This window comes from Oryctolagus cuniculus, chromosome 9, assembly GCF_964237555.1.
Source record: "Oryctolagus cuniculus chromosome 9, mOryCun1.1, whole genome shotgun sequence".
Taxonomy (NCBI): domain Eukaryota; kingdom Metazoa; phylum Chordata; class Mammalia; order Lagomorpha; family Leporidae; genus Oryctolagus; species Oryctolagus cuniculus.
Window position 1 is genome coordinate 55,457,356 of NC_091440.1, and position 72,089 is coordinate 55,529,444.

Genomic DNA, 72,089 nt, shown 5'->3' on the forward strand with positions numbered 1-72,089 from the left:
ATCTTATTCTCATGCTTTATTTTCTAAAATAGAATTTTTCAACTGTTAGTTTGCTAAAGGGATAATTACATAGTATTGCTAAATGACACAATTATAACTTGATGTTTCCTAAATATCACCTACAATACTAAGGCAATTCTGCCACATATTTACAAGTTCATAGACAATCTTTTTCACATTTTCTATGACAACCATTCCAAATTTTTACTTTGCACAGCACTCTTAATCAACGTGGTCCAGAGAAAATTAACTAAGTAAATATGGTACTTAACTGTTTAAGTTCTTTTAGTGCCCTGACATCAAACTTCATATACATATATAATATATATAAAATTTATACATATAATTATTCCTTTTTTGGATTTTATTTATTTATTTTAGAGGTAGCGTTATAGACAGAGAGAAGGAGAGACAGAGAGAAAGGTCTTTCATCTGCTGGTTCCGTCCCCAGTTGGCTGCAACGGCCAGAGCTGGGCCTATCTGTAAGCCAGGAGCCAAGAACTTCTTCCCAGTTTCCCATGTGGGTGCAGGGTCCAAGCACTTTGGTCATCTGCTGCTGCTTTCCCAGGCCACAGCAGAGAGTTGGATCAGAAGTGGAGCAGCCGGGACATGAACCGGCGCCCATATGGGATGCCGGCACTGCAAGTGGAGGCTTGGCCTATGGTGCCACTGTGCCAACCCCCACATAATCATTCTTTATATTCCTCCTGCTTTGCCTTCCTCCATTTCTATTGTTTCTTCTTTTGCTTTCTTTTCTCTCCCACAATTGAAAATTAAAAAAAAAATTATTTCTTGAAATGAATCCACATCTGAATCACTGCCTTTTTTTTTAAACTTTTATTTAGTGAATATAAATTTCCAAAGTACAGCTTATGGATTACAATGGCTTCCCCCCCATAACGTGCCTCCCACCCGCAACCCTCCCCTTTCCCACTCCCTCTCCCCTTCCATTCACATCAAGATTCATTTTCGATTCTCTTTATATACAGAAGATCAGTTTAGCATACATTAAGTAAAGATTTCAACAGTTTGCTCCCACACAGAAACATAAAGTGAAAAATACTCTTTGAGTACTAGTTATAGCATTAAATCTCAATGTACAGTACACTAAGGACAAAGATCCTACATGAGGAGTAAGTGCACAGTGACTCCTGTTGTTGACTTAACAAATTGACACTCTTGTTTGTGGCATCAGTAATCACCCTAGGCTCTTGTCATGAGCTGCCAAGGCTATGGAAGCCCCCTGAGTTCACCGACTCTGATAATTTTTAGACAAGGCCATGGTCAAAGTGGAAGTTCTCTACTCCCTTCAGAGAAAGGTACCTCCTTCTTTGATGACCCATTCTTTCCACTGGGATCTCACTCGTGGAGATCTTTCATTTAGGTGCTTTTTTTTTTTTTTTTTTTTTTTTCCTCCCCAGAGTGTCTTGGCTTTCCATGCCTGAAACAGTCTCATGGGCTTTTCAGCCGGATCCGCATGCCTTGAGGGCTGATTCTGAGGCCAGAGTGCTGTTTAGGACATCTGCCATTCAATGGGTCTGCTGTGTATCTCCCTTCCCATGTTGGATCATTCTCTCCCTTTTTGATTCTATCAGCTAGTATTTGCAGACACCATTCTTGTTTATGTGATCCCTTTGGTTCTTAGTCCTATCATTACGATCAATTGTGAACAGAAATTGATCACTGGGACTAGTGAGATGGCATTGGTACATGCCACCTTGATGGGATTGAATTGGAATCCCCTGGTATGTTTCTAACTCTACCATTTATGGTAAGTCAGATTGAGCATGTCCCGACTTGCACATCTCTTCCCTCTCTTATTCCCACTCTTATATTTAACTGTGATCACTTTTCAGTTAAGTTTCAGAACTTAAGAAGAATTGTGTATTGATTATAGTATTCAACCAAAAGTATTAAGTAGAACAAACAAAAAAATACTAAGAGGGATAACATATCAAGTTGCTCAACAACAGTCAGGGTGAGGGCTGATCAAGTCACCTTTTCTCATAGTGTTCATTTCACTTTAACAGGTTTCCTTTTTGGTGCTCAGTTAGTTGTCACCTATCAAGGAGAACAAGTGGTATTTGTCCCTTTGGGATTGGCTTATTTCACTCAGCATAATGTTTTCCAAATTCCTAACAGAGATCACTTTTCAGTTAAAATTTAAACACCTAAGAATAAGTGTGTGTTAATTACAGAATCACTGCCTTTATCTTCCACTCCGAAATTTTGTCTCTATTCAAGTAATTTATAGAAAAAATTATTTTAAATTTTGATTTAATCTGACCTATTATTAGCATTTGAAATTGCTACTCACTCTCTATATTTGTTTAATTTTCTTACTGTAGTAGCTCATGGTTCTATTCTTTCATGTTTTTAAATTACTAACACAAGTGCTTTCTTCTAGGATTATTAATGGACTCCTCTCACTCTACACATTGACAATGAACTTTCGTGCTGACTCTTCACTCTTTGGTCAAGATCTTGCTCCAGATGTTGTTCCTAAGTGGAAGTGGAGTCCTTCACTGTTTTTTTTGTTGTTGTTGTTTTTTGTTTTTGTTTTTGTTTTTGTTTTTGTTTTTTTTTGACAGGCAGAGTTATAGACAGTGAGAGAGAGAGGCAGAGAGAAAGGTCTTCCTTCCATTGGTTCACCCCCCAAATGTCCGCTATGGCTAGTGCTGCGCAGATCCGAAGCCAGGAGCCAGGTGCTTCCTCCTTGTCTCCCATGTGGGTGCAGGGCCCAAGCACTTGGGCCATCCTCCACTGCACTCCCGGGCCACAGCAGAGAGCTGGCCTGGAAGAGGAGCAACCAGGACTAGAACCCGGCGCCCATATGGGATGGCGGCCACGCAGGCAGAGGATTAACCAAGTGAGCCACGGCGCCGGCCCCAGTCCTTCATTCTTATGTTTGTCTTCAAGGAATGATTGCCATATCTACAACTCTTCCTCTGTTCTTCCTCTGTTCCACAACCATCTGTGTAGCCATAGACAGCTTAAAATGGACAAGACACAGTCTAAATTACTTTTAATTCACTTACAAATCCTTCCTCCTCTCTCTGCCCTGCCTCTGTGGAATAAGTTTAGCACAATATCAGTCTTTATAAATAAAGTTTTATTAGAAAACACAAAAAGTTAGTTTGACAAATATTATGTCTCACTAAAATATTTTTATATTGCCCTTAACAGAAAAATTTTGTTGAGCCAATGCTAGTGGCTAAAATTCAGTCTTTTGTAGCTTAACTCATGACTGACAATTCAAAACAATCTCTTGTCCATAGCTCTAATAAGGTATGTGGTAAAATACATAGAATTATGTTTACTCAAATCATCACAAAAGTAGCCTTTACTAAACTTTTTTTTTTTTTGCCAAAATATCCATTACCCACTTCTCTGCTTATGCTATGAAGTTTATTCTTATGCTCTTGGTCTCTGTAACGTGTCCTCAGAGACCTCCAGGCCCAAGCAGCTGTTCATTTTCTATGCTTTCTTTGATCTCTAGGGCATCAGTAATGACTTCTCACAATATTTCTTCTTATATAATGTGTCTCCTTCCATATCAGACCTCTTGGAAAACAGATCTCTCTTATTTTGTCCATTCTTGGTAGGTTTTTAGCTCTCTGAACACCAAATGAACTTCTGTTAATCCAGTAACAGCAATACTTACACAATTCAATTTATCCAAGAAAACAGAAGTTAGTTTCAGAATTGTGTTAATAAGCAAATTCATTCAACAAATATGTAGATGTTTGTTATAATTATGTGGGCTAAATGCCTGCAGTGCCGGCATCCCATGTAGGCGCTGGTTAGAGTCCCGGCTGCTCCACTTCCAATCCAGCTCTCGCCTGTGGCCTGGGAAAGCAGTAGAAGATGGCCCAAGTCCTTGGGCCCCTGCACCCTTGTGGGAGACCTGGAAAAAACTCCTGGCTCCTGGCTTCGGATCCACACAGCTCTGGCCGCTGTGGTCATTTTGGGGAGTGAACCAGAGGGTGGAAGACCTCTCTGTCTTTCTCTCTCTCTCTGCCTCTCTTCTCTCTGTGTAACTCTGACTTTCAAATAAATAAACAAAATCTTTAAAAAATTAAAAAGAAATTTTCCTTTCCCTCTGCTATTGGAATTTGAGGCAGGCCTTTTAAAATGCAAATCTGGGTGCTTAATGTTAGTACCTACTGGTCAGCAAGTGTGCTCTGTTGAGGGAATGCTTATGCTAATTAAGAGAGAAAAAAGGTAATTAAAGAAAAAATCTGCTGATAAGGTACTAATGCCCACAGTTTGGCCATCCTGTGTTTCTGGAATTAGCCTCCACTGTGAGATGGGTCAATTCTTAGCCCTGGGTCCCCACAGATGGATTTCACTTGATGAGTTAAGTTTCATGGTTTAGGTTCTGAATCAGGTTTCTTCCATATTCAACATGATGTATAGCTTGGGAACAACACCCCTTTGCCTAACAGGAGTGGGGATGAGCCAAACACTTGTTCTGATGCTTAACTACCATGCCCCGTGTCAGGAGGTAAGCCCTCCAACTAAGGTAGAGGTTCAAATCCAGCCACGGAGGGTGGGACATTTTTTTGACAGAGATGGATGGACACTCCCTGGACCCATCATGGTGCCAATTGACTTCACTCCTGTGTGGCTTGATATATCAGCAAATGCTGCATTTTTGTTTTCTGTTTTGTTCTGTTTTTTTTTTTTTTTTTTTTTTTTTTTTTTTTTTTTTTTAACCCTCAGCTCGCCACTGGTCTGACCCTGAATCATAGACTCCAGGCTTGAGTTTCATGGCCTATAGAGCTTAAAATCCCTAAAGGCAGTAGTACTAGCTCTCAAACATATTTAGGGCACCAGTAAAGGCCCTGAATAATGAATTCAGGCCCGGGCCAATGTCTCTTCTGGTTTAATGGAACCTTAGTGACAGCAGTGCCCTCTAGAGGCCAGGTACCATAGCTACAGTGCTCAAAGTCTCCCAAAACATTTGGAACACCAGGAAAAGCCTTGGGATTCCAGTTTCAAGCAAGGATCAATTGCCTCTTTTAGTTTAATGGAACCTTAGCAATGGTGGTACACTCCCTTCTTCAGAAGCCAAATATCCTAGCTGAAGTGATAAAAATCCCCCCTCCATAATATTTGGGGTGCTGAGCAGTTGTTTCAAGTAAGGGAAAACACCCCTGATCTAAAGTCACGCTAAAGGGAACCCTGAAGTGGGCTGGAACAGTAAACCTGCAGTATCAAAAGAAAATCTTGGTACATTAGAACTCATTTAATACCAGGGATTCAAGTCACATGCATGAGCATAACTAGGGTCAACCTGAGCCCCTGATAACTTCTGTATTTTCAAGTTATGAAAAATACTTTCAGCTAACTATTTATCTATTCCCATGAACACAACCATTGGATGCTTGGTGTGTAATTGGAGCATTCTTAAACTCCCTCAATCCCGATACTATCTCAAAACTTGACCTCCTCTGTAGTAAGGAACAAAAATAATCCAGGTATAGGCCTTTATGACATTATATTATTACTTCACTCATGAATGGAATAGTGGGTTATATTATGCTTTTGCTCTCTCAAAAACAAAGGCACAACCAATAGATAGAGTACACAGTCCACTACTAGGTGATCTTCAACAATCTCAAGGTCAAAAAAAAATTCCAGTGCTATGGCCTGGGAACGCAGTAGAAGATGGCCGAAGTCCTTGGGCCCCTGCACCGGCGTGGGAGACCTGGAAGAAACTCCTGGCTCCTGGCTTGAGATCGGCGCAGCTCTGTCCCCTGTGGCCGACTGGGGAGTGCACCAGCAGATGGAGGACCTCTCTCTCTGTATAACTCAAATAAATAAATCTTAAAAAAAAAAAAAAAAAAAAAAAAAAAAAAAAAACCAATGCTAGGACCATCCCCAAAGGTGCTAGATCCTCCTGAAGACTCTTGGAACGTGATTTCCTTTACTTCCCATCACCCCACAATCTCCACCTTTCCACGCCTCTTGGCCTTTTTAACCGGAGAACAACCTGACTGGAGCTACTCTCAGTGGGGGCTCCGCCAGCCCAGAGTGAGTTTGCTCTGTCCTCCAAGAGAAGCGGCGGATGGAGATTTTGGGAATATTAGAGCCCATTCCCTTTCAGCATGTCTTTCTTAAGTCAATGTAAGCAAAATCTGGGAAGGGTTTCACAGAACCCTGCAAGATTCACTGAGGAGTTTCAGGGCCTAATTCTAGTCTGTGATCAGAGTTGGGATGACGTATACATGCTCGCTGTACCACTGAAGAGAAATGGTGCATCTGGGTTGAGGCTGAAAACTATGCTGATTCTCTGGCGATTCATAAGCCTGGGTGTTGTTGTAGGGGTTTTACCAGTCCTAACAGCTTTACCTGATTGGAATTATCAATAAGGACATGAAGATTTGTGGCAACAAAAACATGATTTAATGTCTACTGGTAGAGATGAGGAAATGAATTATTAAACCTGCAAATTATGATGTAATTAGAGAGGTAACACAGGGGAAGGAAGAAAACTCAATTTTGTTCCAAGGACAGCTTGTAGAAGCAATAAAGAGATATACTAATATAGATACTGACACTTCTGAAGTACAGGTCCTACTTGGTACATGAAATGACTGTCAGTCAGTACCAGATGTGAGAAGAAACTTCAAATGCTAGCCATGAAACTCCAGAGCACCATGAGTCAAGCTGCAGAAATAGCATTTCAAGTGTTTAACAAAGGAGACAGCGTTGAAGAGAGAGGATATTCTGACACGGGGAGCATTCCGGACAGCAGGCTCATAGGATGGCAATGACTATACCCAGCACTCAGAAACCTCAGAGTCAATCCAGGGGGCATTGTGCTGTGGCAAGACCATGATTTAGACGTGGAAAGGCAGGACCCTGGCACAAGGAGAGTTCTTCCGAGGGACCCTCCCTGGTCCGTGCCCCTAGTGGGAGAGTGGTCACTGACAGAGAGACTATTCCTTCCTCTGAAGGAAAGGATGCTGACTTCACCCATGGCCTTGTCTGAAGACTAATGGGGCTTGGGGACTCAAGAGGCTCCCGGGGAAATAAACGTCTTCTATTGAGGCTTCCAGGTGATCCTTGTCATCGCAGGTAAGAGTGTTCATTTTTTTTTTTTTCAGATCTAATTTTGCCATTTATTAAGTGAGTCACTTATCTTCTCCTGGTCTTAGTTTCTTTCTCTGTAAAGCTGAAATACGATGACTTGGTCAGAGGCCTATTCTGGATCCTCCTCGTCAACTGTAGGTCATTAATATTTATTATGAATGGCTTACACAGCAGAACTCTAATGCTGAGCCTTTAATTCACTGTTGGTTGGACTGTAAACTGCTGCAGTCACTGTGGAAGACAGGATGGAGATACCTCGGAAATCTGAATATAGACCTACCATTTGACCCAGCTATCTCACTCTTGGAAATTTACCCAAACAAAATAAAATCAGCATATGAAAGAGTTATCTGTAACCTCATGCTTATCGCAGCTCAATTCACAATAGCTAAGCTATGGAATCAATCAAGATGTCCATCAACTGTTGACTGGATGAAGAAATTGTAGAATATATATACTATGGAATACTACTTAGCCATGAAAAATAGAATGAAATCCTGTGTTTTGCCACAAAACTTATGCAACTGGAAACCATTACACTTAGTGAAATAAGCCAGACCTTAAAAGACTAATACCATATGTTTTTACTGATCTATAGTAACTAATAGAATGCCAAAAAATGTATTGTGTAAGAGTGAAATTGACATTTTGAGATTAGATGATCACTTATAGCACCTTTGTCTCTACTGTTGAGAAACAATGTTTCTTCCTCTTACTACTTATAGAACTCTTTACTTAGTGCAAGGTTAATCTTATGAGCATAAAGTAAAATGAAAGTAGAGCACTGTAAAAATTTAGAGAGGGAATAAGAGAAGAAGGAGGAGGAAGGGTGGGGGCATGCATGAAATTTTAAAATTAAAATTTTAAAATTAAAATTTAAATTTAATTAAAAAATTACAAGCAGAAACAAAGAAAAAAAAAGAAAAAAAAGTTTTGACACAGATCCACTTTACTGAGTAGGAGAGACACAGGAAGCTTTCAAAGATTAAAGAGATATTAACAGAAGCTCCAGCACCAGTTATCCATCATTTGGACAAACCATTGGCTCTCTAACAGAGAAACAGGGCATAGCTTTACGTGTACTAACTCAGAAATTGGGTCCACTTTTTGGATCCATGGTCTGTTCTCTAACCAGATTCAGTGGCTGCAGGATGGCCTGCATGTTAAGGACAGTTGCTTCTATAGTACTAAGGTGGAGGAAAATACCAAGTTGACTTTAAGCAGTCACATAAAGCTCAAATTCTGCACAATGTGTATGGAGTTCTAGAAATTAAAAGACATCAAGGGCTAACAGGAAGATATACTGCCAAGAAGCAAGCTCTTCATTTATACCCACCTGAGGTATCTCTCAAGGAAGTCCAAGTCCTCCATCCAGCTGCTTTCTTACCAATTGAAGGTACTAAAGAGTTAACTCTCTCTTGTGCAGAGACAATAGAGCAGGTGTATTCTAGTCAGCTTGACTATAAGAGCCACCTCGGGAAAGTCCAGATGTCAAGTGGTCCACTGACGGCAGTAGTTTTACGATAGAAGGAGTTAGAAAGACAGGTTATGCCAGAGCAGGTCATTAGGTGATAGAAGCCCTAGCCTTGCCATCTAACGCTTGAGTTCAAAAAACTGAACTCATTACCTTGACTAGAGCTTTAAATTATGAAAAGTTCAAAGATATTTACAAGGACTATGAATAAGCTTTCATTGTGTAACATGCACAAGCAGCAACTTGGAGAGAAAGAGGCGTACTGACAGCAAAATCTCCCATTAAACATGGATAAGAGATATTAAGTACCCTTCAAGGAGTACAAGCGCCTCTGTCGGTGACTGCTGCACATTGCAGGATACACCAGAAGGAAGGTAGCAATGTTAGCAAAGGAAATGCACTCTTAGGTAAGGCAGCTAAAGGAGTTCCTATGCAGGTGAATTTAGAAATGGCTCTAATACCCCAGCCTGTAGTGATAACTAAAAATCTTTACTATATTGATCCCAAGATAGATTGAGCTCAGCAGCAATGTTACACCACAGGAGCCAGTGGTTGATGGACTTTAATTCATAAGGTCATGTTCCCAGTGACCTTTCAGTGAAAGATTATTTAAGGAAACACATGATTCTACCCATCTGTAATTCTATTCATCTACTTCTCAATCAAAATGCCCCTTTCCCAGGATGTACCTGCTTCATCTTGGGCATGAGGGGTGACATAAAAAAAATTTGAAAATTGGGGATGGTTTTGTGGGGTAGCAGGTTAAGTTGCCACCTGCAATACGCGCATTTTATATGGGCACCAATTTGCGTCCTTGCTGCTCCACTTCCAGTCCAGCTCTCTGTTAACTGGGAAAGCAGTAGAAAAGGTGGCCCAAATGCTTGGGCCCCTGCATCCATGTGAAAGACCTAGGGGAAGCTCCAGTCTCCTTGCTTCGGTGTAGCCCAGACATGGATATTGCAGCCAGTTTGGGAGTGAACCAATGGATGGAAGATCTCTTTTTCTCTCTCTCTTTATACCTCTGCCTTTAAAAGGAACAAATTCATCTTTTAAAAATACATGGAAATCAAGCTCCACATGGAACTTAAGGTATTACAAAGCTCCCAGGTAGTGTCACCCATGTAGACGTTCCACCCTCTACCTTCTGCCTTGTAAAAGGTGCTAACACTGGCGGAGGCCTTTCTCACCCTCTCTCTCACCACAGATCATAGTTGAGGTCCTGCACAGGACCTCTCTCTTCCTGCTTGGTTTGGGCAATCCTCTGACCCACTGTCCACTTATAACAGGTATTTCTCCACATGTACACCATGATCATGCATGTATGTGTGCTCACTTTCTCGTCTTTTGAATACATTTTGCTACCACTGTTCGCACCTTATACATGTCTGTACTTAGAATACTTGTCTTTGTTCAAGGCAAGGATCTGGAATAAAAATTATAACACTGTAGCTTACATCAATATGTCAGATATTATATTAAAAGCTGGGGATCTAATAAAGTTTGTTTTTTTTAAAAAAAGTAGGCTCTAGTCTTAACAAGCTTTAATAGCATTACTTTTGTCTTCTGCATTTTGATTTGCAGCCCATTATTTCATCTTCATGATTCCCCATTCAATTTATCTATGTAACTTTCCATGAAATATGTATAAAAATTATGGCAACAAATCCTAAGGATATTGAGCAAAAGGTTTCTTATGATTCTTATATCCCATGATCAATACAGTAATTTATAAATATTTAAAATAAAAATATCTTCACATTTTAAGCTCTCATCTATTCTGCATCTGATTTTCACACAAACTCTTCTAAATGATCCATATCTTGTCTACATATTTGTATTCCTAAATTGTTATAAAGTAAAAATAGGATAAGAGACCTGATATGGACTGAATTTTGTCTCCCTCCCCTGATCTTAAGCTGAATTCTTAGCCTTCAATGTGACAGAATTTAGAGATGGGATTTATAAAGAGATAATTAAGTGAACAGAGGTTAAGTAAAATATTAAATAATTATATGGCTAAACAAAAATTTCTTTGTTAAGTATGTTATTTTACTTTTGAGTACTTATGGCTCAGTCTTTACATGAGTATTTTCATATGTTCTAAATATTTAATAGAGTGGACATAAATATCATCTTTCTATTGGACTTATTTTGTAATTCAATAAAAATTTGTTAGTAAGAGCCAAAAAATGTAAGAACTGATAAGGAGTCACTACATTTTAATTTATGTTTTCCTATCAAATAATACTATGTCCTTTAGCAGCTATTTTCATGAATGTTCAAAATTTACCTTTTTCATTTTCACACACAAAATAATACTTTTGAAGTTATTTCCTTAAGGCATTTCATTGATGAATCTCTTTATAATATTGGAAGGCAAGATGTATTCTCAACTTAATTCTCATGATTATTCCATTTTTATTATGACAAGACATTTAAGAGTGATTATGAAATAGCCCTGGTAAAACAAGGCTTAAATTGTGATGCCATTTTTTTTTCATATTTTTAGTCTCCCTACATTACATTATTTATCATGAAATACCTAGTAACATTTGAAAAAAGTTAAGTTGGGGCCAGCACTGTGGCTTAGTAGGTTAAGCCTCTGCCTGCAGCACTGGCATCCCATATGGGCACTGTTTTGAGTCCCCACTGCTCCATTTCCAATCCAGCTCCTGCTAATGGTCTAAGAAAGCAGTGGAAAATGGCTCAAGTATGTGGGCCGCATGGGAGAACTGGAAGAAGCTCCTGGTTCCTGCCTTCGGATCGGCCTAGCTCCAGCATTACAGCCATTTGGGGAATGAACCAGTGGATAGAAAATCTTTCGCTCTCTCTGTCTGTAACTCTGCCTGTCAAATAAATAAATAAATGTTTAAAAAAGACTTAAAAAAAGAAATTCAAGTTCAGGAAGTAACAACAAAAGTAGAGAAATTATCTCCTTTTTAGCAAATAATATTACAAGCACAAATGGTATTGTTTTATAGTTTTTTGTTAAGTTGAATTTTTGATAAGCAGGACATTGTTTTACAGTGTTTTTTTATCCTTTTTTTCCCCTTAAATGTACTTATTAAGTGTCTATAAACCAACATCCTGTTGAGTATGGAAGATTCAAAGATAAAATTATACCCTAGAGACACAAACCAAGTAGAGTTGTAAACAATGATAGAGTAAAAGACACCCAGATGATAATAATCTCCTTAGAAACATGTGGACATGTTAACATGCTTTAATGAGCCACTGCATTTTAGCACTACAAAGCACTAGGAGTTTCAATCCACCACTGATTTCCTTATAAACCTCATTTAGTGTTAATTACTAGAATTGGGTTACCAATAAGCAAAATATTAAATCTTATTCTGATGACAATTCATTGCAAAGGAATCTAATATTAACACTGCCCTTTAGAATACTATTACTGCCACACTGACATACATGTATAATAATGGTTAACATTTATTCAGCACTTCATGTGGTTTACATACCATAATTTATTTAATTTTCAAGTGATTCTGTAAGGTATGCAAATATTTTAACTTTTTAAATGAACATCAGTATGTCTAAAGACCTACAGACATGAAGTAACAAAACAGGGACTCCCTCTCTTGATCTCTCTCACTCTTGACCCCCCTTTTTCTCTCTTCTTTGCCCCTTCTCTCCTGCCTGTTAGATGTCCCCCATCAATAAGCTCTTTCCCTTAACTCCCATGTTTGGTGTGTTTTGTGGGCGCCTTACATTGGTGCTGTGACTTGGATCCAGGCTTTTCCATCACCCTTGCTCTCCCAACAGGGATCTGAGCTGCCTCAGGATCTTGGATTTCTGCCAGCCACAAAACACACCCCTGGACCTCCTTCCACTGAAACTTCTGTGATCTCCATCTACACGCTGGTCTTTCAAATTCCTGAGGTAAGATGGGGCAGATGGAGGATCCTCTCAGTGTGACTTTCTATGGATTGTGGTTCTACTTGACTTGACCCCAAAGTCATGGTACCAGGTACCACAACTCCTATAGCCTTGTGCTTCTATGGACTGTGTGTTTGAGCAACAGAGGGTGTGGGTGACGACTCAACCCCTGTTTCCCTTCTACGGGCTATGCCCTGGGGTCCAGTGGGTGCGTGGGTGACCACGTCCTCTGTTCCCGTATCCTCCCATTGGATGGTCATGATCTTGGGAATGCCCAATGTCTGCCAATCCCACTCTATGGATTCTCATGGGATCTTCTTCCCTTGCTCTGCTGGATCCTCCTCTCAGTTGTCTCCTACCTCAACAACTCAGTCCAAATTGCTGTTTTTTGTTTGTTTGTTTGTTTGTTGTTTTTTTATTTTTTTGACAGGCAGAGTGGACAGTGAGAGAGAGAGAGACAGAGAGAAAGGTCTTCCTTTTGCCATTGGTTCACCCTCCAATGGCCGCCACGGCCGGCGCACCACGCTGATCCGATGGCAGGAGCCAGGTACTTATCCTGGTCTCCCATGGGGTGCAGGGCCCAAGGACTTGGGCTATCCTCCACTGCACTCCCTGCACTCCCTGGCCACAGCAGAGAGCTGGCCTGGAAGAGGGACAACCGGGACAGAATCCGGCGCCCTGACTGGGACTAGAACCCGGTGTGCTGGCGCCACAAGGCAAATTGCTGCTTAACAACACATTTAACTCCAACATTATTGGGATCTCTACCACTTCTGTGAGATGTCCTATGTCTAAGCCTTCTCTCTGTGCTAGTGTTCTCATCTCAAACTCTCTTAACTTTCACAGCTCTCACTAAAGCCAAAACTCCAGGTTGCACTGTCTCATTCACTGTACCTCTCCTTCCTGCCTGGGAATTCCAACCTTATCTCAGAACCAGTCCTCGTCCAAAGTCTGCCCACCCCTGCCTTATCTACGATCCTCTCTAACAACCTCCTCCTGGATTAGCGAGTTTGGGAACTTGGGCCCTGTCTCCATGCTGTCTTCTTCTGACCCTCATCCTCCAACTGGGCTTTGCCCCTCCCCTTCCTGTTCCAATTTTACTATAAAAATAGCAAGGGAGTGGTGATTCCAACATCCTGAGCTCCCAGTTTATTGCAAAACAAAGTAGGTATCCCACCCTTCTGATGGCTCTTTGTTTTATCATGAGCAAGCCAGACAGGATAATCAGGTCTTTTGATGGGTATTATTCCTGCCTTGTAACTGAATATCAAGGTGACCTTGCCAGGTCTCATCAATTCCTACAGACTCGATTCTCTGGTCCCATTAGCGAGCCTTTCCTAGACTGGTCCTTCAAACCAGCAGGCTCACCAGGCTAATTACAATTGCCATAGGGAAAAAATGCAAAAAAAAAAAAAAAAAAAAAAAAAAACACCAAAAACAAACAAAACAATTGCCTGACATATCGCCTTTTCCCTAATTGCCCTTTATTGTATCACCTATCAGATTTTCCTCCTTAGGAATCTCTGGATGGGTGCCCACCTCCTCTGGTGGATGCCCTCTTCCATTAAACCTAAGATAATGGTGAACAATCTCCAGTGGACTTCTTGTCCCTGGCACATCGGCCCCTAACCCCTAGTTTCCCTTGGGATCTGTCTGGTAGCTACCTGAACTTTTATTTCAGAAGCAGGCACAAGTAGCTGACTATTAACTAGGGCATCATTGACCTAAGATGTTCTTTGTATAAAAAGAAAAATAGACCCAAATTCTATTAAAATCTAAAAAGAAGCCTTTGGTAAATAACAATCTTATGCATGAAAGTTTGGTTCAGCTATAGCTGGACATTGGGTTTAAAGGAATTTCTCTCTGGTTTTAGGAAGATTACTGTCTCTAAAAATATTGCTTTGGAACTTGCAGAACATATTTTGCAAGTTGTTTTAACAGATTTCTCATGATATAGCAATGGGTAATCAGTACTCCTTATAGCCCCTAAGGTAGATTTTGCAGTCTCTGGTTTAATGTCACTGATTTATAGCTAGAGTTTTATAAAAGGAGAAGAATTCCATATGAATGCAATTTTGACCTTAATTCAGTTAGAGGTATGATATAATACCAGCAACCTCAGTCATCCAGGTGTAATTGCTAAATGTAAATTGGGTAAAGGCAAATGAGAAATGTGTCTAAATGTAAATGCTGGTACTCCTAATACCCTATATTCTATAGAAAAACTATTTGGATTTGCTAATGTTTTCATAAATTGTCCATATGAAAATAGTTCAATACTGCTTGAGAGTAACTAAGGTTGAATTTGATGTGTTATCTTATTTAGAAAATGATATCTTCTATTAGTCTATTCTTTGACACAGAACTAGAATCTGATCCTCTGCTAAAGCAATGAGGTTTTTTGCAATGCATATATATATTAGTAAATATTTTGAAATAGTCTTAAAAATCTGTTTAAAACCTGCAGCATCTCCTTTTAATAGTTTTTGTTTAATTGGTGACTCTCTGCCAGTTTTCTAGCCAGCTGCAGTAAGCTATTCTCTCTCCCCTAGTTCTGACTCTGTTAAAACTGTTCCAATTTATGGGATATGATTCCATGCACTACCTCTTAAATTTAAGGTTTTATTTCTGATTTTTGGAATGACCAAATAGACACAGATTTTGTGTTCTGTTAAAATTAATCTATTGTATTTTATTGTTTAGGAGCAACTGACTTTTAAAGATTTGTTTGAATATATACTCATCCTAAAGCACTTGCATAATCACTTTGTAACAAGATCAAATCTGGTCTGTGTAGTGTCTTGATGTTAAGGGATCTTACTTCAACTAGATATTTTGAGCATTCTTGGCATCCTTGACAGGCATTCAAAAAATCAAAGTTCCAAATTCTTTTAATTTTGATATTTCCAGTTGGGCCCTTGGAAATATCAAAAGGTATTTATCTCTCATCTTGTAGAGATGCCAACTAATAAGGCTATTTGGATTTTATTAAAGGTACTGTCAAGATGTGAAGTGGTACTAAATTTTGTTAATGTTACTGATGCAAATGTTCAAAAGTTAAAAACTCTAATGATCTTGTGTTGTTATCAGAGATGATGGTTATCTCAATGAGAAAGGCCCAGAGGCCTAAAAGGGTTAAATGTTTTATAAAATCTTACAGATGTTTTCAAAATACTGTGTGTATTAAGCAGGTGCCTCTTCTTGTTGGTTAATGAGTTCCTAATTTTAAGCTTGGCTAATTGAAATCTTTATCCACAGTTCTGTATTCTTCAAGTCCTAAAAAAATCAGATTTGCTGCTCATGAAGTTAAAACATTATTGGTTCTGTGTTTAAACGTGTCCTCTTTTAGGTTCCGAAAGACATTTTTTTTCCCTGACCTCTATTGTATTTAATACTTTAGGACAGTTCTGTAAGCAGATAAAGCCAATAATGTACTACAGGTCCCAACTTAGAAAAAGATTACTAAGAGCAGAAAGTATTCTGATTTGTTGATGGTAATTAAAAAAAAAGCTAAAGATTTTAGGAAACTATTACTGAAGCTGCTTCATTGTTCTATCTTATATGTTATGTTACACATGTGCACATATTATATGTCTATACAGGAAAATTTATTTATTAAGAGCTCTGTTTTGTTTCATAGATAAAATATCACTCATATATTTAAACTGCTAAGTTAATTAAAGATACCTTTTTTGGTTCATGTGACCTAATTCTCTATACCGCATATTTGATTTTCATTTTTTAAATTTATTTTTTATTTAGTAAATATAAATTTTCAAAGTACAGTTAATGGATTACAATGGCTTCCCCCCCCCCATAATTTCCCTCCCACTCACACCCCTCCCATCTCCCACTCCCTCCTCCATTCCATTCACATCAAGATTCATTTTCAATTATCTTTATATACAGAAGATCAATTCAGTATATATTAAGTAAAGATTTCAACAGTTTGCACCCACATAGAAACACAAAGTGTAAAATACTGTTTCAGTACTAGTTATAGCATTACTTCCCATTGGATAACACACTAAGGACAGATCCCACATGAGAAGTAAGTGCACAGTGATTCCTGCTGTTGACTTAACAATTTGACACTCTTGTTTATGGCGTCAGTAATCTCCCTAGGCTCTAGTCATGAGTTGCCAAGGCTATGGAAGCCTTTTGAGTTCAGCAACTTCGATCTTATTCTGACAGGGCCATAGTCAAAGTGGAAGTTCTCTCCTCCCTTCAGAGAAAGGTACCTCCTTCTTTGATGGCCCCGTTCTTTCCACTGGGATCTCACTCTCAGAGATCTTCCATTTAGGTCTTCTTCTTTTTTTTTTTTCCAGGGTGTCTTGGCTTTCCATGCCTAAAATACTCTCATGGGCTCTTCAGCCATATCCGAATGCCTTAAGGGCTGATTCTGAGGCCAGAGTGCTATTTAGGACATCTGCCATTCTGTGAGTCTATACCACATATTTTAAATTTGTTGAATGTTTGTACTTGGGTTTGCTGGTTGAACAAGTTACACTTGTGTTAGATATTTAAGCGATATTTCCAAATACATTTCCAAATACATGTACTCTTGATATTTATAGAAGGCATTGGATCTTTTCATAAATGTTTTCATAAGTCATTAATTAACAGTTAAATTGCTTGCTATGTTTTGTTTTCATTTGATATATGTTATTGTCAGTAAGCAATTTGGGAAGCCTGACATGTTCTCTCTTTTTCTTTTTCTTTTCTTTTTTTTTTTTTTTTTGACAGGCAAAGTGGACAGTGAGAGAGAGAGACAGAGAGAAAGGTCTTCCTTTGCCGTTGGTTCACCTTCGAATGGCCACTGCAGCCGGCGTACCGCGCTGATCCAATGGCAGGAGCCAGGTACTTATCCTGGTCTCCCATGGGGTGCAGGGCCCAAGCTCTTGGGCCATCCTCTACTGCACTCCCTGGCCACAGCAGAGAGCTGGCCTGGAAGAGGGGCAACCGGGACAGAATCCAGTGCCCCGACCAGGACTAGAACCTGGTGTCCCGGCGCCACAAAGCAGAGGATTAGCCTAGTGAGCTGGGGCGCTGGCCGACATGTTCTCTTATTTCTCTATTCTCTTCAAGATGGGGAAACTGATTCTATTTTGAATCATTCTCCAGTATGTATAGTTTGATCTTTAGACCTTATAAAAGAAATGGCTAACATTTTCTGTAATAATAGCATAGCTAAAGGAGAGCTTAAATTATAATCTCACAGCTAGATTTACTTCACCATGGGCACATAAACAGGCCAAGGCTCCCTTTCAGACCAAACAAAGGCAGAGGAAGTTTTAAAGTGAGGACAAAGCTTTCCTCATGGGCACTGTCTACCTCATAGGAAAACCACTATCAGAACATACCTGTGACTATAGACTTCTAGTTTATGCCACCAAAGATTAGAGATGAGATTGAGCAGCCCCTTGACTTGCATCTACTTGAAGGTTTATTCTGGCCTGCTTTAACAAAAACGAGGAGGAAGAGCAAGCTAGGCAGCAAAAGCAATGTAGGGGCCGGTGCTGTGGCGTAGCTGGTGAAGCCACCACCTGCAGTGCCCGCATCCCATATGGGCACCTGTTCAAGTCCTGGCTGCTCTACTTCTAATAAAGCTCTCTGCTGTGGCCTGGGAAAGCAGTAGAGATGGCCCAAGTGCTTGAACCCCTGCATCTTCATGGGAGACCCAGAAGAAGCTCCTGGCTCCTGCCTTCGGATCGGCCAGCTCCAGCCATTGCAGTCAATTGGTGAGTGAACCAGCAGATGGAAGACCTCTCTCTCTCTCTCTCTACTTCTTCTTCTCTCTGTGTAACTCTGACTTTCAAATAAATAAATAAATCTTCAATAAAAAAAGCAATGTAAAGATAAGTGGCAGGCCAATTAAGGCTGCTCTATACAGTGATCTGCCATCAAGGAGACCCAACAGGCCAGTCCACTACAGTGTTTTTCAATGTGGAAAGCCAAGGCTTCAGCAGAAGTCAGCTTATGAAGAGCCCTGTCAGCTCTGCCAGCCAAGAGTTGGATCACTGGAAACAGACTTGCCCTGGAGTCGAAGGACTTCAGGTCAGAGCCACAGATCTTGTTGGTTCTAAGCTGAAAAGGCCTTCACTCAGTACAGCTTCCAAAGTGACCACCGCAGCTGAGGGGACAGCCAACTAGGGTCAGCAACATTGCAGGCAGAAGTTTAAATTTCCTGTTGGAGATGCCACCTACCTTTACCTGGCCAGCTCTCCTCCCAGGCAGCTAGGTGATAGAAGTCAACAGGGTGCCTTCCCAAGGAGGTTCACACCCCTCCTTAGGATGTAGATCAGGTGAATTGATAGATAAGTCTGAGCCTCATAATTTACAAGGCCTTAAAGCCCACCTGATCATTATCAAGCCCCTTCTGTCAGTTTCTATTTGCCTCTCAATCAGAAAACTTATTTGGGGTTTAGAGAACACCTTTCTTAGGTCCTCCAATAATGACTCTGTCCTTTGTTCTAGACCCTGTCTATACCACTTGGGACCTAAATCCTTTGAAATCATAGCCTCTATTCTTACATCAGTGGCTCTACTCCAGACCTCTGTATGTTGATGATCCTCTCCCCTCATTTGACTTTGTATGGTTGTTCAGAATTTTTCTATTTATAAACCCCTTTACCTGTAAGAGATGAGTGGCCTTTCTCCCAGTCTTGGTTGGGATTAGTTTTGCTGCCTCTCTCTCCTCAGTAGTGATCTCAGGAACAACTTTGGACCACAATATTATCTTGGCTCCAAAACAACTCCACAGTTAAAAAAGGAGGTCAGCTGATGCCATCTGAGGTCTCCAAAGCCATATCACCTCACTAATTTTTTAGGCGTGATACTAAAGAACAGACTGACCTTAATTATGTCAATCAATCAGGCCATGTAAAACCACATCTATTTAACAGTCTTCACTAGGGTCAGAGACCCTCTCTTTTCCTCTCTATAACATCCTCTCATTACTTGGTTAATGCCATTATTAGGACCATTGGCTGCTACTCTCACCCTGGGTTTTATACTATCCTGTCTGTTTATGTGTTTACAGGAGGTGATAATGGAATGAATCAAAGCTTTCACCACCAGGCGGTCAAACAAATGCTGCTATGGGGATATACTCAGCTCCCCACACAGGAGATCATGGCTTGAGACAGCTCCCCATGCCAGCAGAGAGTAACTCATCACCCAATGTCAGCAGGAAATAGCTCTAAAGACAGAACATCATCCCTTCACCCCTCCTGGATATTTGGGGCTGATGTAATCCCATACTACATTTACTTTATAAAAAACAAAAAGGGGGGTGTTAGTAAAATGGTGCAATCTTGTCTGTGGTGCGATTTATAACCTAGACACCATCCTAGGCTCTAGCCCCTGCCACCACTGCTGGAAGCCAGGTGACCAGATGGCCCAACCACAGGTATCATCTCCACCCCTACCCTAATGGGATTCACTGCTCCTACTTCTCTGCCCCCCAGCAAAGGTACAACAGGACCTGCTTCCAGCACACATGTTCTCTCTCTTGCTTTCTCTCTCACAAACCCTCCCACCTTCTTCATTCCTTCCCTCCTGCCTGTCAGATTTCCCCCATCAATAAACCCTTCCCCTCCCCCTCCACCAAAAAAAAAAAAAAACACAAAAAACAAAAAACAAACAAAAACAACAAGAGAGATTTGACCCAGGCCTCAGCTTCTATACTCTTTTCACAAATAGCAATAGGTCCTAGATTATAAAGCGGAATGTTTATAGCACACAGCTCATGAAATTCTATGGTCTATTTAGTAACTTTCCATTGCATACTATGTGCTGATAATGTGAAGATGAACATGATATAACCTCAATCCACACAATAACTACATTCTAATTGAGGAGATAGGATATTCAAGTTTCATGTAAATCATACAATGATGGCTTGGACGATATATTAGAAAACCCTAGCTGTGTGATATTGAATATTTTTAGGTAAATAGAAAGGACAATTTATGAACTGAACCTTCAAATATTTGCAATGCCATGACAAAACATAAGTATATATAAAATCTATTAATATGTAAGCAAATCAGAATGAGAATTGTTTTATTTTCAAAGACCAAAATACAGAAACAGCATTGTATGCTGACTCAATGTATTTAGTATTAGCAATGAGAGCCGACATTGTGGCACAGTGTGTGAAGCCACTGGTTGAGATACCTGCTAGTTCAAGTCCTGGTTTGATCTATCTCCCTGTTATTGCACCTGGCTGAAGTATTTGAGTCTCTGCCAGCCATGTTGGAGATCTGGATGGAGTTTCTGGCTCATAACTTCAGCCTGACCCAGCCCTAACTTTTGCAGTCATTTAGGGAGTTAACCAATGATTGGAAGGTCTCTGTCTCTCAATTTCTCCCCTGTCACTCTGCCTTTGAAATAAATAAATAAATCTTTAAAAATATTAGCAATGATTGGATACAATGGATTGAGGACTAGATAAACAAAAGACAGGGATACAAAACAGATACCAGATTTCAGTGTGTACTAATGCTAAAGGGCAGTAAAAACAAACTGACTTGCAAAGCTCTGTAAAGAATTAAGCTACTCACTTTACCAAAAACTGCCTGTTTAACGTTGACATCACTTGTTCATTCCTGGGTCCAATAGCTACACTTGACTGTGGTTGACAGAACAAGTATTACACTATTTTGTGTTACTTCTGAATGTTGTAAAATTGTATATTAATATAAGCATAATTATATTTTAAATTTTGTTTTTCAATTAAAGCAATAATTGGTGAAAATTTGAGCAAGTACTTTGTGTTGGTGGGCATATAAATAAGCAAATTTGATGTTTGGTCTTATGCTATTTTGTTTATAAGAGGATGCCTGCAAAAGTCACAAATTTACACAAACCAATACAGGATACTAATGGCTGTATAACTTCAAAATCAAGAAATTTGTTGTGTATATATAAAATGTAAGGTGAGAATTTTCTTACTCTATTCATTTCATTTTCATAGCATTACTGTGTACTTTTTCAATCAAGCAAAAATTATATTCACATAAGTACAAAATTATATTGAATTCTATGAGAGATTCAAAGGGTCATGAGTTTTTGTCCAGAAAGAGCTTTTACTTTTCTTGGAGTGAAAATAATTATTAATATAAAAATGTATATGTCCCAGTCATGTAAGATTCAAATCACAAAGGAAAATTTAGCAGCAACCAAGGAACAGATAACCCACCCATTTGCAGGTCTTGAGAACTCCCTTTCCAGGTCTTAATATCTCCCCATTTCTTCACTTGATAATGAGCAGTTACTTACCTATTATCTCCAATAATAATATTAAAAATAAAGATTAAAAAGGCGTTATGATTGAAATATAGAAATAAAAAACATGTTATGGGGAAAATAATATTGAAAATAAAGAAGATATTTTTGGAATCTCTTGCCATTTGTTACTTAAACATTCAAAGAAACACGTGGGAAAATGATTTAACAGAAAAATTCTCATATTGGTACATTGAATTATTAATTGTTTAGCAGAGAAGAAAAATACAATAAATCAATAACTATGGAAACAAAATACAGGATCAAAATTGATGTTCACACCAAGGAATCAGGGTTGAATCAATGCTGAGTTGTAAAAATTCCATCTTAAGTGTTAAAGTGACAAAATTAAGTGTTAAAGGGATCGTATAAATATGATCAAATGTCTAGTAAAAAGAAAAGCTAGAAATAGAAAGGAGAGAATGTTCCAACATGGGAAGCAGTCCACACAGCAGACTCATAGAATGACAATTGCTTTAAACAGCACTCTGACCTCAGAATCAGCCCTTAAGGCATTCTGGTCTGGCTGAAAAGCCCTTGAGAGCATCACAGGCATGGAAGGCCAAGACACTCTGGCAAAAAAAAAAAAAAAAAAAAAAAGTCCTACATGAAGGATCTCTGTGAGTGAGATCCTGGTAGAAAGAAGGGGCCATCAAAGAAGGAGGTGCCTTTCTCTGAAGGGAGGACAGAACTTCCACTTTGCGTGTGGCCTTGTCTAAATACTGACGGAATTTGTGGATTTAAAAGGCTTCATAGTCTGGGCAGCTCATGACAAGAGCCTCCAGTGATCACTGACATCTACATTGGAGTGTTAATTGTTAAATATCAGGGAGTCACTGTGCACTTAATGCAGGACCTCTGTCCTAAATGAGTCGTACTATGAGATTTAACTACAAAACTTGCTCTCAAACAGTTCTTTTGTATTTCGTGTATATGTGTGTGCAAATAGCTGAAATCTTTACTTAATATAGAGTTGGTCTTCTGTGTATAAAGTTAATTGATGGAGAATGCGACTGGGAATGGGACAGGGAAGAGAAAGTGGGGAGGAAGTTGGGTTGTGAGGACAGGTCCTAAAGATGTACTCATGAAATTTATACTCATTAAATAAAAGGTTTCTAAAAAAAGAGATAAGTAGCTTTATTGGAAAAGAAAATAGAAATAAAGTGGAGTAGAAACAACTTTTAAAAATATGGAAAATAAAGAATATTTGGCATAGAAGGATTTGTATAAATTGAGACATTGTGTGGTGAAGAAAATTAGTTGAAAATAAATCACTGAGCAGAAATAAATTGAACTGAAAATATTTCCCAACATATTGTGTGAGATAAAGAACTTTGAAATGAAAAATATAAATGAAAAAATAAATACTAAGTAACTTGTTTCTTATGTAAAGGGTTGTGATTTAAAGGAATTTCTAACCTAAGTGAGTTCAACAAATATTCAATAACTTGCCCATCCTCATAACAAAATACTAGAGGGCTCAATTTTCCTTGATGAAAAAAGTGGCAGGATTAAACATTCATAAAGAAGAAATCACAGTAAAAACAAAAACATAAAATGAAAATAGAAAGGAGGATATGATAAAGATAAAGCAAAAATTAGTAAATTAGCTCAATTAAAAATAATCAGAATTAAAAATACTACTAAAATATTAAAACCCTAGCCAACTTGAGGAATAGAAAGAAGCAAATGCATAGATTCAAAGCTAAGATTTTAAAAATAATTTTAGTGCTATTATATACTGTGTATGTTTTCAGAAAGTGTTTTTAAATATGAAAGATGTTTATCGAAGTGTAAACAATCAGTATCTCTTAAGGAATAAGTAGAGAATAAAACTAAACCTAATGTCTTGACTATAAGGGAGAAATTTGTTTAATAATTAATAGGTTGTAAATCACAGTCAGAAGTTATTTAATGTTGATACAAATACTCATTTTCTGGAACACTGATTGTACATTTCTGACTAAAGAAATTTTAGACTCACAGATTGAAGTAGAAATGTGGAAGTGTCAAAAACAAAGTTGAAATTGAGTTGATAAAATCATAAATTTAATTTTCAAAAATGCTGCTGTTTGGATACTGTGAAAACAATTCTGTTGGAAAATTATTTTGCAACAGACACAATGTAAGCATTTCCTGGCAACAAGCTACATTATTGACTTTTTTATTTTTAATGACAATGAATTTTTGCAAAGTTCAGGTCTTCATACAAGAATTGTTAAAGTAAATGTATCATTTCTATTAAGTATATGCATTTTAATTTCCATGTACCATATTATTTCTTCTACTTCTAGGTAAACAAAATTATTTTAAAATGATGCAAAAAATGATAGTGTCTTTTTTATTCATTCCTCACTGGGGGACCTATCACATGGAGTTATGGATTGTCATAATCATGCAGAATCCAGGAATAAAGATTTGGAGAGCTGGGATTTATAATCGAGGAGGTAGACGATGGCATGCTGTCGAACATCGATCCCTCCACAAGTTGGAGCAGCGTGGAGGCGTTCTGTGTATTCTAGGGTCAGGTTTCAGCAAAGTTTCATTCAGAAAACCAAGCATGTGGCCAGAGCACACCAAGAGGAAGAGGGAGAGAAACGTCTCCCATCCCACACGACATATTCACAAGGTGGCGGCCTCAGGAGTTGGGCACGTGGTTGTTGGTACAGCATTACCTCAAGTACAAAAACAGTACCAGGGCCTGTGCTTAGGGAGCTGCCAGGACTGCATCCCTCGGCCCTGTTGGCCAAGGATAATGAGAAGAACTGACGTGAACCAGTTCTTGGCTACATTACCAAAAGGAAGAAGAAAGTACAGATCTGGGATGTCTGTCATCAAGAATATTTACAGTATAAAGGATATAATATGGTTCTAAACTTGTATTTATATATTTTGCTATCTCTCCTTATCCAGGTTCATATTAATAATTTTACATTGGGCTGTCAAGAGTGTTATGTAATTAGCAAGAAGATGGGCCTTGATGCTGGAGCTACATCAGTCCTTGTCCCAGTAAGCACTGACTCAGCCAGGCAATAATACGTTAATTTCAGGATTGAGAAAAGCAGCTCAAGGAGTGGGTGGTGGTGAGGTCTCAGTGGAGTCAAGCAGTTATAAACAGAATCAATCTTTGGAAGTGCTTCAATACTTGTACTCTAACATCAAAGTGGTACCACAAATGTGCACTGGTTTATTTTCAGCCTTGTCTTATGTCCTATATTATACAGTAGATCTTATGTGAGAAAATTCTCTTTTCATCATTTGGATATGGGTTGCAATGGGATCAGAATTTGGGAGGGAGTAAGTGTAATTGATACCTGGAAGAATGCAAATAAATTGTGAGCAAAGAGCCAACCAAAGTCAACTAAAGATGATTGCAAATTTTTGCTACTTTTTCTTATGACAGTAGGATCTAGTTTTTGCCTCTTGAAGCAGGTTGTCCTATGAGCATGTTGACAATTATTTTACAGTTGGTCTTCAGTATCCACGTGTTCCGTAACTATAGATTTAAGCAACCACAGATTGAAAATATTTTAAAAAATTTTATTTTTACTGAACACATGAAGATTTTTCCTTGCTGCTGTTTCCAAAATAGTATGTGTTATCATTTCCAAAATAATATGTATCAAATAACAACTATAAAGTGATTATATTGCATTAAGTATTGCATATAAGCATATTATAATTCAAAGTCTGTGGAAGGAACAATGCTTGTAGGTTGTTTTCCGTGAATGGTTGCAATAGCAGGGGCTGGGCCAGGCTGAATCCAGGAATCTGTATCCCCATATGGGTCTCCTATGGGGTAGCAGGGGCGAAGTATTTGGGCCGTCTTCTGCTGCCTCCCCAGGCACTTTATCAGAGACAGATGGCAAGTGGAGCATCTGGAACTCGAGCCAGAGGTCATATGAAACGCTAGCATTACAGGTGTTAGTTTAACCTTCTGCACCACAAACCTGGCCCCACCATTTTATTTTTTAAAAATTCATTTATTTACTTATTTTGAGGAGAGAGGGAGAGAGACAGACAGAAACACACACACACACACATACAGAGAGAGAGAGAGAGAGAGAGAGAGAGAGATCATTCCCTCCCTCTGGTTCACTCCCCAAATGCACGCAGTGATTGAGACTGGGCTTAGCCCAAACTAAGAGCCAGGAACTCTGTCCAAGTGTCTTATGTGGGTATCATGAGTCCAGCCACTTGAGCCACTATTACTGTTTCCGGGGGTGCACACTAGCAGGAAGCTAGAATCAGGAAAGGACGTGGACTGGAATCCAGGCGCTCTGACATGGATGCACCATCTGAAGCAGTGTCTTAACCACTTCACCAAGTACCCATCTGCTACAACATTGAAGTAAGGGAATTGAGCGTCTTCAGATTTTGATATTCTAGTGGAGTGGGAGGATGGTCCTGGGGCAAGGCCCCTATGCACACTGAGGGTTGACTGCATAGAAAAAGTGAGGCCATCTCTCCAGGCCTTACCTTTGAGGAGCTGAAGTTGAGGATCAATCTCTTGGACCCTGAGAGGCCATGCAGGAGATTCATCAACCCTGCCTTAGACCGTACGGCAAGGCCTTCAGAAAAAATGGAGGGAGAGCTTTCCAGTCACCTCTGTGGCTTTAGGAAATGTGAGTGAAGCTGCCTTAAAATCTCCAGACCAGCCCATCGTATTTGAGCATTACCAACTAATGTTGGAGGAGAGTCTATGGAGCAGAATTGCCTCAGAAAATCTTGTCAAAATTCTTGACTCACAAAAATCACAAGCTATGATAAAATGTTTCTCATTTTAAGGCACTGAGTTTTGGAATAATTTGTTATATGTTAATTGATAATCTAAACAGTATGCTTTTTGAATGAATATTACTTTTCATGCAATTGTAATAAAAATCCCAGGCTTTAAAATAATTGCCTTACATTAAAAAATGCATATAACACGCAAATAAGACAATGATGTTTAAGAAAGTTAATGGAGAACTATAGGGCCAGATAATAAAATACATTCTAAACTTTAAATGATGTATCAGAGTATGATATTTCTATAACAAAAGACAACTGGAGCAGTAGAATTAAACCAAAGACAGAGGGAGATCACAGTCGACATAACTGATTTCATGAAAAATTTGTCATTCAATGAGAATCATGTTTAGCACTACACAATGTGATTTCTAAATTTAATAAAACTGAAACTGCATCCAAAACTGGAAGAAAACATGGTTAAATATTAGGTTGGAATTTTTCTGATTGTATTAAAACATTTTTTTCAGGCATTTCTTAATTTTCTGAGCTGTAGCCTTTTGCTGGCAAAACTCGTGTATTTGTTATTTTAATTTATAATGATTATCATTAACACTTCATGCCAAATTTTTTTTTAGATTTAAAAAATTTTATTTTATTTGAAAGACAAAGTTACAGAAAGAATCAGTAGAGAGAGAGAGAGAGAGGGAGAGAGAGATATTTTCTATCCACTGATTCCCTCCCCAAATAGTGCAATGGCCAGGGCTGGCCCAGGCTCAAGCCAGGAGCCAGGAGCTGCATCTGGGCCTCCCATGTGGGTGCAGGAGCCCAGGAACCCGGACCATCTTCTACCGCTTTCCCAGGCAGCTGGATCAAAAGTGGACTGGCCAGCATCAGAACCGGCGTCCTTAAGGACACCAGCATTGCAGGGGCAGCTTGACCCACTGTGTCACAACACGGGCCCCTCCCGACAAATTTTATACTTTCTTCTAAAGGCGACTATTAAGAATAATTACTGAGGGTGATTTATTAATGATCTTGGTGTATGTTATTAAAACACAGACAACTTTCCCTAAATAGCAGATGGAAAGGGGCACGGAATCAGTTTTTGTTCTCCTGAGGAAGTGGCGGGCTTGTTCCTCGTCTTCAGAGGCCGCTCCTCCAGCTAATGCACTGTCAGGAAGTAAAAATATATAGTTTCCATGTGTGGACGCTCATGATTTTGTCAACTGACATTTAGCAGCATTTACCTCTTGGCTGCCAATTTTTCATTTTGCATAATACATTTTTTCTTACATAAAAACTGAAACAGGGAGATTTTAAGTTGGTGTGCCCCTGTGGAATGACAGCATGATCGACATTTGTGTAATAAATGCAGACTGATAATGTGAGGAGGCACACGTTCACACTCTGACATTCTCACACACCTCAGACTCACGTGCTGAAACGCTGAACAATTACAGAAGGAAAAAAACAATGCATAGTGGGAGAAATGTGACATAAGAATAGATAACACTAAGCAGAGTTGCCATATGCTATGCCCTATAATGATAGTTCTATTCTTTCTGGGAAGGTATCTAAAATACCAGTTAGTTAACAAGGTAATCTATGCATTATGGAAGAAATTTATACTTCTAGGCAGGATTATAAAACATGTTCTAAATCAAAGAGGTTGGCTATATCATATTTAAATGTGAAAAATGTTCTTATTTTCCCTGACAAATTGAAAACAAAAACATATTTTTCTCCAAACGTCCTCAGAATAATATTCTGGAGTGTCACAGTGTGAATGCTAGTTGTTTAAGTGAGTTTACATTTTATCAAATTCACGCTAACATCCCTACTATCCTTTTCCTCCTCATATAGCAACAGTGAAAGGTGGTAAGGCTGAATACTAGATTCCTCATGACCACTGAGCAATCATTAAAACATAATTGCTACTATGCATCTGAGAGGCAGACAGTGACATAAAGTGAAAGTATATGCAAAAGTACTTGTTAATAGGGAGTAGATTATTATAGAAAAAATAGAGATTAAGCATTCTATTGCTTATCTACATTCTTTTTTTTTTTTATTTTTTTATTTATTTTTTGACAGGCAGAGTGGACAGTGAGAGAGAGAGACAGAGAGAAAGGTCTTCCTTTGCCGTTGGTTCACCCTCCAATGGCCGCCGCGGCCAGCGCGCTGTGGCCGGCGCACCGCGCTGATCCGATGGCAGGAGCCAGGAGCCAGGTGCTTTTCCTGGTCTCCCATGGGGTGCAGGGCCCAAGCACCTGGGCCATCCTCCACTGCACTCCCTGGCCACAGCAGAGGGCTGGCCTGGAAGAGGGGCAACCGGGACAGACTCCAGCGCCCCGACCGGGACTAGAACCCGGTGTGCTGGCGCCGCTAGGCGGAGGATTAGCCTATTGAGCCGCGGCGCCGGTGCTTATCTACATTCTTAACTGCAGCTATAAGGCTAGGCCCTATTAATTCATTTACACAATTGAAATATTTATTGAGTACTACCTGTCATTAACCAGTAAATGATGGGAACTCAAAGAACAAAGTAGCCTTTTAGAAGGTCACAATTTAGTAAGAGCTTAGGTCTAGGAGATACATGTATCTTAATACTATTATCTTACTGAAGTTACAAATCAGATATTTAAAAAGGGATGTAAAAAGACCAGAAGGGAGGCGTTTCGTTTTATTAATTTCTTTCTGCAGTGGTTTCTTTAGCAATGCTAATGAGCTTAGCCTTGAAAGATTAACCTTGGGAAAAGCTTCCATTGGGATATATATGAACTGAAAGGTGCTCAAGAAATCAAAAGCTAGCAAAAAAGACAGTGTTTAGCATAAGTATGCTAAGAAGCAAGGAACTGGGGATGAACATCTTGAGGAGATAAAGCTGTAATGTCAGGTGAGGTTAGACGATGGCAGTCTGGGAAGTTCCATCTTTACCCAGCACTGAATTCAGTTTTGAAATAGAGTTTTTATGCAGTCAGATTGAGGTTTTAAACAAAGTATTGACAAAATCACTAAGAATCATTTAGAATGTAAAATCAATTCAAAGAATTATTATCCAATCCAGGACAAAGATAAAAGCATTAAACATTTGGGGCTGGTGTTGTGGCATAGCAGGTAAAGTTGCTGCCTGCGATGCTGGCGTCCCTTATGGGCTCTGGTCCGAGTCCCTGTTGCTCCACTTCTGATCTAGCTCCCTGTTAGTGTACCTGGAAAAGCAGCAGAAGATGGCCCAAGTCCTTGGGCCATTGCACCCACATGGGAGACCTGGAGGAAGTTCCTGGTTCCTGGCTTTGGAACAGAGACCCGCTCAGCTCCAGCTGGTTGTAGCCATTTGGGGAGTGAACTGATAGATGGGAGATCTCTCTCTCTCTCTCTCTCTCTCTCTCTCTCCCCCCCCCTTATCTCCTGACTGTGCTTTTGAAATATATATATATATATAAATTTTTTAAGAAAAGCATTAAAAATTTGAGGTTGTCCATTCATTGGTTCACTCCCCAAGTGGCTGCAACTGCCAAGGCTGAGCCAGGCCAAAGCCAGGAGCCAGGAGCTAGGAGCCAGGAGCTTCATTCGGGTCTCTCACATGGTTGACAGGGGCCCAAACACTTCAACCATCTTCTGCTGCTTTTACCATGTACATAGGAGGCAGCTGGATTGGAAATGGAGCAGCTGGGACATGGACTGGTGTCCATATGGGATAGCTTCACCCTCTGTGCCACAATGTTGGTTCCTACCTGCCTATTGTTATTTGAATCTATAGTCATCATGATAAAAATATAGCTCTAGATAAACATATGTTTCATTGGTCATATAAACAATTATCAAGCTGTTGTAATCATTTTTTACTTTCTTGAGAAAACCATTGTCACTCTACAAAGTTGGTGTGATGAAGCGATGATAACATTGTTTCATCAGTAGCGAGGAATAATCATCCAACTTAATTCCCATATAAATTTCATGATAGATATTCATTTTAGTTATATGTAGAGGAGAAAAAGAGACTGCTTAGTAATAGATTCAACATTTTGGAATAAGAATAAATCTACTTTTGTCATTGGTTTTACCTACTGTGTAGCTTTCAATATTACTTCACAGATGCTATCTAGAGTAGCATATTTCTCATTATCACACTGAATGGGTTCAACACCTCTTAATTTTAGTGTTTAACACTGCTAAAACATCCTACTCACGTGCCAGCCATGGAGGCAGTGGAGGTCTGAATATTCTGCTATGGTTGCATCGTGTACTCTGTTCATGTGTTTATTTCTGAGAACATTCTTCCCTAATACATATAATATGCATCACAGAAGAACTAGATAGTCCTGTAGAATTTGTAGTGTGAGGTACCCACCCATGTAATTATGACTTTTCCTTAATGTGATTCCCATTATTCAGGAGATCGCCTTTGTTGCACTGAATGGTATCCACTGGTGCAGTGAAACTTTCTATTAGCTTTCTTAGGCTTTCCGCACCTCAATGCATGCCTGATCTGTAGGTTTAGCTTGTTCTATTGTGCTGCAGTGTATTTGCCATCCCGTGGTTTCTCACTGTTTTGATCATTTTGAAATATAATGCTTTTCTCCCTGCTAGGACATTTCTTAAAATGTTTCATCATGAACACAGTCGTACCCTCACAGAAAGTAGGATCTGTCTTTCTTTTATATATATATATATATATATATATATATATATATCTGTGAAACTCTAAAATATTTTTAGAGCAGAGTCAAGCATAGGAGTTCTGTCCAGTGTCCTGCTAAGTTGCCCAAAGAAGTACCCAGGAAAGTACAATAGAGTCAGTTCTTAGGTCTTTCTGTTTTATTTCTTAAGTGTCACACAGAATTAAGTCCTTGATAATATGCAGAACCTGTGATGATAAGGAAGATGTTGTGATCTGTGTCTCCTTAGACTAGCGGAAGGAGAAATTAATGGGATAATAAAAAAAAAAAACATCTAATTTTGTAATCGGGAAACCCCTCTCTGATAATTCTATTGTTACTAAATGTGAGGAATTAGAATGACTCTGCATGAAACTCATAGAAAAGATTATTTTTTCCTCTCTAAAAAGGATGCTCGTTCTACTTTGCCTTATCTTACTCATGAACAAGTTGAAAACAAAAACATTCTTTCTAGTAAATTTGATTAAATTGTAGTTAACTATTGCTTTCACATTTGCTCTTGGAGCCTCTGAAAAGCAGTTATCAGAGGCCAGTGCTGTGGTGTGGAAGGTTAAGCCTTTCACATGGATGCCAGTTCAAGTCCTGACTGCTCCACTTCTGATCCACCTCCCTGTTAATGTGCCTGGGAAAGCAATGGGAGATGACCCAAGTGTTGGGGCCCCTGCACTCAGGTGGGAGACCTGGAGGAAGCCCCTGGCTCCTGGCTTCAGCCTGCCCCAGCCCTGGCTGTTGTGGCCATTTGGGGTGTGAACCAGTGGATGGAAGATCTCTCTCTGTCTCTCCTTCTCTCCGTATCTCTGCCTTTCAAATAAATAAATAAATCCTTGAAAATAGAAAAGAAAAATATTTATCATCACCTCCTGCACTCAAGGTCTTTAGGAAAAACTTTTACAAGGAACATATTTGATTTGACATTCTGATTATGTTGTAATTAAAGATTGGGTTTTGGAGGGGCTGATGCTGTGGTGTAGTGGGTAAAGCCACGCCTGAAGTGCCGGCATTTCATATATGTGCCAGCTATAGTCCCAGTTGCTCCACTTCTGGTCCAGCTCTCTGCAATGGCCTGGGAAAGCAGTGGAAAATGGCCCAAGTCCTTGGGCCCCTGCACCCATGTGGGAGAGCTGGAAAAAACTCCTGGCTTCAGACTGGCCCATCCCGGGCCGTTGCAGCATTTGGGGAGTGACTCATCAGACATAGGATCTCCCTCTGAGTCTCTTCCTTTGCCTTTGCCTTTCAAATAAATGAATAAATCTTTGGAAAAAAAAGATTGGGTTTTGGTTGGGCAAATTTTTTTTTTTTTTTTTTTTTTTTGACAGGCAGAGTGGACAGTGAGAGAGAGACAGAGAGAGAAAGGTCTTCCTTTGCCGTTGGTTCACCCTCCAATGGCCGCCGCTGCAGCCGGCGCACCGCGCTGATCCTGGCAGGAGCCAGGAGCCAGGTGCTTTTCCTGGTCTCCCATGGGGTGCAGGGCCCAAGCACCTGGGCCATCCTCCACTGCACTCCCTGGCCATAGCAGAGAGCTGGCCTGGAAGAGGGGCAACCGGGACAGAATCCGGCGCCCCAACCGGGACTAGAACCCGGTGTGCCGGCGCCGCAAGGTGGAGGATTAGCCTATTGAGCCACGGCGCCGGCCTAGGTTGGGCAAATTTTAAAACTCAGATAAAATAATGTACTGAAAGGAATATAATCTAAATGAAAGTATTTTTATTTTTTCATACACATTGAAAAGACTACATTCTTCAAAAGCACAAAGTAGTCATTCAAATTGTCTGAAATGTTCACTATAAACATGAGAAACATGCTGTAATATATATGCTGCTTTATTTACATTTTTTAGCTAAAAGATGTTCAAATACAATACTTTTCTACTTTGATGAAGCACAGCTCATGCTGCAGATACAAATATGAACAGATTGCAATTTCTTCATAAATACCAAGTACTTTAAAAAATGAAAGTTTTACACTTTTTGTATGTCTGAAATATTTCATCATCATTAGAAATGAAGGAAAATGAATAAGTATAAGATAAATTTAAATAATGAGCTTATTCAAAATAAAACTAGAACACGAATACAATCTTTAGGGAGTTCAGGACAGAGATAGGACATCACAAGGAACCAGAATGCATTTTCTGAAAGCAAATCCACACTTATAATCCGGAAGTCTTTAGTATGCTTTTGTCTCATCAGTACACAGCCAAGTGTATTGCATGGGACACACGCCTGCTAGTTTCATAGTCTGATGAAATTCTATCATGGTAATAGGTGAAGGATTACAGAGAATACAGCACACACATTTTATCAGGTTTTAGACATGTCTGCATATTTGGTAATAGGTAACATAGCATATCCCATCTGTTACTTAAATAACAGTAGCTGCTCTGGCTAAATTATTTCATATTTACCTATCTTTCAACTGAATTTTACTTATTGATTGTACATGGAATTCTGTTATTATAAGAAAGTACCTGTCTATATTTTATAGTTTATTTATTTGAAAGGCAAAGCAACAGAAAAAGGGAGAAGGGGAAGGGGAAGGGAAGGGGAGGGAGGGGGAGGGGAAGGGGGAGAGAGAGGGAGAGGGAGGAATCTCGCATCTAGTGGTTTATTTCCCAACAGTCCACAACAGCCAAAGCTGGGCTAGGCTAAAGCCAAGAGCCAAGAGCCTCCTCCAGGACTCCCATGTGCATGACAGTAACACAAACATTTGAGCCTTATCTGATGCTTTTTTTTTTTTTTTGACAGTCAGAGTGGACAGTGAGAGAGAGAGACAGCCTTTTGCTGTTGGTTCACCCTCCAATGGCCACCACGGCTGGCGCGGCGGCCGGTGCACTGCGCTGATCTGATGGCAGGAGCCAGGTGCTTCTCCTGGTCTCCCATGGGGTGCAGGGCCCAAGCACTTGGGCCATCCTCCACTTCACTCCCTGGCCACAGCAGAGAGCTGGCCTGGAAGAGGGGCAACCGGGACAGAATCCGGTGCCCCGACCGGGACTAGAACCCGATGTGCTGGTGCCGCAAGGTGGAGGATTAGCCTATTGAGCCACAGCGCCGGCCTTATCTGATGCTTCTTAGTATGTCTATTAGCAGGAAGCCGGGTCTGAAGCAGAAGTGGGGCCTGTTCCCAAGCACTCCGATATGGGAAGCTGATGTTCTAAGTGGTAGCTTCACCTGCTGTACCACGATGCCTACCCATCTTTTCTTTCAAATGTGGAAGTTTCAACTTACATTCAGAGTAATATCTGCAAATACTCTTCTTTCTTATAGTCCTAAAATGTATGGCATATTTTCACTCATCATACAATTTTTTTTAACTTTTATTTAATGAATATAAATTTCCAAAGTACAGAATATGGATTACAATGGCTTCCCCCCCATAACGTCCCTCCAACCCGCAACCCTCCCCTTATCCACTCCCTCTCCCCTTCCATTCACATCATTTTCGATTCTCTTTATATACAGAAGATCAGTTTAGCATACATTAAGTAAAGATTTCAACAGTTTACTCCCACACAGAAACATAAAGTGAAAAATACTGTTTGAGTACTAGTTATAGCATTAAATCTCAATGTACAGCACACTAAGGACAAAGATCCTACATGAGGAGTAAGTGCACAGTGACTCCTGTTGTTGACTTAACAAATTGACACTCTTGTTTGTGGCATCAGTAATCACTCTAGGCTCTTGTCATGAGCTGCCAAGGCTATGGAAGCCCCCTGAGTTCACTGACTCTGATCATTTTTAGACAAGGCCATTGTCAAAGTGGGAGTTCTCTACTCCCTTCAGAGAAAGGTACCTCCTTCTTTGATGACCCATTCTTTCCACTGGGATCTCACTCGTGGAGATCTTTCATTTAGTTTTTTTTTTTTTTTCCCCCAGAGTGTCTTGGCTTTCCATGCCTGAAACAGTCTCATGGGCTTTTCAGCCAGATCCGCATGCCTTAAGGGCTGATTCTGAGGCCAGAGTGCTGTTTAGGACATCTGCCATTCTATGGGTCTGCTGTGTATCTCACTTTCCATGTTGGATCGTTCTCTCCCTTTTTGATTCTATCAGCTAGTATTTGCAGACACTATTATTGTTTATGTGATCCCTTTGGTTCTCAGTCCTATCATTATGATCAATTGGGAACAGAAATTGATCACTGGGACTAGTGAGATGGCATTGGTACATGCCACCTCGATGGGATTGAATTGGAATCCCCTGGTATGTTTCTAACTCTACCGTTTGAGATAAGTCAGCTTGAGCATGTCCCGACTTGCACATCTCTTCCCTCTCTTATTCCCACTCTTATATTTAACAGTGATCACTTTTCAGTTAAGTTTCAGCACTTAAGGAGAATTGTGTATTGATTACAGTATTCAACCAAAAGTATTAAGTAGAAAAAACAAAAAAGATACTAAGAGGGATAACATATTAAGCTGCTCATCAACAGTCAGGGTGAGGGCTGATCAAGTCACCGTTTCTCATAGTGTTCATTTCACTTTAACAGGTTTCCTTTTTGGTGCTCAGTTAGTTGTCACCTATCAAGGAGAACAAGTGGTATTTGTCCCTTTGGGATTGGCTTATTTCACTCAACATAATGTTTTCCAAATTCCTAACAGGGATCACTTTTCAGTTAAAATTTAAACACCTAAGAATAATTGTGTGTTAATTACAGAGTTCAACCAATGGTACTAGAACAAAAAAAAATACTAAAATGGATAAAGTATTACATTGTACATCAACCGTCAGGACAAGAGCTGATCAAGTCTAATTTCATTTTTTTATAAACTAAATTATTGCTGAGTTCTGCTGATTGTAACTTCTAAATTTCTTCAAAGTTCATGTGCTTCTTTTGTTTTTGTTTGCTTGTTTAAATATTTATTTATTTATTTGGAAGGCAGAGACAGAGAGAGAGAGACACACAGAGAGAGAGAGAGAGATCTGGTTCACTTACCAAATGCATAAAAAACAGCTGATGTCGGGCCAGTCCAGAGTAGGAACCAGAAAATCAGTTCCTATTTTTGACGTGGGTGGCAGAGACGCAAGTGCTTGGACCAGCATCCCCTGCCACACTAGTGGGAAGCTGGACTGGAAGCAGAGGAATCATTTGAAATCAGGCACTCTGATAACTGCATCCTAACTGATGCACCAGTGACCTACACTGGGATCTCTAATCTAACTTCATAATAAACTTTATCGCAAGGCTTCCTGCTTCCTACTGTCTCAACATGTACTGTACCTAAATAGAACTTCTCCTAGTGTCATGAGTGGACTGGACTGTTTCTTATGTGACTTTTCACAATTTATTGATAATTTTTATACTTCCTTTTACTTCCTATTCAAGTTCTCACTTACTGAATTCATCCAAATAATATTTATTGAGGCTATTTCGATCTAAGTATATTACTGTCTAACCTTCAGGACCTACAGAATAGTAGTGAAAACAGAAAGTAAAAAAAAAAAAATAAGAAAAAGACCCCAGTAGATATATAACTATAATGTGTACCAATTTTTACAAACAGGAAATCCAATATAGTAGAATAATAAGGGGTAGATACTCAGGTTAGAATATGCTACAGCAGTGACTCCTGGAAACATTGATAAGTGATTTAGAATTGAAGGATTCACAGAAGTTAACCAAGAGAGGAATGGAGGAAGGGTATGCCTGATACTTAACTAATCCTTCACATATCACTATTTCTAGGAAACTTGTGACTCCCTAAGTAGTTTAAGCTCACTGCTTGGAGAAAATCTTTCATGTCTTCTTATCATAGCTGCTTTTTATCATTGCTGTTTAGTTAATAATAACAGCAATGTGCTCTTCTGTGTGACTTATGTATTTCCTATATACTTTTTCTAGTTCTGGCTTAAGCAGCCACAGTGTGCAGTCTGATATCATGTTTATTCCCATATCAATTTGCACCTGGGAAGTGGCCGCGTTCTCATGGAAAGCTATTGTAGAGCCACACATCTGTGTATAAGAACAGGTTACTATGTTGTTTGATTCTACTAGGCTTCCACGAGTAATGGTGTCATATTTCTTTTATCAGAGGACACACAAGAATGAGTCTTTTAAGTTTGCATCTTTGTATTGTGTGAAGGTCTTGCTGTCATCCATAATGTTGATTGAAGAAATAACATCCTAATGATCTATCTGAATTCTGAATGGTTCGTTTCAAACTTTCCCATTTGTCTTTTAATCAGAGCTATAGGCCTGCAATGCCATGCTGTCTACTTCCACGGAATACCCTAGCTAGTCCCCTGTTCATCAGACGCTGATGAGTACATTTGAGCCATGCATATACAGGCTTGCTTATGCAGACATACTATCTGATAGAGCTGCTCTTGAGTTCTTGCTTCAGATAGTTCCTGCCTTGCGTCTGCCTTTGTGTGTTTGATTTTTTTCCTCTAGGTCTAGCATAGTCACTCTTCCTTTCTAAATCTCCATAGCTCACTCCATCCATCGCTATCTTCAGATGCCCATTCAAATGCCATCTCCTCAATAATATTTTCCCTAATCGTACTACTTTCTTTAAAAAAATTATTTGAAAGGGAGGGAGAGTGTGGATGAAGAAATGGAGAGAGAGAGAGAGAGACAGAGAGAGTGAGAGAGAGAGAGAGAGAGAGAGTGAGAGAGAGAGAGAGAATCCTATCTATTTTCTTACCCCCAAATGCCTGCAGTGGCTGGGTCTGGGTCAGGCTGAAACCAAAAGTGGGAACCCATTCCAGGTTACTCACATGGGTGGCAAGGAGTCAACTCCTCCAGCCATCACAGGCTGTCTCCCAGGGTGCACATTAACAAAACACTGGAATCAAGAGTGGAGCTGGGATCAAACCCAGACCCTCTGATGTGGGTGAAGACATCCCAAAGCAGCATCTCGATTGCTGGGTTAAATGCTTGCCCCAACCACACCACTCTCTATAGCCCTCTTTGTTGGCATCTGTTCCCTTTATTTTTCTTCGAACCTGATGTTTTTCTTCCTAACACTCCATATTTGAATGTTAAATCAAGATTTACAAACTAGTAGCTGTTTGGACCTGCTTCTCATTCCTTTTCAGAAATGTTAAGTTCTAGACGATTAATTTAGAAAACACTGTCTATTGTCCAATGAAAGTTTCAATACTGTCAACTTCAGATTGACAATTACAGTAAACAACCATTTATTGTTTTATTTGGAATCCTTTCAAACACGGTATTGTGCACATTCATTCGTGCTTCCCAATAGCTCATATCCCCACTGTTAGAAAATGATGTCCTCTGGTAGAATACATAGAACATTTCCTCAAACATTATGATCCTATTAGATAATTGAATGATTATTTCCCATTATCCTTCTCCTTAATGAAGTATTAGCTGGTAATAATTTCTTAAATACAACTCTGGCTCTCTAGTAGACGAAGTTTTTTGAATTTTGAGAAGTATGTCTCTATCTTCATCCAGTATTACCTAATCGATTTGGTGTTTTTTTTTTTATAGAGAGCGATCTTTTTTATTTTATTTTTTATTTATTTTATTTTTTTATTTTTGTTTTTTGACAGGCAGAGTGGACAGTGAGAGAGAGAGAGAGACAGAGAGAAAGGTCTTCCTTTGCCATTGGTTCACCCTCCAATGGCCGCCGCGGCCAGCGCACCGCGGCCGGCGCACCACACTGATCCGATGGCAGGAGCCAGGTACTTCTCCTGGTCTCCCATGGGGTGCAGCCCAAGCACCTGGGCCATCCTCCACTGCACTCCCTGGCCACAGCAGAGAGCTGGCCTGGAAGAGGGGCAACCGGGACAGAATCCGGCGCCCCGACCGGGACTAGAACCCCGTGTGCCTGTGCCGCAAGGCGGAGGATTAGCCTAGTGAGCCACGGCGCCGGCCATGGATTTGGTTTTGATTTTGTCTGATTTCTTTTTATTTATTTATTTATTTATTTATTTTATTTTTTTGACAGGCAGAGTGGACAGTGAGAGAGAGAGACAGAGAGAAAGGTCTTCCTTTTGCCGTTGGTTCACCCTCCAATGGCCGCCGCGGCCAGCGCGCTGCGGCCGGCGCACTGCGCTGATCCGATGGCAGGAGCCAGGAGCCAGGTGCTTTTCCTGGTCTCCCATGGGGTGCAGGGCCCAAGCACCTGGGCCATCCTCCACTGCACTCCCTGGCCACAGCAGAGGGCAGGCCTGGAAGAGGGGCAACCGGGACAGAATCCGGTGCCCCGACCGGGACTAGAACCTGGTGTGCCGGCGCCGCTAGGCAGAGGATTAGCCTAGTGAGCCGCGGCGCCGGCCTGTCTGATTTCTTTTTAAAAGAATCTATCTATCTATCTATCTATCTATCTATCTATCTATCTACCTACCTATCTAGCTAGCTAGCTAGCTATCATTTATTTGAAAGAGAGACAGAGAAGTTGGGGGGGGAGAGAGAGAGAAAGAAAGAGAGACATCTTCCATCCACTATATTATTATTCATATGACCATATCAGTGAATTCTGGGTAGGGCAGGAGCCAGGAGCCGGTAATCTCATCCTACTCGCTCACGTGGGTGGCAGGAACCTAAATACCTGGGTTATCTTTTGCTGTCTTTCCTAGTGTTTTAGCAAGAAAATGGGTTGGAAATGGATCATCTGAGACTCAAACCAGCATTCTGATATGGGATGCTGCAGTTATAAGTAATGGCTTAACACCAGACCCTGCCAGACTTCTTAAACATTGTCATGGTTGAAGACTTATACAGACTTAATGGACTGAACACTATATCATTAATTGATGATTCCCTAGTGATATTTCTTTTTTTAAAAAAAGATTTATTTATTTATTTACTTGAAAGACAGAGTTACAGAGAGAGATCTTCCATCTTCTGATTCACTTCCCAAACATCTGCAATGGCTAGGGCCAAGGTGGGTCAAATCCAGGAGCTTGGATGTCCATCCATGTCTTCAAACAAGGGTGCAGGGGCCCAGGGACTTGGTCTGAGTTCCTTTGGTTTCCCAAGTGCATCAGCAGAGAGCTGAATCAGAAGTGGAGCAGCCAGCCTTCAAACTGGCACCCTTACGGGATGCCAGCATTGTAGGTGGCAGCCCCTTGAGTTATCTCTTAAATATTTGACCACATACACATGGATCCCCTTTATTATTTGTCAAAATATCTTCAAGCATTTGATGTCTCTTGGCTCAATTTCCATTCAAGAAGGGAGAACCTTTTTGTCCTAGTGTGTGGCTCTCTCAACTTCCTCTTTTATTTCTCTGACCTCACTGAATCTACAAAACCAAAGCTCCATATTTAGAAGTCTAGTGCCACTCTACCAGTGTCTTCTGCCTGTGACTTCAGTAATCCCTTCCAAGTGCTTCTTACTGCTATCTAAAGATCTGAGTTAGCAAACTGTGCATATGGAGAAGCAGGGAGAAAGCTATTCTCTGGTCTATTTTAGCCTCAAGAAGGCTCAGACTTAACACTGAACTTCCTTCAGAGACTCTTAGCTTATTACAAGATTATCAAGACACAGATATTTGTTAGTGCTGTGACCAGAAGGGTTATGCAAGAAAACATGATGGAAAAATCTATCACTAATAAAATTGACTCGATTTTTCTGTTAATCGACATCCACTGTCAAGGATAGCTTTTCCCTTTTCTTGATGATGATATGTTTCAACAAAGTGGTCCCACTGTCCTTGAAAAGGTAGACCATGAGAAGGTCTATCATGTTGGTTTGCCTCAGTTTTATTAATTAGAATTAAGGCAATTGTTTATTGGTGTTTGGCTGACTTTTTGCAAAGTCTGAAATCATGTCATGCTGAATGAATGAATTTTCTCTAAAACTGACTTGATGTACATACAGTAAAGTCAATCTTTCAGCAAACCCACAGCCAACCCAAACAAGGTATGAATTTTCCAATTTCGGACATTATATTGCCATAATTAGTGGCAATTTTATATCTCACAATACAAAATGGTGGCTCAGACACAAGAAGCTATTTGGAGTCTTCTCATTTTTTTAATGTAGTTTGTGTGTGTGTGTGTGTGTGTTTGAGAAAGAGAGGGAGGGAGGGAGGGAGGGAGGGAGGGAGGGAGGGAAAGAGAGAAAAAGACAATATTTTTTGTTTTGTTAATATTCTCATTTTTTAATTTCTTCTATGACAATACATTTTAACAATAGGAAAAATCCCAGGTGGTGGTAGGAGGACCATTGTTTCCAGCTATCTTGAGACTGGCTAACTTACATGAATCCTATTACCACTCTTTCCCCTTACCTTGCATAATTCAACTCATTCTATGCCACTGATGACCGGCACACCCTTTGTTTTATGTAGAGCTTATTTTTACAGGAATTAATTGTCAAAAATGAGGTTTGGGGAGGGCTTCACCTTCTCTCTACTTGGTCATCAAGTAGAGATATTTTTCCTTCTCAGATATTTCTATGTTTCCAAATACTTGCTCAGAGACAAGGAACTAGTTAAACAAAGTTCTCTGCTTTTACCCAGAATTCTGTCTTCCCAACTTTGCTTCTGAGCTCTGAAAATCCAACTGGTAACCACAATTGCTCAGTAATTCCTACACTGTACATGCCTCTGTTTTAACCTCTGTTCTCACTATAGTACCACCCATGTTTTCATACAGTGCAGTATATTATTTTCTTTTCATTGAGTCTATGTGTAAGTATAATTGGCACTATTTTACAGTGAAATTCAAGTCCAAATGGTTAATGACAACTAAATGACAAATAAGTGATTGTGTTTTATCTCAAAGTCTTCTTCATTCTTACTCCTAGTGTTTGCCTGGGTTGGAATTGGGCACACTAGGAAAAGACCAAGCGTAGTCGCAGGTAAGAGATTTCCACCAGCTCAGTAGTATTATCTCTGCTCATACTCGTTCAGGATAAGGAAATGAGACATGTTGGCTCCCTTCTGGGTGAGATGGTGTAGAAAAATGACTAAAGGATATTCATGATGTCAGGACTACAACTGATTGCCCAATAGATAGCTCTTAACAAAGCTTCGTTTAACACATAGAAGGAAGAATATTGAGGGAGAAGAGGGAGAAGAGAATCTTTGGAGAAAACTACTGAAGAGAAGTAGGAACCCAAAGGAACTCAGAGGTAGGGAAAGAAACTCCCACTCCCTTAGGGGCAAAGAAATTGCTTTGCTTCTGTTTGATAAAGAAAGGAAATTACATACTTGGAACAAAACTGATCCTGTGTTATTGCAAAATTCCACTTTGTACTTTAGAATGAAACTCTTTGTCCACTATATTTCAAAATGGTTTTTAATTATGATTTTGTGGTTTGCTTGTTTGTTTTAATATCTTCATTATGACTCAGGAATACGATTAGGGTGAATCTAGGTTGTGAGATGGTACATAGATCTCTGTGGATTCTCAATAAATGCTAATTGATGCTGACAATTGAAAGTTTGATCCTGTTTGGGTGGTTGTAATGTGATTGGGAATTCTGTTTTTGGCACAGTTCATGCTTCTGGTTATGTATAAGAGGAAACCCATAAGAGAACACAACATGATTAAAAGGGAAGGGAACTCAGGACAAGAAACCATCAGTAAAATTAACTATGAATCACACATGAAAAGATTTCAATACTATGATTTTTAAAGTATTTTTACATTTATTTCACATTGTACAAAAGCATGATAAAATAAACTACTCTAAAAACATTGGTTTTTTGGTTTTAATCAAACTAATATATACACACACACACATATATATATATACATATATCCAGAATAGAATACTTATCATACTTCATTAGCAGTTTCCAAATGTGTTCTTTTTGCAAGTTTTGTCCGCAGTACTTGCCATTAAATCAGAAATGATACAGCCAGACATGATGAGAATATGCTGTTACTTCAGTTTATTTCATTTGAATAGAAGAACTAATTCCCTTGATTCTTTTTTAAATCCGAGAGAATAAATATATATTATGGAGTGCCAATTTGGTAATGCCTCTTCTGTTTGCACATCCAATGAAAGTACTGACTAATTATATTTTACATGAAACAAGAACATATTTCCTAATGTTTTGACAAGCAACAAATTGAACATTAGTTAGTTGTAAATAAATGTATTAAAGCAGTTGTCCTTGTTTGTAGATTCTTTTCTTTAAAGAGTAAATTAATTTAAGGCTCATCATCATAAGAAACATTATAATATCAAAGGAATAGGTATTAAAAAATAGAAACAGGCACCAAAGCGTACCTACTAAATGGCAGAAGAAATCTGATACTGCAACAAGAGGAAAGAACAAAGAGTGTGAGGGCTATGATGTCAGCATGGAGCCTCTGGTAATCAGATTTTAGTCATGATTCATTTGGCTCAATTATTCCGTTAATAATGTTATCTGTGCTACAATATAAACATAATATTGATTTCCACTGAGAAATGTAAATTACAAATTGCTAAGCTTCTTTTCCTATGAATTTTTTCATTGACAATTAATTAGTGAGAATATCAGCATTCCAAATGCAGTACTATCATGTGTATCTTTTTCACAATAGCATATATGATGGGAATCTCCATTTCTCTACGGTAAGAGTTGAGTGACATAACTGAAACAGAATTTGCCTGGTAACCCCCAATTTACATCAAAATTGCCTAGCACATGCAAAAATGGCATAATTATTGTTTCCTATCTGTGAGGGGATGAGCCAACATTGTCTGATTTTCCTTTTAGCGCTTCTGAAGTGTTGCCTGGTTAGCTGTTTTACATGGACCTCCTCACTTAATCCTGATTCCTGTCGGTGAGGGGGTTGGCAGCCCATTACTAAATGGAAACTGAGGCTTGAGGGGGCTAAATAACTCAGACAACTTCACAAGAAACAGCGTCTGCGTAAATCTCAAACTTGGCGGACATGCGGTTAGATGCAGTCGTTTTCATGAATTAGATGCTGCGTGAGGGAGGCTCCAGCGCAGAGCTCAGACAGGAGGTTCACTAGGACACACTGGTGGAGTCAGCACTTTGTGATCGTCTGGGGTCGGATGCAAGCTAACAGAGACGCTTGTTCACTCCCGGGGATCTTTGCGAGTCCTTTCAGAGCGGCCCAGGTTCCTGTCTATCACGTCTCGGTGCCACTCAGCCGTTGGCTGTCCACTGCCCTGGAAAGGGACGTGATCTCGGACAACAAGGTCCAGTCACTCCCCAACAGCAAAGTGCTGAGGTTGTCTGCGGGCAGCACGCCCAGTAGTGGAAGAACGCGGACAGACATCATCAGCTTCTCAGGAAAAGTGTGTAGTAAAGACTGTGAGTGTATGCGATGTAATGATATGTTATATATTATTCATATACACTGTTAACAATCTGATGTAATTTTATTCTAGAAATGTCCCTAGAGAACAATGACAGTGAATAACAGCAAAGATAATTTCGTTTACAATAGGTTATAATGGGATATCACAATAGTCAAAGATGGCTCTGCCTACTTGCTCTTTCCAGATAAAACGTGGTCTGCTCTCTGGAGAAAAGTTTAAAAAAACATTTCTTATAGTCAGGTGATCGGTGAAAATTTAAAAACATGCTTGATAGTACAAAGGAAATTTTTTAAAACAGTGATTTTTTTTTTCAAGAGCAGCGGGACATGAACTGGCACCCATATGGGATGCCAGCACCGCAGGTGGAAGCTAGCCTACTACACCACAGGACTCGCCCCAGTAACTTTTTTATAAATAGAATTATAAATAATGTTGGGAATAATGCATTTGTCTTAATAAGTATATAACACATATATTTTATCTTTGCCTTAGAAACTAGTGCTATGTATCATAGTATTCTGGCTACTGAAACTTTAATTTACATTTAACTTAAAAATCCACATATGATTTACAATTGATGTATTGGACAGCACATTTCTAGCTTCTTTTATAGAAAGGATTTATTTATTTAGATGTCAGAGTTACACAGAGAAAAGGCTAGACAGAGAGAGAGAAAGAGAGAGAGAGAGGGAGAAAGAGAGAGAGAGAGAGAGAGAGAGAGAGAGAGAGAATCTTCCATTGGCTGGTTCGCTTCCCAGATGGCCACAATGACCAGGGATGTGCCAGGCTGAAGCCAGGAGTCAGGAAATTTTCCGGATCTCCCATGTAGGTCACAGGGGCCCATGCACGTGGTCCAACATCTGCTCTTTCCCAGGCCATTAGCAGGGAGCTGGATTGGAAGTGGAGCAGCCAGGAGGTAAACCAGTATCCACATGGGATGCTGACTTTGCAGGAGTGGCTTTACCTGCTTTGCCATAACGCTGGTCCCACGTTTCTAGATTTCTTCTAAGACAGATGTGAACACTGCAATTTTAGCGGAAACAGGAAAGTGATTTAAGAAACTGTTAGGTAAACAATATGCTGTGAGTCCTAGATTGTCTATGTAAATCCACATTAGTCTGGGAGGCTCACCAAGTCTCTTTTTCTAAGGCAAAGCAAGAAATGTTGTTATGACCTTGATTGACCACTAGGAGTCACTGATTTGATAACACATGAGGAGCACAGAAAGAAAAATCACTCTATAAAATAAACATGCCAGGTTAAAAGGTCTTGACACTGACAAAACAAGAATAAAGATAAGTAGTGCTTGTTTGACCATTCACTCTATGTATAGGTGAATAGTGTCAGTGAGCCAGAAAAAAGGCCTAACGTGGTTGTGTGTTCTCAGACAAGCAGTCCTCCTAGAGGGTTCCTGCTTTGAATGCTTGTCATGAACGTGATAGGCACGAAGCCATGGCAACTAGAAATATGTGAGAGGCATCAGAGAGCAGAGCTAAGCTCTTCCTCGGGTATGACAAATTTATATTTGCAATTCCTGATTTACCTAAATGAAAGCTTTTCAAATCCATTTGTATAGACTTTTTTTTTTTATTAATACTCCCCCCCCCCTTTTTTTTTGAAAAGCAAGCATACTCCCTAGAAGACTGCAGGCAAGGAAAAGATTAAAAAAAGACATTTGCCAGTTCAGTTTTACATAAATTTTGTTTTCACAAATCATTACTAAAGAAAAGAAGCTACTAAACAAACACTATTCCAATTGATATATTGATTTTTCGAAGGAAATATATATTGCCCATAAAAACTGGTGTATAATATGGAAACAAATGTCTATATTAATTCATTTTCTATTGATAACAACACAGTGTTACAGACTGATTAATTATAAAGGAAGAGATTTATTTTGGCTCATGATTCTGGAGGTCCAAGGTCAGGAGCTGTGTCTGGTGGTGGTCTTTGTGCTGGCAGAGAGCTGAGGAGGTGTAGGGCATCGCATGCACGACACAGATACTGTGCCTTGGTGTCTATACTCTGATCTCCACCAGCCCTCTCTCTTTTTGCTGATAACACAAATGGGGGCTCTACCCTGATGACCTTACCTAATGTTAATCATTTTCCAAAACCCCCTGAACACCATAGTCAGATTAAATTTCCATCATCCTTAGTATCTCAACAGAAGTGAAACTCCAACATGAGTTTTGGAGATGGCAAACAATACTCAAAATGTAGCAATATCTGGGCCGGCATTATGGCATCGTGGGTTAAGTCACCAACCTGCAATACCAGCATCCCAAATGGACGATGGTTCCAGTCTGGGCTGTTCCACTTCAGATCCAGCTCCCTGCTAATGTGCCTGGGAAACCAGCTGAAGGTGGCCCAAGTGCTTGGGCCCCTGCCGTGTACAAGGGAGACCTGGATGGAGTGCCAGCCTTGTAGCTTTGTCCTGGCCCAGCCCCAGCCGTTGTAGCCATTTGGGGAGTGAATAAGCAGATAGAAGACCTCTCTCTCTTCTCTCTCTCTCTCTCTCTTCCCTTTCTCTCTTTTTCCAGCCCCTCTCTGTCTCTGTAACTCTGCCTTTCAAATAAATACATCTTTAAAATAATGACAGCATATATTCTATCTACAGATACAGTATTTATTTCTCTCTATAATTAAACAAAGGCTTAAAAATCAGTATTTTATAACTAAAACTAACAAAAGAAATAAATCAAAGGTGCGGCATCTTACAGGAATGTTTCTCCTACATCTCAAATCCTTTTCCCCGATCCCCACCCCACCCAATTAAAAGTAATGTTTTATCTCCCAACCACTATTTTAGATAAGGCTAATTTTTGTTACAGTAGAAACCCAAATCCGTTACTTTTGGAGGATTATTTTCTATATTATAAGTTATATAAACACTTTGGAGAATACTATTCTGGTATCCCAATTTAGAACAGAAATAAACTAACAACATATAAATTGGAAAAATGTAATCTTTGCTCGAATGTGAAGTGATGTGTGACTGATGTGAAGACTGGTTCCAGCTTTTCTGTCGGTTAAATGTAAGACCATCTGACTCTGTCTATTGTTAGTTACTGTTGATTTGCCTGTTCTCATCAGAAATAATAGAAATGTGTTTCTGATGAAGTTCAATCTATGATCTAACACCACAGGGAATCTTTACCTGAAAGAAATCCCAATTTTGTCCCAGTTGCAGGGCGAATATAGCAAAATGATTAAGTATGGAAGATCTGAAGTTAGTTTGCCTGGGTCCAATTCCAGGTAAATTCTATAGTTATGCTGACTTCTGCTCTATGTAATGGAGGCTGTAATCTCTTCTATCACGTTTTTAAAGGTTTATTTGAGAGGTAGAGTTATAGAGAAAGGGAGAGACAGAGGGAAAACTTTTCCATCCGCTGGTTCACTCCGTGATGGTCACAAGGACTGCCTTCCCAGGCCATTAGCAGAGATGCCGGATTGGAAGGGGGGCAGCCAGGACAGGAACCAGTGCCCATATGGGATGCCAGCACCGCAGGTGGAGGCTTAGCCCACTGCGCCGCAGCACCCCCCTACTGCTGCCGTTTTTAAATTGATAGAGGATACATTACCTAGAGGGGGGTGGTGCACAGTAAGCTCTTGATAAATGTTGATTGTTCTCCTCATATCCCTGTCATCATCGTTGCTACCATTCTCAGCTTCATCAAAGCAAGTTTTAGCCACTTCAGTTCAATAAAAAGGGTCTTTTTGCCCATCTTAGTTCCTTTTGGTAATTTTGTAGTAGTGTTACAGGAATTTTTCCAGTGCTTTGTCTTACAGTGATGAGGAGTTTCAACATGGACAATGGTGGAGGGGTGGTGGTGGTGGGCACAGAAAAAAGTAGATGGTATTGAGCAACAGAGACTCCTGTTCCTGCTTGCCTGAAGGGGTTCACAAGGGAGGGTCTGGGTATTGGGAGCTTATACAGGGACTGCATATCCATTGATCAATTCTTCTGTATAGTTTTGATACATTAGGCGTCTGCTTAGCCTTTTCTATGTCTCTTGTGTAGCATTCATGGTTCCTAGCCAGTTAATACATGTTACCATGAAAATCACTTGGGAGACATGTGACAGCTGAGAAATACTGTTGCCTTGGCCAGTTAAAGCAGATGGTACCTACCTGACCAGTTGTTAACCCTTGAGTCATGCTGTGTTCTGGTGTGATGGCAGAGCCTAGTTTCTCACATGGTTACCTATGGGTTTGGGATCCATTATGTTCCCTAACTCTCAACCTTTTCATTTTCTTGAGGAAATGCCTTTTGTCTAATCAAGGAAGTAAAAACATCTTTTAACCTTTAAACACCTTTAACCAAACTCTGAAAGTGACTTTCAGGGAAGTTTGATAGGTTTATGCCTAATCATTCCTCATGCAAACTAGGATTATGCAAGCCAAAATGTCCTTTCAAGACTACAGTGAAATGCATCTTCAGAAAATTAAGAGGTTAATGAAAGACTGTACAATAGGGAGAGACATAGATCATTTGTAAAAGCAAGAAAGGCTGAGTAGCAGTGAAGTTAGAAGTTCTAGCTCGGTAGACAGATTGGCCCTCATCCTACTCTCTCTTATTTACTGGTTATATGTAACAGGACAGAGTATGTTTTACTGTGATAATGAACACATTCTAATTTTTTCTGAATGAAGGTAACTAAAGTTATTACTCATCTTACTTATCTTTTGAAGTTAGGAAAGGGGTTCTATTCTACATTTTCTTTATCCCTGAGACAGACTGACAGGATCTGGTTGACACAACCCTATGATCACAAGAAGTAGGTAAAAGAGAACATGAGTTTTTACTGGTTCTGAAAGCTGGTGCCCAGAGCTGATAGACACTTCTTACATTTTTATTGGCTACGCAATGTCACCTTGTCATGTCTAAATGCAAGAGGAAGAAGGCATATGATTCGAATGGGAAAAGTCTCAAATATGTATGAAATAAAATACCACCTATCACATGGAGTGCTTATAGAGCAACTAGTATAATTCTAGCGTATAGAATTTTTATCCCTTAATTTTCTTAATGGAAAAGTAGAAATCACTATAAAACCTATTTCACAGTTTTGCTGGGAAAACAAAATGATATAATACTTTTTAAAAATGTAAAAGACATATTGACACATGACAAGTGGCTGCTGCTATTCAAACCCTGTATACGAAAAATTATAATTTAAAAACCATGATCCTTGGGGCCCACACTGTGGCATAGTAGGTTAGGCTCTGCCTGTGGTGTCGGCAAACCCGTGTGGGCTTCTGTTCCTGTCCCGGCTGCTCTACTTCTGATCAAGCTCCCTGCTGGTGGCCTGGGAAAGCAGCAGAGAATGACTCAGGTTCTTGGGCCCCTGCACCCATGTGAGGAGACCCAGAAGAAACTCCTGGCTCCTGGCTTCAGATCCCAGCTCCAGCCGTTGGGGCCACTGGGGAGTGAACCAGTGCATGGAAGACCTTTCTGTCTCTCCCTCTCTCTGTCTGTGGCTCTGCCTCTCAAATAAATAAGTAAATCTTTGAAGACAAAAAGCGAAAAAAACAAACAAAAAAACCCCAGGAACATGACTCATAAAAATAACTAATAGCTTGCTAGTTATTGCACAAGTGATAAATCACATACACAATATTTTTTAAGGTAGAACAAAATAGCTAATATTCTCATTCGACAACTGAGATAGTTGAGTTTGACAAAACGAGTTATTCAAATCATGACTCAAATATAGCTCTCTGATTCTAGATAACAAGACATATAAAATTTGGGGTGCTTTCCAGATGTTTCATGGACAAAAACTGAGAAGAGACTTATTTTCCCAGAAAAAATGTATTCATACACAAATTTACATCCAGTTCCAAAAGTTCAGTGACTCTCTGCAGTACAGAAAGGTTAAGAACCTCTGTTTTGGGCCAGTGCCGTGGTGCAGTAGGTTAATCCTCCGCCTGTGGCATTTGGGTGCCGGTTCTGGTCCCAGCTGCTCCTCTTCCAATCCAGCTTTCTGCTATGGCCTGGGAAAGCAATAGAAGATGGCCCAACTGCTTGGGCCCCTGCACCCACGTGGGAGACCTGGAAGAAGCTCCTGGCTCCTGGGTTCAGATCAGTGCAGCTCCGGTAGTTGGGACCATTTGGGGGGTGAACCATTGGATGGAAGACCTCTCTCTGTCTCTCCCTCTCACTGTCTGTAACTCTACCTCTACCTCTCAAATAAATAATAAAATCTTTAAAAATAAACTCTGTTCTACAATATATTACAATGTATTACTCTGATGGAAGTTCAAGCTATAGTCAACTTGAAATTGGACTGTGAAGAAAATTATTACAATGCCCGTATCAGAGTGGGCCAATATACTGGCTCTTATTTGCTTATTTAGATGAAACCAAAAATCCATAAATCATTTTATAACTTATAAGAAGACAAAATAGGGGGTGCTTGGGTAAATTACTAGATTTTTATTTGTATACATTGCCAACCTTTAAGAGGAACACAGAAATGTATTTCATTATTTTTTAAAATTATTCAAATACTTTTTTCCCCAAAGATTTATTAATTTGTTTGAGAGGTAAAGTTACAGACAGAGAGAGGGTGAGACAGAAAGGACTGCCATCTGCTGGTTCACTCTCCGGCCAGAGCTGGGCTGAACTGAAGCCAGGAGCCAGGAGCTTCTTCTGGGTATCCCATGAGGGTGCAGGGGCCCACGCATTTGGACCATCATCCAGTGCTTTCTCAGGACACAGCAGAGATCTGGAGCTGGAGAGGAGCAGCTGGGATACGCCCTGGTGCGCATATGGGATGCTGGCGCTGCAGGTGGAGGCTTAGCCCACTATGCCATGGTCCTGGCCCCTCAAACACATTTTTAAAAAATCACTTTTTTCATTTGTTTTAAAGACAAAGAGATAGAGAAAGAGCAAGGCAGAGAGAAACAATGACACAGAGAGATATTCCATCTGCTAGTTCATTCTGCAGTATCCAGCACTGGGCTTAACCAAATTCAGGAGGCTAAAACTCTAAGCAGTTCTCCAACCAAGTGAACTGTCACTTGCTGCCTCCAAGTAGAACTGGCATCAAAACCGACGCTTGAACCCAGGCCCTCCAATGTGGGATACTGGCATCCCTAGAGGCATCTTAATGACTGTCAAATGCCCACCCTCGAACACGAGATTGTAAATTCATAGGCCCTCCAATAGAAGTCATTTCAATTTTAACAATTTTCCCTAAACAATTAGGGAAAGTATTATCAAATGGAGTGGTTATAATCCTAAATTTATATTCTAGCTTTATACTTTTAATAAAAACTTATTCAATTTTGGTTTCAACAATAGTCTTCAATTAGAATCTTCTAATTATATAAGTGCAAATACTTAGCTGTGGAAATGCAGAATTTTCAATTACTTCATCTTTGCCTATTAATTATTTGTTGTGGTGATAATGACCAAAAATGCCTAAATACCTTCTCTTATCAGGATACGGAATTTTTACTTTTACTTTGTTTGTGGGCCAGTTTTGTGTTCACTAAAATTAGGACCAGCATTGTGGCACAGAAGGTTAAGCTGCCCCCACAATGCTGGCATCTCATATGGGTGCTGGTTCCTGTCCCGGCTGCTCCACTTGCCATCCAGCTCCCTGCTGATGCGTTTCAAAAAGCAGCACAAGATGGCCCAGGTTTTTGGAGCCCTATGCCCACATGGGAGACCCAGATAAATCTGGCTCCTGGCTTTGGTCTGGCCCAGGTCTTACCATTGCAGCCATTTGGAGACTGAACCAGCAGTTCTCTGTCTCTCTGTCTCTCCCTCTCCTTCTGTAACTCTGCCTTTCAAATAAGTAAATCTTTAAAAAGCAATAATAATAATGTGGGGAAAAGACTGTTTCAATTTCAAGTATATATAGTCTTAAGAAGACCTGACAGTTTGCATAAATTGTTTTTTTTTTTTTTTTTGAGAAGTTGGGACTCTTGTAAAAACAGTAATTATGCTGAGACCATGGTGCTGTAAGAAAATACAAAGCTGGCATGTGGAGAGGATTGGTGGCAGGACACTGGGGTCCCAAATGTGTACATGGATCTGCTTTCAAAATTTAACATAGACTGACCTGCTGAGTGCAACAGGTGAATGTGTGCATTTAATATCTCATGGAGCAGGAGAGTCCAGCAAGTCATAAACTTTTAAGAAATTGGGTATTGTTTTAAACTATTAAATTTTGAAGTGATTGTTATACAGCAATAACTGATTGAAATATCTATTAAGCACAAACAGTTCATATATTCTTTTTTTAAAAACTTTTATTTAATGAATATAAATTTCCAAAGTATAGCTTATGGATTACAATGGCTTCCCCCCCATAATGTCCCTCCCACCCGCAACCCTCTCCTTTCCCACTCCCTCTCCCCTTCCATTCACATCTAGATTCATTTTCCATTCTCTTTATATACAGAAGATCAGTTTAGCATACATTAAGTAAAGATTTCAACAGTTTGCTCCCACACAGAAACATAAAGTGAAAAATACTGTTTGAGTACTAGTTATAGCATTAAATCTCAATGTACAGCACATTAAGGACAAAGATCCTGCATGAGGAGTAAGTGCACAGTGACTCCTGTTGTTGACTTAACAAATTGACACTCTTGTTGGTGGCATCAGTAATCACCCTAGGCTCTTGTCATGAGCTGCCAAGGCTATGGAAGCCCCCTGAGTTCACCGACTCTGATAATTTTTAGACAAGGCCATGGTCAAAGTGGAAGTTCTCTCCTCCCTTCAGAGAAAGGTACCTCCTTCTTTGATGACCCGTTCTTTCCACTGGGATCTCACTTGCAGAGATCTTTCATTTAGTTTTTTTTTTTTCCCCCAGAGTGTCTTGGCTTTCCATGCCTGAAATACTCTCATGGGCATTTCAGCCGGATCCGCATGCCTTAAGGGCTGATTCTGAGGCCAGAGTGCTGTTTAGGACATCTGCCATTCGATGGGTCTGCTGTGTATCTCACTTCCCATCTTGGATCGTTCTCTCCCTTTTTGATTCTATCAGCTAGTATTTGCAGACACTATTCTTGTTTATGTGCTCCCTTTGGTTCTTAGTCCTATCATTATGATCAATTGTGAACAGAAATTGATCTCTGGGAGTAGTGAGATGGCATTGGTACATGCCACCTTGATGGGACTGAATTGGAATCCCCTGGTATGTTTCTAACTCTACCGTTTGAGGTAAGTCAGCTTGAGCATGTCCCGACTTGCACATCTCTTCCCTCTCTTATTCCCACTCTTATATTTAACAGCAATCACTTTTCAGTTAAGTTTCAGCACTTAAAAAGAATTGTGTATTGATTACAGTATTCAACCAAAAGTATTAAGTAGAACAAACAAAAAAAATACTAAGAGGGATAACATATCAAGTTGCTCATCAACAGTCAGGGTGAGGGCTGATCAAGTCACCGTTTCTCATAGTGTTCATTTCACTTTAACAGGTTTCCTTTTTGGTGCTCAGTTAGTTGTCACCTATCAAGGAGAACAAGTGGTATTTGTCCCTTTGGGATTGGCTTATTTCATCAGCATGATGCTTTCCAGATTCCTAACAGGGATCACTTTTCAGTTAAAATTTAAGCACCTAAGAATAATAAATCAAGAAACTCCACAACATCAAAACAAACAACCCACTTAAGAGATGGGCCAAGGACCTCAATAGATATTTTACAAAAGAGGAAATCCAAATGGCCAACAGACACATGAAAAAATGTTCAAGATCACTAGCAATCAGGGAAATGCAAATCAAAACCACAATGAGGTTTCACCTCACCCCAGTCAGAATGGCTCACATTCAGAAATCTACCAACAATAGATGCTGGAGAGGATGTGGGGAAAAAGGGACACTAACCCACTGTTGGTGGGAATGCAAACTGGTTAAGCCACTATGGAAGTCAGTTTGGAGATTCCTCAGAAACCTGAATATAACCCTACCATAAACCCAGCCATCCCACTCCTTGGAATTTACCCAAAGGAATTTAAATTGGCAAACAAAAAAGCTGTCTGCACATTAATGTTTATTGCAGCTCAATTCACAATAGCTAAGACCTGGAACCAACCCAAATGCCCATCAACAGTAGACTGGATAAAGAAATTATGGGACATGTACTCTATAGAATACTATACAGCAGTCAAAAACAACGAAACCTGGTCATTTGCAACAAGATGGAGGAATCTGGAAAACATCATGCTGAGTGAATTAAGCCAGTCCCAAAGGGACAAATAATATATGTTCTCCCTGATCGGCGACAACTAACTGAGCACCAAAGGGGAAACTTGTTGAAATGAAATGGACACTATGAGAAACAGTGACTTGATCAGCTCTTGTCCTGACGGTTGATGTACAATGTAATACTTTATCCATTTTAGTATTTTTTTTTTGTTCTAGTACCATTGGTTGAACTCTGTAATTAATAAACAATTATTCTTAGGTGTTTAAATTTTAACTGAACAGTTCATATATTCTAAATGATCTTATCTATAGGGATTTGTTAGCTATTTAAAAACACTCCAAGAAATGAAAACCTTATTTTGGTTGCTCAAAACCATGATTGATTTGTTTCATATTGAATCAATCTATGTATTATGGATAGGGAGAGTTCTAATTAAAGATATATAAAGAATTTTTTTGAGTATTTACATATTGATTTGAGTATTTAAAATATGCTGGATATTAAACGAAATCTGGAAACTATGCCTAGTTTTTTAAATGGAGTAAAAGAATGGCTCTAGATCTTCCCTCTTGTATTGATGACAATGGAATCATAATAAAAAATTAATCCTTATCAGCCTGGGTCCCTGGGTCCCTATGCGGAAGAGCCATGGTTTGAAACTCTGGATGTGTAGAATCAGAAAGGAATAATTTTTATTGGGTAAAACTAATAAAGATTTAAACATATTGGTTATTTTAATCTTAGTCATTCTGATACAGAGGTTTGTACATTTTTTTTAGAAATTCTTATGTGTATATCCTGCTAGATTTAAAGCTCTTTGGGGGCAGGAAATACACTTTTTGGTTCTATGTGATACACAATTCTTAGCTATTGGCATATAGTGGCAGCTCTACTAATGTTTCTTGTTTGAATCATAAAGTAAATAAAGGCATGCAACTATTCCATATTTTACTTATTTGTCTTTTTTTTCCAAAATGTGTTGATATTCCAAAATACTTATTGAATTATACTGACATTTACCCTGATAATTTCAATATTCTCCTTGTCAATCCATTTCAAACACTAGTCACATGATTTGGTTTGTGCTCCATTTTTTAACCTTATTGTTTTTAAGCAGCTGCATTGTATGATTGTCCTCAGACCTTTCTCAACTTCCACATTCTTAAATTTTGAATTTCATCTCCTTCTCTATTTATTCTCCTCTTCACTGCCTTAATTTATCACAACTGATCAACGTGGACATGGCCTCTAATTCCCTTAACGTTTCCTAGTTTAATAGTCTCTTAATAATTCTCATCACCATCAGTACTGCAAGGGTTCTCTTTTTCCTATCTGTTGTGGATGTTTCAGTTACAAATATAATATGCAAATGTAATATACATGTATAATACACATACATAATATTCAAGTACAATATACAAATGCAATATACAAGTATAATATACAAATATACAAATACAATATACATGTATAATATACAAATATAATATACAAGTATACAAATGTAATATACAAATATAATATACAAGTATAATACACAGATATAATACACTGCCCATAGGCACTTCAGCTTTTAAACTTCCTTGATATTGTCCTATAAAGGCATTGGAAAGTTTTGTTTATGGGCTATAAGAATTGATTCTTTTTCTCCTTATTCTGCAACGTAGAATGCAATAGAAAATAACTCATCTCAAAATTTTATTCTATTTATTTGAAATGGGAGACCTAGAGAGAGGGAAGGTTGGACCAGACTGAAGCCAGTAACTGGGAACTCAATCATGTGGGTGTTAGGGACCCAAGTACTTGAGACGTTACCTGCTGCTTCCCAATGCATCAATAGGAATCTAAAATTGGGAGAAGAGCCAGGCCTCAGGCAGTCTGATCTATGATACAGGTGTCTCATGTGGTGTCTTTACAGCTGGTAAAAATATTTTCCCTGGAGAATGACTCTTAACTGGCATTATTAGTAGCTACCTAACTTCGTAGGACCTATGTTGCTGTACTGTGAATGGATGTTTCTATGATACCTCTTAACTATAACCTGAGCTTTTCAAAAGAGCTTATGATTTTACCCATCTGTAACATTTTATTTGGCATAGTGTATAGATCATAATCAGTCCATCGATAATGATTTATAGATACAAAAGTTAGCATAAAACAATGTTAAATACTTTGACCAATAACTTCCACCTACTTTTACAGTGACATGTAGTTTATTATTGAAAGACATTCAGAAACTCATAGTTCTTTGCTAAAGCTAAATAAACATTTAAGTACTGGAGGATGAAATATTTTTTCTCTTAAGAACTTATTGTGATGACTTTGGTCAATTGGATTAATTTCTATAAGGGTCAGTTTTCTCATGCATTAAACAGTATAGAATATTAAATGCCATTTAGTTCTTGCAAGAATTACATGAGATAATATATTTTTAGATAGTTTATGAACTGCCAAGTCCTATGTAAGTATAAAGTAATACAAACCAACATCTTAACATTCTGTAGAAAACACCTGCCCCCTGAGTTCACATATTTTTGTTATTGTCATTGTTCTAACACCCATATATTTTCTGTCATCTTCCCCTGTTGCCAAATGGAAGACAGAACTAGTAGACAGTAAGAGTGTTTTCCTAAAATTTTGAAGATCTGTAGGTAGAATTTTAAGAAAATGCATACTGATAACAAAACATGACAGGATAATTATAGTCCCTCTATTCTTGGCTTCTAAAGTATGTTGAAAAAAAATAAGCTTAGGAAAATAGTCCTGTAAGTTCAGAGAGGTGGCTATTTTAATACTATGTTTTTTAAGAAATTGCATGGCAAGAGCTCATTTGTGAGAAAATGTAAGTCCTCTTAAGTTTCAAAGGTTACAGAAACTTTACACGATGTAACAAAAACAGTTTATTTCTTGGAGCTCTAGAGGACTATTTTTACATTTCTGATTACTTTAAAACTCATAAAAAATGCTAACATAGCTATGTCTAACTATCCTGTATTCTCTAAGTTACAAACAAAACCAATTCTATCTTTGTTTCAGGGGCTAGATAAATTATCATGCCATAAAAAAGAATTTCAAAACAAGTTGCTAATTCAGTTGCTGATGTGAGAAAATTGCAAATGCAATGCTTTATTTTGATATATTTTCATTACACAAGTATATGAGTAGTAGAACCTTCTTAAGGATGCAACCTACCGTTTCAACTGTCGGGAATTTAGAATAGCCTGTTGTATTAAGTTCTCAGCAGCTTTCTCTAAAACAAGTTAAGGAAATTCAATATAGGCAATATTTAAAGAGCAATATTATAAATTATATATTGAATCCATACCTTTAAATGTGATTCACAAGTGTGAGCTTAGTATTTACAGAGTTGTTTGAAGAAATCTTAGTTATATAAGGCATTGTTCTCACATTTTGGGTATAGATGAAAATATAATATCCTCTCCATGTTGGAATAATTCTCCTCTCCCTTGTTTACCCTGTAGGGTACTACAAAATAACTATAAACCATGCACACTGAGAGGTAAGGAATATTTAAGGAAAAGTATAATAAATCACTTCTGTGGTAACCAACACAAATCTCAGCTTATATAATTTTATATAACAAGTTTACAAGTAAGAAACTTCCCCAAAGTTAAAGCCAGCCAAATTCTCTATGATTTTACATCTTTGTGGTAGTAAAAATTAAATGGATTTTTGGAAAGATGCTTCAATATTATGTAGGTAGAATAAATCAAAAGAGTAAGTTGACAGTTAAGCACACCAATTTCTACTTTGTCACTCAATATCTGTGTGATTTTGTGAAAAAATATTTCTGGCTTTTTTTCCTCCAATCACAAATAAAATTATGTATTAGATTCATTATGTATTCTTTGTTCTAAAATTATAAAAACATTTCAATAATCACAAACCGCAGAAAGACTATGGCCATTGTGCATATTGGAAGTAGCAAAAATAGATGTCTAGCTTGATTACTGTTGTTTATAATGGAAGGTGACCTATGACCTGATACACAAAAAAGGAGAATGGAAAGTTGGAGGGAATGTAAGAGGAGAAATACACTCCTGAAGGAAGGAGAGTGGGAAAAGCTTAGTCTTTGCCAACCACCAAATTTGGACAATTAGTATTGAATTGTAATCATCGCTTGGCCTCCCTGAAGCTTATTTCCTTGATTGAAAAAGTCAAGATGATGACTATAATGGAATTATATTCAGGATACACACACAGTCATTGTCCTGTTTGTGGTAACTTCATGATAGCGTAGGGAAACGCATACAGTGAATTTTGATCTTTCTCGGGCTAGTTCTAGTGCGATGATCTGCTGATCTTGTCTTTGCAGTAACAGAGCACAGCACCCAGTCAGCCGCAGTAACAGAGCCACAGATCCCAGTCAGCTGCAGTAACAGAGCACAGAACCCAGTCAGCCACAGTAACATAGCACACCACCCAGTCAGACACAGTAACAGAGCCACAGCACCCAGTCAGCCACAGTAACAGAGCCACAGCACCCAGTCAGCCACAGTAACAGAGCACAGAACCCAGTCAGCCGCAGTACAGAGCACAGCACCCAGTCAGCCGCAGTAACAGAGAGCCACAGCACTCAGTCAGCCACAGTAACAGAGGACAGCACCCAGTCAGCCACAGTAACAGAGCCACAGACCCAGTCAGCCACAGTAACAGAGCACAGCACCCAGTCAGACACAGTAACAGAGAGCCACAGCACCCAGTCAGCCACAGTAACAGAGAGCCACAGCACCCAGTCAGCCACAGAAACAGAGAGCCACAGCACCCAGTCAGCCGCAGTAACAGAGCACAGCACCCAGTCATCCACAGCAACAGAGCACAGCGCCCAGTCAGCCACAGTAACAGTGCACAGCACCCAGTCAGACACAGTAACAGAGAGCCACAGCACTCAGTCAGCCACAGTAACAGAGCACAGCACCCAATCAGCTGCAGTAACAGAGAGCCACAGCACCCAGTCAGCCAAAGTAACAGTGCACAGCACCCAGTCAGCTTCAGTAACAGAGAGCCACAGCACCCAGTCAGCCGCAGTAACAGAGCACAGCACCCAGTCAGCCGCAGTAACAGAGCACAGCACCCAGTCAGCCGCAGTAACAGAGCACAGCACCCAGTTAGCCGCAGTAACAGAGAGCCACAGCACCCAGTCAGACACAGCAACAGTGCACAGCACCCAGTCAGACACAGTAACAGAGCCGCAGCTCCCAGTCAGACACAGTAACAGAGCCACAGCACCCAGTCAGCCGCAGTAACAGAGCACAGCACCCAGTCAGCCGCAGTAGCAGAGCACAGCACCCAGTCAGCTGCAGTAACAGAGAGCCACAGCACCCAGTCAGCCACAGTAACAGAGCCACAGCACCCAGTCAGCTGCAGTAACAGAGAGCCATAGCACCCAGTCAGCCACAGCAACAGTGCACAGCACCCAGTCAGCCGCAGTAACAGAGAGCCACAGCACCCAGTCAGCCGCAGGATTGTCAACATGAGAAAAGGACAGTCCATGTGGCGAGCTTTGATGTTTGAGAGGTTAGGTGTATTAAATGTAGCTTTGACTAATGATATTTTCAATAAATGATGGCTTTATCTGGAAGTAACTCTACTGTAAGTTGAGAAACATGATGTACATTTGTATGTGTTGAAGATGTTGCTTTAAGTAAGGAACAATGAAAAATGTAATTAAGATACTATTTGATAAAATGTGGCTAATATAGCACATAGGGAGTATTTCTTCATGTCAGAAGCCCAATTTTTATTAGGAACATCTAAATTGCTTTCATTACTGTTGTAAGCACCACAGAAGATAGAAAAGTTACTCCTTAAATTGTGAAAGTCATGGGACTGTGTCTCTATTTGAGAGTCAAAAGCAGAGTCTCTTAAATTAGACGGATAGTAAGTTAACTCTGAATTAACTATGGAGAGATCTAGCCATCTCCAAGAATGGGATAATTATAGCTGCGAGTGACTCCAGATCCTAGACTCATTGAGCATTAATAATGAGCACTGAGATGATGATTATTTCATACACTAATTCATTACCCAGAATTCGACATATAAAGGAGGCATTGGAAGGATGAAAGATGGAAGTGGGTGGCAGTACTAGGGTTTTGTCAAAATTTAGCCTTCATGCTCTTTATTACCCCCTGCTCTCAGGGACTGATCACTCCTCAGGGCCGACATTTCCTATGCAATTTATACACTCGTCTATTCCTAAGATTTATTTTCAAAGGACCTTGCATGAAACCACATAAATTTGGTCTTTTTAGAAGTCAGTCAGATTGAGCAGGGCAGTTAAAGGGATAAATGTCAGGTGGTGAGTTTTAGAAGGTATTGTCCCTGAGAATAAATAATTTTTGAATTTATGGTTCTAATCATGCTTTCCTCTGAAGGTTAGCTTGTCTCTCCCTCTCACCTTTGTAAACTCAGTTATAATTTGCAGGTGTTTGTGGGTATAAAGTGCTGTCCATGAGCATGGTGTGGGGCATCTTCTTCCTATGCAACTTCTGCCCAAAGCATTTTCATTTTTATTTGATTGACTAAAGAACATTAAAGAGACTGTAAGGTGCTAATTTCAAAAATCAAATACAAGTATTGGGGTGAAGAGTGGGGCTCAAGACACTCTTCAGTGCTTTGTTTGATTGAACCAATGCATAGTGTGTTATGTAGATTGGCAGTCACCATTTTCTAAAACTTTATTTTTACATGAAATCCAAACTCGCCACTACAGAGTTTCTAGAAGGAAAAGTGTCAAGAAAAGTCAAGGGTCTGTGCTGTGGCGTAGCGGGTAAAGCCACTGCCTACAGTGCCAGCATCCCATTTGGGCACCAGTTTGAGTCTTGGCTGCTCCACTTCTGATACAACTCTCTGCTAGGGCCTGGGAGAGCAGTCGAAGGTGGCCCAAGTCTTTGGGTTCCTGCATCCTCGTGGGAGACTCGGAAAAAGCTTGTGGCTCCTGGCTTTGGATCGGCACAGCTCAGCTCTGGTCATTGTGGACATCTGGGAAGTGAACCAGCGGATGGAAGACCTCTCTGTCTCACTCTCTCTCTCTGGGAAGTGAACCAGCAGATGGAAGACCTCTCTGTCTCTCTCTCTCTCTCTCTGCTTCTGCCTCTCTGTAACTCTGCCTTTAAGGCTCTGAGTAAAACTTAAAAAAGAGGGGCAGGTTTTGCTGTATAGCTGATAAAGCCACCGCTTGCAGTGCTGGCAGCCCATATGGGCTCCATTTGGCATCCCAGCTGCTCCCTTCTGATTCAGCTCCCTGTTAACGGCCTGGGAGGAGCAACACAAACGTTTCGGACCTGCCACCCGTGTGAGAACCCCAGGCAGAGCTCCTGTCATATGGTTTCACATTCTGGCCTTCTGATGGTGAACTAGAGGCTGGAGTATCTCTCTCTGTTTCTCCCTCTGTCTCTGTAGCTCTGACTCACAAGATAAATAAATAAAAATCTTAAAAATAAATTTTAGAAGAATGATTATGGAAATGGGAGTGAATAGGGTACCAGGAAAATTTTTTTGGAATAATATATTTTCTTTTTTTTGTTTATTAATGTTTTTTTAACTTTTATTTAATGAATATAAATTTCCAAAGTACAGCTTATGGATTACAATGGCTTTCCCCCCATAACGTCCCTCCCACCCACAACCCTCCCCTTTCCCACTCCCTCTCCCCTTCCATTCACATCATGATTCATTTTTAATTCTCTTTATATACAGAAGATCAGTTTAGCATGTATTACGTAAAGATTTCAACAGTTTGCACCCACATAGAAACACAAAGTGAACAATACTGTTTGAGTACTAGTTATAGCATTAAATCTCAATGTACAGCACATTAAGGACAGAGATCCTACATGAGGAGTAAGTGCACAGTGACTCCTGTTGTTGACTTAACAAATTGACACTCTTGTTTGTGGCATCAGTAATCACTCTAGGCTCTTGTCATGAGCTGCCAAGGCTATGGAATCCCCCTGAGTTCACCAACTCTGATAATTTTTAGACAAGGCCATGGTCAAAGTGGAAGTTCTCTCCTCCCTTCAGAGAAAGGTACCTCCTTCTTTGATGACTGTTCTTTCTACTGGGATCTCACTCATGGAGATCTTTCACTTAGGGTTTTTTTTTTTTTTCCCCCAGAGTGTTTTGGCTTTCCATGCCTGTAATACTCTCATGGGCTTTTCAGCCAGAACCGCATGCCTTAAGGGCTGATTCTGAGGCCAGAGTGCTGTTAGGACATCTGCCATTCTATGGGTCTGCTGTGTATCTCCCTTCCCATGTTGGATCATTCTCTCCCTTTTTGATTCTATCAGCTAGTATTTGCAGACACTATTCTTGTTTATGTGCTCCCTTTGGCTCTTAGTCCTATCATTATGATCAATTGTGAACAGAAATTGATCACTGGGATTAGTGAGATGGCATTGGTACATGCCACCTTGATGGGATTGAATTGGAATCCCCTGGTATGTTTCTAACTCTACCGTTTGAGGTAAGTCAGCTTGAGCATGTCCCAAATTGCACATCTCTTCCCTCTCTTACTCCCACTCTTATATTTAATAATGATCACTTTTCAGTTAAGTTTCAACACTTGAGAATAACTGTGTATTGATTACAGTATTCAACCAAAAGTATTAAGTAGAACAAATAAACAAAAAAAATACTAAGAGGGATAACATATCAAGTTGTTCATCAACAGTCAGGGCAAGGGCTGATCAAGTCACCATTTCTCATAGTGTTCATTTCACTTTAACAGGTTTCCTTTTTGGTGCTCAGTTAGTTGTCACCGATCAGGGAGAACATATGGTATTTGTCCCTTTGGGACTGGCTTATTTCACTCAGCATGATGCTTTCCAGATTCCTAACAGGGATCACTTTTCAGTTAAAATTTAAACACCTAAGAATAATTGTGTGTTAATTACAGAGTTCAACCAATGGTACTAGAACAAAAAAAAATACCAAAATGGATAAAGTATTACATTTGGAAAACATCATGCTGAGTGAATTAAGTCAGTCCCAAAGGGACAAATATCATATGTTCTCCCTGATCGGTGACAACTAACTGAGCACCAAGAGGGAAACCTGTTGAAGTGAAATTGACACTGTGAGAAACAGTGACTTGATCAGCTCTTGTCCTGACTATTGATGTACAATGTAATGCTTTATCCATAATACATTTTCTATAAGTTCAGGTTTTAAAAACTATTTCAGTAGTTGAAATTTATGGTCCTTTTTGAGTAAATAAAGTCAATTATTTAGTACCTACAAATAAACAATTCTATGCTGCGAGGACTTATGGGGCTCTTAATTTTTATTATTGTGTGACTATTTGGAAGTTTCATCTATTTTCACTTTTATTATAATTCTTGGAGGGTTTTAGATAACTTTTTGCTGATTTTATATAATTTTTTGCTCTCCATATTTTTTCAAAATTGTGGATATTGGGCAATTGAATAGGTTTGTTTTTTTCCTTATGACATAGTTATTGTTCCAAGTTATAATCATAGGTTAACAGCTATTTTGGTATTACAACTCATATTTATAAGGGTGTTAACTAAAAATGAAAATTTTTCATGATCTTCAAAAAGACCATTTTGCTTTATTTTTGTATTTCTAGTATATTGTTTCAATAATTAAAAGAATAATTGGAGGAGGTTCTGATTTAAATTCACAAAGCTCAGAAATATATAGTCAGGTAGAAATGTAGAGAATATTTGCATTCTAACTCATTCCATTATTCAAATTAGGAAACACAGGGAAATCAATATACTAACTGAATCTACTTGTATGAGTTCTGCACTACTTCACTCAAATACAGAGAAAAAAATCAAGAAATTGGGGTATACTTTTTTCTATTCATTGAAAGTTTATACTTTTCACTTTGTATTCACTAAATTCCTTCTACTCTTAAGGATACTTTAACTCCTTCCCTGTACTCTGATCCTAGTGGTTTAGCAATTCCTTCAACACCAGTTTAAATGTCATTTCTACAGCGGAGCCCTTACTGACATTTTAACTTGAATTAGACTTCCTTTTATATACCCCAATTATTCCCTATACTTATCTTTTTAACAAGTATCACCTTTGTAATTAAGCAATCATAGTATAATTATTTGTTTAAATATTTCTGAGCATATTTATATTATGAAGTCAGAGATACATATATATATATATACACAATGGCAAACAGTGTTATGCAAATATCTCCTGAATAGTCATACTTGTGCACATTGTAGTCTTTAAGGTTTTTTAAATACACCTTTAAATAGTAGAGAACTAATGACAATCCAAAAAGCAAGCAAATGAAAGTAAATGTACAAATACATGTAGGACTCTGGCCTCAGAATCAGCCCTGAAGGCATTCGGATCCGGCTAAAAAGCCCATGAGAGTATTTCAGGCATGGAAAGCCAAGACACTCTGGGGGAAAAAAAAAAAAACAAACAAAAAACAAAAAAAAACTGAATGAAAGATCTCAGCGAGTGAGGTCCCAGTAGAAAGAACAGGGCCATCAAAGAAGGAGGTACCTTTCTCTGAAGGGAGGAGAGAACTTCCACTTTGACCATGGCCTTGTCTAAAAATTATCAGAGTTGGTGAACTCAAAAGGCTTCCATAGCCTTGGCAGCTCATGACAAGAGCCTAGGGTGATTACTGATGCCATAAACAAGAGTGTCAATTTGTTAAGTCAACAACAGGAGTCACTGTGCACTTACTCTTACTCCTCATGTAGGATCTCTGTCCTTAATGTGCTGTACATTGAGATTTAATGCTGTAACTAGTACTCAAACAGTATTGTTCACTTTGTGTTTCTATGTGGGTGCAAACTGTTGAAATCTTAATATATGCTAAACTGATCTTCTGTATATAAAGAGAATTAAAAATGAATCATGATGTGAATGGAAGGGGAGAGGGAGCTGGAAAGGGGAGGGTTGCGGGTGGGAGGGAAGTTATGGGGAGGGGGAAGCCATTGTAATCCATAAGCTGTACTTTGGAAATTTATATTCATTAAATAAAAGTTAAAAAAAAAAAACAAATACATGCTACGGTTTTCAGGCCAATAGTGTGAAGACATACACTTGACTGCTTATCTGGAACTGGTAGTCCATAAAGAGTCCTACAGCTGAGAGGTGCATCTAATTCTAAATAGGTCTATATTCAAAGATAATCTTTCAAAAACTTTATATTGTGAGTACCTTAGGTTGGGTTCCCCAAAAGAAAATCCTAAGTCAAGAGTTTTGTGCAAATGACTTATTACGGATGTGCTGTTAGGCATATCCAGGGAAGGTGTAGAGGAATTATGGGAGACATAGGGAAAAAAATCCTGGTAGAAAACATGAGTAGGGGCCGGCATCCCATATGGGCACTGGATTCTTTCCCAGTTGCTCCTCTTCCAGGCCAGCTCTCTGCTGTGGACTGGGAATGCAGTGGAGGATGGCCCAGTGTTTGGGCCCTGTCCGCATGAGAGACCAGGTGAAAGCACCTGGCTCCTGGCTTCAGACTGGCGCAGTACCAGCTGTAGCAGCCATTTGGGGGGTGAACCAATGGAAGGAAGACCTTTCTCTCTGTGTGTCCCTCTCACTGTCTGTAGTTCTACCTGTCAAATAAAAAATAAAATAAAAGAAAAGAAAACATGAGTGTGTGTTTAGGTAAAATCTTACAGTGAGTGATTTTAGCTGACAAATCTGGGAACTCCAGTGGGTGCAGTATACCTTAATGGTCTTTTCAGACAAAAATGCAAGTGAGCTTTCGTATTATTATCCTATCAGTTTTGGCTCAAGGCTGCCAGAATGGTGCATTCAGGGTGTTGGACTTTATCTCCCCAGCAGTTCTGGCTCTAAAAACCAAGACCTGCTCACTGAAGAGCTGCAGCTGTGGGCTATTGGAAGCAGAAGCAAAAGAACAAAGCTAGGGCATTTGAATCATAAGTGCTATAATGGGACTGAAACAAATTTAGGTGGAACAACGAAAGTGCTTGCTACAATGAGGTTAACAGAGCTCTTCCATGTGCATTTATAGGTTGGACTCTAACACACAGAGGAATAGGGATTTCCACAGGACTGTAGCCTCGTAAGTAATGAGGCAGATATCAAATCTTGAATCTTTTGGCTCTGCTATTTCCTTTCATGCTACCTACAATTACACATTTTAGGTATTTGAACAAGCACCATAGGTCCCTATGTAGGAACAAGGAACTGGGCATATTAACTTAGCTCACCATTAAGATAAGAAGTTCTGTTTATTAAACTAACAAGAATCAATTCATTATTCATATTCATATATACTATATAATTATTCATTGCGTGAATTTTTTGGACTAAAAAACACAATTCTAGAAACCACTCATTATCTCCTGGTCTGCTGGCTTATATCCCCTTATATTCTTCAGGTTTTTCACGTGGTGTTTTAATTCCCATAGTTTCATGTTCTTTAATTGGAATTATTTCTTCTTTAAATGTCTGGTAGTATTCAGCAGTGAAGTCGTCCGGTCCTGGACTTTTCTTTGTTGGGAGGGTCTTTATTACTGATTCAATTTCCATCTTGGTTATTGGTCTGTTTAGGTTTTCTGTCTTCATGACTCAATTTTGGTAGATTTTATGTGTCTAGGAATCTGTTTCTTCTAGGTTTCCCAGTTGGTTTACATACAGTTGCTTGTAATTTTTTTTTGAATTTGCTGAGCCTTGCTTTATAGCCTAGCATATGGTCTATCTTAGAAAAAGCTCCATGTACTGATGAGAAGAATGTGTATTCTGGAACTGTGGAGGGAAAAGTTCTGTAGATAGCTGTGGTGCATTTGGTCTGTAGTGTCAGTTAACTCTGCTGCTTCCTTGCTGATTTTCTGTCTGGTTGATCTGTCCATTGCTGACAGTGGGGTACTGAAGTTCCCTGTTACTACTGTGTTGGAGTCTAAGTCTCTCTTTAGATCCATTGACACTGCTTTTAAACAGCCAAGTGCCTTGTAATTAGGTGAAGATACTTCACAATAGTCACATCTTCCTGTTGAATTGATCCCTTAATCATTACATGGTGCCCTTCTTTTTAACAGTTTTTATGTTAAAGTCTGTTTTGTCTGATATGAGGATGGCTACACCAGCTTTTTTTTTTTTTTTTTTTTTTTGGTTTCTGTTATAATGGAATATCTCTCTCCATCCTTTCACTTTCAGTCTGTGTGCATCTTTGTTGTTGAGGTGTGTTTCTTGTAGGCAGCAAATAGATGGGTCTTGCTTTTTAATCCATTCAGCCTGTCTGTATCTATTAACTGGAGAGTTGAGTCCATTTATATTTGAGGTGACTTTTCTTTTTAAAGATTTATTTTATTTATTTGAAAGAGATACAGAGAGAGGTAGAGACAGAGAGAGGTCCTTCATCTGCTGGTTCACTCCCCAGATGGCCGCAACAGCCAGAGCTGCACAGATCTGAAGCCAGGAGCCTGGAGCTTCTTTTGGGTCTCCCACGCAGGTACAGGGGCCCAAGCACCTGGGCCATCCTCTAGCGCATTCCCAGGCCATAGCAGAGAGCTGGATCGGAAGTGGAGAAGCCGGGACTAGAACTGGCACCCATATGGCATACCAGCGCTGCAGCCAGGACATTAATCCACTGCATCACAGCGCTGGCCCTGCCTCTTTTTTTGTTTTTAAGACTTATTTATTTATTTGAAAGTTAGAGTTACACAGAGAGAGAGGGGTCTTCCATCCGCTGGTTCAGGGTGACATGATAAGTAATGACTTGGCCCTGTCCTTTTTCCATTAATATTCCTACTGTTGAATTTGGATTTATTTTGTACTTTTACTGGGAGATTTTTGCTTTCACATTCTTTAATAATGATGGCTATCTTTCTGTGTGTAGCATCTTTTGTAAGACTCAACCAGTGGTGACAGATTCTTTCAATTTCTGTTTGTTGTGAAAGGTCTTTATTTCACCTTCCTTCCTAAATGAGAGCTTTTCAGGGTGCAGTATTCTGGGCTGACAGTTTTTTCTTTTAAGCCCTGGACAATATCTCGCCATTTCCTTACAGCCCGTAGGGTTTCTGATGAGAAGTCAGTTGTGAGTCTAATGGGAGATCTGAGAATAAGCTGGTGTTTCTCTTGTGCACATTTGAGAATCTTTTTTTCATGTTCCCTAATCATAGATGTTATCATATTTCTAATATAGAGATCAAACTAATGAAGTTTTCAAACATTTGTGGGTTAGAAATTTAGGTAACGTAGTCTTGTTGTTAAGCAAGATTTACATGCATTTTATTTATCCAGTGATGAAGTAAAATAATCCCATTATTCTCAAGATAAAACAAATCTTTATTATATTTGGTATTTTTATAAACTAACTTGAATACCAAATGTCAACTCAAATGCACCTTGTGTAAAAGCCTGTGAAATTTTAATGTGGCTACAGTTGGTGCAGGGTTTTTTTTTTTTAACAATATGTATTTATGTATTTTTATTTTACTTGAAAGACAGAGAGGCAGTAGAAGAGCTAACTTCCATTCGCTGGTTCACTCCCCAGATACCAGCAACAGACAGGACATCAGCAGGCTGAGGCCAGGAGCCTGGAGTCCCATGTGAGTCTCCCTGTGCAGGTGACAGGGACCCAAGGACATGAGCCATTGCATGCTGCTTCCTAGGTCGGGTGTCACCAGAAAGGTAGACTGGAAGCACAGGTGACAGAAACACAGCCCCCAGTGTGTGACGTGGGCGTCCCACGTCGCCTTTTCTGCACTGAGCTAACCATCTGCCCTGACACAGAGCAATCTCTGACATCATCCATTTTTCCACCTCTAGAAACATACAATCTTAATGTTTACTGTATGCTCCAGCTTTGGTTTTAAATTTACTGTTTCGGAGCCGGCACTGCTGTGTAGCTGGTAAAGCTGCCACCTGCAGTGCCTACATCCCATATGGGCAGCGGTTCTAGTCCCAGTGCTCCATTTCCCATCCAGCTCTCTGCTATGGCCTGGGAAAGCAGTAGAAGATGGCCCAAGTCCTTGGGCCCCTTCACCCACGTGGGAGACCCGGAAGAAGCTCCTGGCTCTGGATCAGCGCAGCTCTCTCTGGCCGTTGCAGCCATCTGGGGAGTGAACCAGGGGATGGAAGACTTCTCTCCTCTCTCTCTGCCTCTGCCTCTCTGGAACTCTCTCAAATAAATAAATAAATCTTTTTATAACATAAATGTACTGTTTTATACTATCACTGATATAGTTAGGCAATGAAGTCTTATTTGTGTCTTTTTTTTTTTTTTTTTTTTTTTTTTTTTTTTTTTTTTTTACAGGCAGAGTGGACAGTGAGAGAGAGAGACAGAGAGAAAGGTCTTCCTTTGCCGTTGGTTCACCCTCCAATGGCCGCCGTGGCCGGCGCACTGCGCTGATCCAATGGCAGGAGCCAGGAGCCAGGTGCTTTTCCTGGTCTCCCATGGGGTGCAGGGCCCAAGCACCTGGGCCATCCTCCACTGCACTCCCTGGCCACAGCAGAGGGCTGGCCTGGAAGAGGGGCAACCGGGACAGAATCCGGCGCCCCGACCGGGACTAGAACCCGGTGTGCCGGCGCCGCTAGGCGGAGGATTAGCCTAGTGAGCCGCGGCGCCGGCCCTTATTTGTGTCTTTCTTTCATATAGTTTCAGGAGTTCTGCTGCATTCATTCATTTGGGCTTCATCATCAGCTGAAGAACAAAGTAAGAGTGACGTGCAGGGCCACTGAGGGCCTGAGCCTGCTCCTGGGCATGAGACTGGATCACACCAGCACTTTCCACAGGGCGAGGCAATTCTCTGTTAACAGGCTGTTCAGAATCCGTGATGGTTCCGCAGTAAGACTGCATTAATTAGGTTTTCCCTCTTACTATTAGCATAGAAAAACGGTGTTTGAAACTTGCTCCTGCTTTTCAATGTCCTTAAAATTATTCTCTGTTGGTATGGGAAGGTGGAACAATGATGCATAAGCTAATTGTCATGCTGCTAAATTTAGTCCCTGCTGCTCCTGTAAACATAATAATTTGATAAGCTCTGGTGTTGTACTTACATTTGAAAACTGAAGTCTCTGACACCTGACAGTGTGAAGTATTGTTGTTGTTTTTAATGTGGGATTTTAGCTATAATCATCAAATATTTAAGGAATCAATGAAAGTCAGTTATTTGAAAACATCTTTTCATGCATGATCACCTTATTCTGCAACGATGTAGAATATGAGAGAAATTCTGATGTAATGTAAAGCAATGCAGATGGCAACAATTGATCTTTCCACAGATTCCTTAAATTCTTTGGTTAGGACGAGGAAGCATTGTCTTTGGGTTAATATAAAAAGTAGTTACGTTCCCATTAGATGTCCAAATACAGGATTAACAACTGGTCTAAATGATATTAAACTAATACATTGTAAATAAATTAATAGTGATTTATTATTAATCATTTGAATTTCTCCAATAATAAAACATTAAGCGAATATTATGTCTTATTTCATGTTAACGCAATGCACAAATCTAAAAATAAAACACTCAGTGACCATTACGTAAGGTAGGAAGAAATAGTTGATGTCCTGTTTTCGGATATTTTGTTCTTCTCCTTTCAGAGATGGAGCTAAAATAAGAGAAGTAATTACTCAGCATAACTGCAGGTTCTCCTTGACAGCGTGCTGCTTGCTCCAGATCTACTCTATTTCTCCTGTTTTCTTCATGGGATCCTGTGTTTTCAGGTCGTACATTTAGTTATTTTATCCATTTTGCACTCATTTTTGTGTATGAATAAGGGCTCAATTTCATTCTTTTGCATGTTGAGATCTAGTTTTTCCACCGTCATCGTTTATTAAAACTGACCATGTCCCCACTGTGTCGTTGTGGCCCTGGATGAAGTTACCTGCCCGTACATGTTGGGGTCTACTTCTGGGCACGTTCTTGGTCTCTGTCTGTAGTGTGCTGTATTGATTACTTCCCCATTGCAGTGAATTGTGAAATCAGGTGATTGACGACCGATGCTCCGCTCTTTTTGCTTGTGGCTGCACTGGACCTTTGGGGCCGTGAGTGGTTCCATGTGTATTTTATGGCTGCTTTCTTCCAGTTCTGTTGAGAAGGTCATTGGTTTTTGATAGGGATTGCACTGAATGTCTTTTTGGGTTTAATGATGATCTTAATAGTATTACGACTTCTGGTTTATGCACATGGACCATCTTTCCATTTATTTGTGTCTTCTTCAATTTCTTCCATCAGCTTTTATGTAATTTTGAGTGTACAGAGCCTTCATTTCCTTGGTTTAACTTGTCCTGAAGTATGCCATTCATATATATATATATAACTTGACTGAATTTCTTGGATTAACAGGTTTTTCTGAGTCTTCAGGATTGTTGTATGTAGGCCATGTCATCTGGGGCAGATATTTAGCACAGTACTGAAGAGATTCTCAGGAGCCCACATTGCATCAGTGCTGGGGTTCGTGTACTCATCTCTGCTCCACCCTGGGGGAGGTGAGGCAGCAGGTGACCACTCGAGCAGCGGGGTCTCTTCTATGCTCATGGAAACCCAGACCATGTTGCAGGCATTGAGAATGAATCAACGAAC